At 44.3% G+C, this 72,089-nt stretch overlaps 1 protein-coding gene and 1 long non-coding RNA gene across 7 annotated transcripts; both read left to right on the plus strand.

Annotated features, from left to right (window-relative positions):
- Nucleotides 1-40,083: 40,083 nt before the first annotated feature.
- On the plus strand, nt 40,084-41,795 carry LOC123077957 (uncharacterized). Its single transcript, XR_006436952.1, has 2 exons — nt 40,084-40,232; nt 41,448-41,795. It is a non-coding gene; the product is annotated as an uncharacterized lncRNA (long non-coding RNA).
- A 2,678-nt stretch (nt 41,796-44,473) lies between these two features.
- LOC123077958 (uncharacterized) lies at nt 44,474-59,604 on the plus strand. Of its 6 annotated transcripts, none has more exons than XR_006436956.1 (6): nt 44,474-45,283; nt 46,291-47,461; nt 48,052-48,127; nt 48,248-48,314; nt 58,538-58,912; nt 58,990-59,604. XR_006436956.1 is itself a non-coding variant. In XM_044500339.1 (2 exons), the coding sequence occupies exons 1-2, from the start codon at nt 58,449-58,451 to the stop codon at nt 59,114-59,116; spliced, it is 591 nt and encodes a 196-aa protein (XP_044356274.1). In that variant the 5' UTR covers nt 58,042-58,448; the 3' UTR covers nt 59,117-59,603. The 6 variants fall into 6 exon arrangements, 1 of the variants encoding a protein (XP_044356274.1); XR_006436955.1 differs by having other exon boundaries at nt 46,291-46,454; nt 47,205-47,461; nt 48,052-48,314; nt 58,990-59,602; XR_006436954.1 differs by having other exon boundaries at nt 46,291-46,376; nt 47,205-47,461; nt 48,052-48,314; nt 58,990-59,602.
- Nucleotides 59,605-72,089: the final 12,485 nt, after the last annotated feature.

Consider the following 72,089-nt stretch of genomic DNA (forward strand, 5'->3'; position numbering starts at 1 on the left):
ACATGTTAAGCTTCCGCATGTGTTTGACTTGTATGCTCTGAATGTCGGGTCATAAGACCCATGTTTGTAATATCTGGCTCTTCGGAGCCTAATGAATAAATACTCTGAGTCGTAGAGTCTTGTTGTGATGCCATGTTGTATTTGCACATATCGAGCATATTGTGTGTATGATTGAAATGCTTGGTATGTGTGGGATCCGACAACCTAGTTGTTTATCCTTGGTAGCCTCTCTTATGGGGAAATGTAGTCTTGTGCTTCCATGAGCCATAGTAGTCCGCTACAGCCCGGTTCACCGGAGTCCTGCTAGCCCAACACTACTGCTCCGGAACACTTGACTGGCCGGCATGTGATTCACTTCGTTCCTGTGTCTGTCCCTTCGGGGAAATGTCACGCGGTGACATCCGGAGTCCTGCCTAGCCTGCTACAGCCCGGATTCGCACGCTGCTGACCGACATGCTCGATGTTGATTCATGTATGCCTGTCCCCGTAAGTTAGTGCCACTTTGGGTTCATGACTAGTCATGTCGGCCCGGGTTCTCTGTCATATGGATGCTAGCGACACTATCATATACATGAGCCAAAAGACGCAAACGGTCCCGGGCCATGGTAAGGCGACACCCGTGGGAATACCGTGCGTGAGGCCGCAAAGTGATATGAGGTGTTACCGGCTAGATCGATGTGACTTGGAATCGAGGTCCTGATAGTTATGAACCATAGAGAAGTTGTAATACAGTAGGTTTAACACCAATATAAATAAAGAATGAGTTCTATACAGTACCTTGAAGTTGTGTTTTGTTTTTCTTTCGCTAACGGAGCTCACGAGTTTTCTGTTGAGTTTTGTGTTGTGAAGTTTTCAAGTTTTGGGTAAAGATTCGATGGACTATGGAATAAGGAGTGGCAAGAGCCTAAGCTTGGGGATGCCCAAGGCACCCCAAGGGAATATCCAAGGACAACCAAGAGCCTAAGCTTGGGGATGCCCCGGATGGCATCCCCTCTTTCGTCTTCGTTCATCAGTAACTTTACTTGGAGCTATATTTTTATTCACCACATGATATGTGTTTTGCTTGGAGCGTCATTTTATTTTCTTTTGTTTTGCTTGCTGTTTGAATAAAATACCAAGATCTGAAATTCTTAAATGTTAGAGAGTCTTCACATAGTTGCATAATTATTAAACTACTCATTGATCTTCACTTATATCTTTTTGGAGTAGTTTGTCATTTACTCGTGTGCTTCACTTATATCCTATGAGTAAATGGTTGAATGAATTGAATATCATAAATATGAAATTTTACATGTTTCATATGCTTATCTGGTAGAACCAGGGGTCCTACCGGACCTGCTCCGGAGGTTGTAGGGGAAGGATGGAGTGGGACGGTGCGTTGATCGGGCGCACCGGCGGCTGGGCGCCGTCGCGTCGGAGGGAGATGGCGGCGGCTAGGGTTCCGGCTCCTCTGGGAGCTGAGCAATAGGGATAATAATATTCTTATTGCTTAATTCCAAAAAGAGTCTTACAGCCTATATTTATAACCTAGATAACTTGCATAAGAATTAACCTAAGATAACTTGTGGGCTAAGATTGCCCGGTGGGCCTAGCTAAACCGGCCATAACACTTCTCCCCGCCTGCACAAACAGCTCGTCCTCGAGCTGTAAGGTGGGGAAGCGCTTGCGGAACTCCTCGAGGGGATCAACCAGCGTCAAACACCTTCTCAACAGCTGGGGCGGCCAGGTCGGCGGTGACGGTGTCCTCCGGAATGTAGTCTGCAACCTCCAGGTAGAAGAGTCACGGGCAGGCATGGCCGGGCGTGTAGGGCTCGTCGCAGTTGAAGCACAACCCTTCGCGGCGACGCTCGAGTAGCTCGGCTGAGGTGAGCCGGCGGAACGGGCGCGCCTCGGTCGCGGCGAGGGGTGTCGCGGAAGCCTGCGCAGGCCGACCCTACGCGGAATCCGGCCCGGGTAGCGACCCAGCGGTCCGGGACGGTGATTCCTGCTGGATGGCCACCGCGCGGCGCTCGAACGCGCGGGCGTAGTACATGGCCGACTGGAGATCCTGGGGTCCCCGAAGATCCATGTCCACGCAGATGTGATCCGGAAGTCCACCGACAAAGAGGTCAGCCCGCTGCTGCGCCGTCACACCCGACGCATGGCATGCCAGGGCCTGGAAACAGTCGGCGTAGTCCTGCACCGTGGAGGTGAAGGGAAGGCGACCGAGCTCCGCCAGGCGGCTCCCGTGAACCGGAGGCCCAAAGCGAAGGAGGCAGAGCTCGCGGAAGCGCTCCCAAGGGGGCATGCTGCCCTCGTCCTGCTCGAGGGCGTAGTACCAGGTCTGGGCTGCACCACAGAGGTGGTAGGATGCCAGCCAAGTGCGCTCCGACGCGAGCGTGCGCTGGCCACGGAAAAAACTGCTCACACTGGTTGAGCCAGTTAAGCGGGTCCTCCGTGCCGTCATAAGTGGCGAAATCGATCTTGGAGAACCGTGGCGGCGTCTGGGTCGGCACGCCATGGCCGACTGGCTCAGTGGGGCAGAGCAGTGATGATGACGGCGCCCGGTCAACGGTGGGGAGGCCATCGTAGGCCCCCGTGGAGCCGGACGAGGCCCCAGACTGCAGCGTGGGTACCGGTGGGTCCCCGGCCTATGTGTAAACTGGCGGTGGCGATGTCCCGGTTAGCCAGGCCGGGATCAGGGATGGTGACGGCGGAAACCGGACCTGCTGGATCGGAAGTCCTCTAGGTGTGGACTGGCCCAGTCCGGAGCTGGGCGGCGGCGGTGGGACCAGGACCGGCCCGGTGTTGGGGAACGTAGTAATTTCAAAAAAATTCCTACGCACACGCAAGATCATGGTGATGCATAGCAACGAGAGGGGAGAGTGTTGTCCACGTACCCTCGTAGACCGACAGCGGAAGCGTTATCACAACGCGGTTGATGTAGTCGTACGTCTTCACGATCCGACCGATCAAGTACCGAACGTACGGCACCTCCAAGTTCTACACACGTTCAGCTCGATGACGTCCCTCGAACTCCGATCCAGCCGAGTGTTGAGGGAGAGTTTCGTCAGCACGACGACGTGGTGACGATGATGATGTTCCACCGACGCAGGGCTTCGCCTAAGCTCCGCAACGGTATTATCGAGGTGTAATATAGTGGAGGGGGCACCGCACACGGCTAAGAGATCTCAAGGATCAATTGTTGTGTCTCTGGGGTGCCCCCTGCCCCCGTATATAAAGGAGCAAGGGGGAGGCAGCCGGCCAAGGGGAGAGGCGCGCCATAGGGGGGAGTCCTACTCCCACCGGGAGTAGGACTCCTCCTTTCCTTGTGGGGGTAGGAGAAGGGAAGGGGGAAGGGGGAAGAAGGAAGGGTGCGCCCCCCTTCCCTAGTCCAATTCGGACCAGACCATGGGGAGGGGTGCGGCCACCTTTTGAGGCCTTTCTCTCCTTTCCCGTATGGCCCATTAAGGCCCAATACGAATTCCCGTAACTCTCCGGTACTCCGAAAAATACCCGAATTATTCGAAACCTTTCCGAAGTCCGAATATAGTCGTCCAATATATCGATTTTTATGTCTCGACCATTTCGAGACTCCTCGTCATATCCCCGATCTCATCCGGGACTCCGAACTCCTTCAGTACATCAACATACATAAACTCATAATAAAACTGTCATCGTAACTTTAAGCGTGCGGACCCTTTGGGTTCGAGAACTATGTAGACATGACCGAGACACCTCTCCGGTCAATAACCAATAGCGGGACCTGGATGCCCATATTGGCTCCCACATATTCTACGAAGATCTTTATCGGTCAGACCGCATAACAACATACGTTGTTCCCTTTGTCATCGGTATGTTACTTGCCCGAGATTCGATCGTCGGTATCTCGATACCTAGTTCAATCTCGTTACCGGCAAGTCTCTTTACTCGTTCCGTAATACATCATCCCGCAACTAACTCATTAGTCACAATGCTTGCAAGGCTTATAGTGATGTGCATTATTGAGTGGGCCCAGAGATACCTCTCCGACAATTGGAGTGACAAATCCTAATCTCGAAATACGCCAACCCAACAAGTACCTTTGGAGACACCTGTAGAGCACCTTTATAATCACCCATTTACGTTCTGACGTTTGGTAGCACACAAAGTGTTCCTCCAATAAACGGGAGTTGCATAATCTCATAGTCATAGGAACATGTATAAGTCATGAAGAAAGCAATAGCAACATACTAAACGATCGAGTGCTAAGCTAACGGAATGGGTCAAGTCAATCACGTCATTCTCCTAATGAGGTGATCCCGTTAATCAAATGATAACTCATGTCTATGGCTAGGAAACATAACCATCTTTGATTAACGAGCTAGTCAAGTAGAGGCATACTAGTGACACTCTGTTTGTCTATGTATTCACACATGTATTATGTTTCCGGTTAATACAATTCTAGCATGAATAATAAACATTTATCATGATATAAGGAAATATATAATACTTTATTATTGCCTCTAGGGCATATTTCCTTCAGTCTCCCACTTGCACTAGAGTCAATAATCTAGTTCACGTCGCCATGTGATTTAACATCAATAATTCACATCACCATGTGATTAACACCCATAGTTCACATCTCTATGTGACCAACACCCAAAGGGTTTACTAGAGTCAATAATCTAGTTCACATCGCTATGTGATTAACACCCAAAGAGTACTCAGGTGTGATCATGTTTTGATTGTGAGATAATTTTAGTCAACGGGTCTGTCACATTCAGATCCGTAAGTATTTTGCAAATTTCTATGTCTACAATGCTCTGCACGGAGCTGCTCTAGCTAATTGCTCCCACTTTCAATATGTATCTAGACCGAGACTTAGAGTCATCTAGATTTAGTGTCAAAACTTGCATCGACGTAACCCTTTACGACGAACCTTTTGTCACTTCCATAATCGAGAAACATATCCTTATTCCACTAAGGATAATTTTGACCGCTGTCCAGTGATCTACTCCTAGATCACTATTGTACTCCCTTGCCAAGATCAGTGTAGGGTATACAATAGATCTGGTACACAGCATGGCATACTTTATAGAACCTATGGCCAAGGCATAGGGAATGACTTTCATTCTCTTTCTATCTTCTGCCGTGGTCGGGCTTTGAGTCTTACTCAATTTCACACCTTGTAACACAGGCAAGAACTCTTTCTTTGACTGTTCTATTTTGAACTACTTCAAAATCTTGTTAAGGTATGTACTCATTGAAAAACTTATCAAGCGTCTTCATCTATCTCTATAGATCTTGATGCTCAATATGTAAGCAGCTTCACCGAGGTCTATCTTTGAAAAACTCCTTTCAAACACTCCTTTATGCTTGCAGAATAATTCTACATTATTTCTGATTAACAATATGTCATTCACATATACTTATCAGAAATGTTGTAGTGCTCCCACTCACTTTCTTGTAAATACAGGCTTCACCGCAAGTCTGTATAAAACCAAATGCTTTGATCACACTATCAAAGCGTTTATTCCAACTCCGAGAGGCTTGCACCAGTCCATAAATGGATCGCTGGAGCTTGCACACTTTGTTAGCTCCCTTTGGATCGACAAAACCTTCTGGTTGCATCATATACAACTCTTCTTCCAGAAATCCATTCAGGAATGCAGTTTTGACATCCATTTGCCAAATTTCATAATCATAAAATGCGGCAATTGCTAACATGATTCGGACAGACTTAAGCATCACTACGGGCTAGAAGGTCTCATCGTAGTCAATCCCTTGAACTTGTCGAAAACCTTTCGCAACAAGTCGAGCTTTATAGACAGTAACATTACCATCAGCGTCAGTCTTCTTCTTGAAGATCCATTAATTTTCAATGGCTTGCCGATCATTGGGCAAGTCAACCAAAGTCCATACTTTGTTCTCATACATGGATCCCATCTCAGATTTCATGGCCTCAAGCCATTTTGCGGAATCTGGGCTCACCATCGCTTCTTCATAGTTCGTAGGTTCGTCATGGTCTAGTAACATAACTTCCAGAACAGGATTACCGTACCACTCTGGTGCGGATCTTACTCTGGTTGATCTACGATGTTCAGTAATAACTTGATCTGAAGTTTCATGATCATCATCATTAACTTCCTCACTAATTGGTGTAGGTGTCTCAGAAACTGGTTTCTGTGATGAACTACTTTCCAATAAGGGAGCAGGTATAGTTACCTCATCAAGTTCTACTTTCCTCCCACTCACTTCTTTCGAGAGAAACTCCTTCTCTAGAAAATTTCCGAATTTAGCAACAAAAGTTTTGCCTTCGGATCTGTGATAGAAGGTATACCCAACAATCTCCTTTGGGTATCCTATGAAGACACATTTCTTCGATTTGGGTTCGAGCTTATCAGGTTGAAGTTTCTTCACATAAGCATCGCAGCCCCAAACTTTAAGAAACGGCAACTTTGGTTTCTTGCCAAACCATAGTTCATAAGGCGTCGTCTCAACGGATTTTGATGGTGCCCTATTTAACGTGAATGCAGCCGTCTCTAAAGCATAACCCCAAAACGATAGCGGTAAATCAGTAAGAGACATCATAGATCGCACCATATCTAGTAAAGTGCGATTACGACGTTCGGACACACCATTACGCTGTGGTGTTCCGGGTGGCGTGAGTTGCGAAACTATTCCGCATTGTTTCAAATGTAGACCAAACTCGTAACTCAAATATTCTCCTCCACGATCTGATCGTAGAAACTTTATTTTCTTGTTACGATGATTTTCAACTTCACTCTAAAATTCTTTGAACTTTTCAAATGTTTCAGACTTATGTTTCATTAAGTAGATATACCCATATCTGCTTAAATCATCTGTGAAGGTGAGAAAATAACGATATCCGCCACGAGCCTCAACATTCATCGGACCACATACATCTGTATGTATGATTTCCAACAAATCTGTTGCTCTCTCCATAGTTCCGGAGAACGGTGTTTTAGTCATCTTGCCCATGAGGCACGGTTCGCAAGTACCAAGTGATTCATAATCAAGTGGTTCCAAAAGTCCATCAGTATGGAGTTTCTTCATGCGCTTTACACCGATATGACCTAAACGGCAGTGCCACAAATAAGTTGCACTATCATTATCAACTCCGCATCTTTTGGTTTCAATATTATGAATATGTGTATCACTACTATCAAGATTCAACAAAAATAGACCACTCTTCAAGGGTGCATGACCATAAAAGATATTAGTCATATAAATAGAACAACCATTATTCTCTGATTTAAATGAATAACCGTCTCGCATCAAACAAGATCCAGATATAATGTTCATGCTCAACGCTGGCACCAAATAACAATTATTTAGGTCTAAAACTAATCCCGAAGGTAGATGTAGAGGTAGCGTGCTGACCGCGATCACATCGACTTTGGAACCATTTCCCACGCGCATCGTCACCTCGTCCTTAGCCAATCTTCGCTTAATCCGTAGCCCCTGTTTCGAGTTGCAAATATTAGCAACAGAACCAGTATCAAATACCCAGGTGCTACTGCGAGCATTAGTAAGGTACATATCAATAACATGTATATCACATATACCTTTGTTCACCTTGCCATCCTTCTTATCCGCCAAATACTTTGGGCAGTTCCGCTTCCAGTGACCAGTTTGCTTGCAGTAGAAGCACTCAGTTTCAGGCTTAGGTCCAGACTTGGGTTTCTTCTCCTGAGCAGCAACTTGTTTTCTGTTCTTCTTGAAGTTCCCTTTCTTCTTCCCTTTACCCTTTTTCTTGAAACTGGTGGTCTTATTGACCATCAACACTTGATGCTCCTTTTTGATTTCTACCTCCGCAGCCTTTAGCATTGCGAAGAGCTCGGGAATTGTCTTACTCATCCCTTGCATATTATAGTTCATCACGAAGCTCTTGTAGCTTGGTGGCAGTGATTGAAGAATTCTGTCAATAACGCTATCATCCGGAAGATTAACTCCCAGTTGAATCAAGTGACTGTTATACCCAGACATTTTGAGTATATGCTCACTGACAGAACTATTCTCTTCCATCTTGCAGCTGAAGAACTTATTGGAGACTTCATATCTCTCAATTCGGGCATTTGCTTGAAATATTAACTTCAACTCTTGGAACATCTCATATGCTCCATGACGTTCAAAACGTCGTTGAAGACCCGGTTCTAAGCCGTAAAGCATGGCACACTGCACTATCGAGTAGTCATCAGCTTTGCTCTGCCAGACGTTCATAACATCTGGTGTTGCTCCTGCAACAGGCCTGGCACCCAGCGGTGCTTCCAGGACGTAATTCTTCTGTGCAGCAATGAGGATAATCCTCAAGTTACGGACCCAGTCCGTGTAATTGCTACCATCATCTTTCAACTTTGCTTTCTCAAGAAACGCATTAAAATTCAACGGAACAACAGCACGGGCCATCTATCTACAATTAACATAGACAAGCAATATACTATCAGGTACTAAGTTCATGATAAATTCAAGTTCAATTAATCATATTACTTAAGAACTCCCACTTAGATAGACATCCCTCTAATCCTCTAAGTGATCATGTGATCCATATCAACTAAACCATGTCCGATCATCACGTGAGATGGAGTAGTTTCAATGGTGAACATCACTATGTTGATCATATCTACTATATGATTCACGCTCGACCTTTCGGTCTCCGTGTTCCGAGGCCATATCTGTTATATGCTAGGCTCGTCAAGTTTAACCTGAGTATTCCGCGTGTGCAACTGTTTTGCACCCGTTGTATTTGAACGTAGAGCCTATCACACCCGATCATCACGTGGTGTCTCAGCATGAAGAACTTTCGCAACGGTGCATACTCAGGGAGAACACTTATACTTTTATAATTTAGTGAAGGATCATCTTATAATGCTACCGTCAAACAAAGCAAGATAAGATGCATAAAGGATTAACATCACATGCAATCAATATAAGTGATATGATATGGCCATCATCATCTTGTGCTTGTGATCTCCATCTCCGAAGCACCGTGCTTGTGATCTCCATCTCCGAAGCACCGTCATGATCACCATCGTCACCGGCGCGACACCTTGATCTCCGTCGTAGCATCGTTGTCGTCTCGTCAATGTTATGCTTCTACGACTATCGCTACCGCTTAGTGATAAAGTAAAGCATTACATGGCGATTGCATTGCATACAATAAAACGACAACCATATGGCTCCTGCCAGTTGCCGATAACTCGGTTACAAAACATGATCATCTCATACAACAAATTATATCACATCATGTCTTGACCATATCACATCACAACATGCCCTGCAAAAACAAGTTAGACGTCCTCTACTTTGTTGTTGCAAGTTTTACGTGGCTGCTACGGGCTTAGCAAGAACCGTTCTTACCTACGCATCAAAACCACAATGATAGTTTGTCAAGTTGGTGCTGTTTTAACCTTCGCAAGGACCGGGCGTAGCCACACTCGGTTCAACTAAAGTGAGAGAGACAGACACCCGCCAGTCACCTTTAAGCAACGAGTGCTCACAACGGTGAAACCAGTCTCGCGTAAGCGTACGCGTAATGTCTGTCCGGGCCGCTTCATCTCACAATACCGCTGAACCAAAGTATGACATGCTGGTAAGCAGTATGACTTATATCGCCCACAACTCACTTGTGTTCTACTCGTGCATAGCATCAACGCATAAAACCAGGCTCGGATGCCACTGTTGGGGAACGTAGTAATTTCAAAAAAAATTCTACGCACACGCAAGATCATGGTGATGCATAGCAACGAGAGGGGAGAGTGTTGTCCACGTACCCTCGTAGACCGACAGCGGAAGCGTTATCACAACGCGGTTGATGTAGTCGTACGTCTTCACGATCCGAACGATCAAGTACCAAACGTACGGCACCTCCAAGTTCTACACACGTTCAGCTCGATGACGTCCCTCGAACTCCGATCCAGCCGAGTGTTGAGGGAGAGTTTCGTCAGCACGACGGCGTGGTGACGATGATGATGTTCCACCGACGCAGGGCTTCGCCTAAGCTCCGCAACGGTATTACCGAGGTGTAATATAGTGGAGGGGGGCACCGCACACGGCTAAGAGATCTCAAGGATCAATTGTTGTGTCTCTAGGGTGCCCCCCTGCCCCCGTATATAAAGGAGCAAGGGGGAGGCAGCCGGCCAAAGGGAGAGGCGCGCCATAGGGGGGAGTCCTACTCCCACCGGGAGTAGGACTCCTCCTTTCCTTGTGGGAGTAGGAGAAGGGAAGGGGGAAGGAGAAAGAAGGAAGGGTGCGCCCCCCTTCCCTAGTCCAATTCGGACCAGACCATGGGGAGGGGTGCGGCCACCTTTTGAGGCCTTTCTCTCCTTTCCCGTATGGCCCATTAAGGCCGAATACGAATTCCCGTAACTCTCCGGTACTCCGAAAAATACCCGAATCACTCGGAACCTTTCCGAAGTCTGAATATAGTCGTCCAATATATCGATTTTTACGTCTCGACCATTTCGAGACTCCTCGTCATATCCCCGATCTCATCCGAGACTCCGAACTCCTTCGGTACATCAACATACATAAACTCATAATAAAACTGTCATCGTAACTTTAAGCGTGCGGACCCTTTGGGTTCGAGAACTATGTAGACATGACCGAGACACCTCTCCGGTCAATAACCAATAGCGGGACCTGGATGCCCATATTGGCTCCCACATATTCTACGAAGATCTTTATCGGTCAGACCGCATAACAACATACGTTGTTCCCTTTGTCATCGGTATGTTACTTGCCCGAGATTCGATCGTCGGTATCTCGATACCTAGTTCAATCTCGTTACCGGCAAGTCTCTTTACTCGTTCCGTAATACATCATCCCGCAACTAACTCATTAGTCACAATGCTTGCAAGGCTTATAGTGATGTGCATTACTGAGTGGGCCCAGAGATACCTCTCCGACAATTGGAGTGACAAATCCTAATCTCGAAATACGCCAACCCAACAAGTACCTTTGGAGACACCTGTAGAGCACCTTTATAATCACCCATTTATGTTGTGACGTTTGGTAGCACACAAAGTGTTCCTCCGGTAAACGGGAGTTGCATAATCTCATAGTCATAGGAACATGTATAAGTCATGAAGAAAGCAATAGCAACATACTAAACGATCGAGTGCTAAGCTAACGAAATGGGTCAAGTCAATCACGTCATTCTCCTAATGAGGTGATCCCGTTAATCAAATGATAACTCATGTCTATGGCTAGGAAACATAACCATCTTTGATTAACGAGCTAGTCAAGTAGAGGCATACTAGTGACACTCTGTTTGTCTATGTATTCACACATGTATTATGTTTCCGGTTAATACAATTCTAGCATGAATAATAAACATTTATCATGATATAAGGAAATATATAATACTTTATTATTGCCTCTAGGGCATATTTCCTTCACCCGGTTGGCGCGGCTGGGGCCGGCGCGGGCCAGTGCGGCCACTGCAGCGCCGGGGCGGGCGCGGGAGGCGCGGGTGGCGCCGCGAGAACCGGCGCGGGCCACTGCGGCCAGGACGGCGTTGGGGTGGGCGGCAGCTGGAGCAACGGATGGGCCCCGGCGATCGTCGCGGGTATCGAGTACCAGGGCAGGTGCAGCAGCGGCGGGGGCCCGCCGGTGTTGCCCGCTTGGAACGGCAGCAGGGGCGTCCCGCTCGGGCCCGACGCGTTCTGGATCGACCAGTGCCTCGCCGGGTGGCTGTAGGCGGGGGCGCCGCCGGCGGGGTGGTGTGCGGGCCGGCCAAGTATAGGGAGATGCCCTGGACGGCCGTCACGAGGTCCCGCATGGTGCTGGTCATCTCCTCTGGCGTGAAGACGGAGGTTGTCGGCGGCGCGGAAGTGACGGGGGCGGGCGGCGCGGAGGTGATCGGGGCCGGCGGCGTTGGGGACCCGGCAGTGGTCATCGGGGCAGTGGTGATGATGGGCAGCGGCGGCGTGGGTGTTGATGACGACATGATCGAACCCGATTCTCTGGATACCAAATTGGTAGAACCAGGGGTCTTACCGGACCTGCTCCGGAGGTTGTAGGGGAAGGATGGAGTGGGACGGGGCCTTGATCGGGCGCGCCGGCGGCTGGGCGGCGTCGCGTCGGAGGGAGATGGCGGCGGCTAGGGTTCCGGCTCCTCTGGGAGCCGGGCAATAGGGATAATAATATTCTTATTGCTTAATTCCAAAAGAGTCTTACAGCCTATATTTATAACCTAGATAACTTGCATAAAAATTAACCTAAGATAACTTGCATAAGAATTAACCTAAGATAACTTGTGGGCTAAGATTGCCCGGTGGGCCTAGCTAAACCGTCCATAACATTATCCCATGGGGAGTAATGACTTCACATATAAGAAGTAGAGGTGGTAAATTTATTGAAGGTGAGCAAACATTGTATTGGTCACCTGAACAATTCATGAAAGAATATTGAAGGAAGAAAGATTTCACATATAAATATACTATCTTGGACATCTTTTGTAATTGTGAGCACTCATTAAAATATGACATGCTAAAAGGTTGATGTTGGACAAGGAAGACAACGTAATGGGTTATGTTTTCTTATATCTGAAATAAAGTATATTGTCATGGATCGCCCAACACGTTGTGCTTGCCTTTCCCCCTCATGCTAGCCAAATTCTTTGCACCAAGTAGAGATACTCCTTGTGCTTCCAAACATCCCTTAAACCAGTATTGCCATGAGAGTCCACCATACCTACCTATGGATTGAGTAAGATCCTTCAAGTAAATTGTCATCGGTGCATGCAATAAAAATTGCTCTCTAAATATGTATGATCTTTTAGTGTGGAGAAAATAAGCTTTATACGATCTTGTGATATGGAAGCAATAAAAGCGACGGATTGCATAATAAAGGTCCCTATCACAAGTGGCAATACAAAGTGACGTTCCCTCGCATTAAGATTTTTGGCATCCAACTATAAAAGCGCATGGCAACCTCTGCTTCCCTCTGCGAAGGGCCTATCTTTTATTCTTGTCTTTTACCTTATGCAAGAGTCATGGTGATCTTCACCTTTTCTTTTTACATTTTATCCTTTGGCAAGCACATTGTGTTGGAAAGATTCTAATATATATCCAATTGGATGTAAGGCATCATGAGCTATTATTGTTGACATTACCCTTGAGGTAAAAGGTTGGGAGGCGAATCTCTAAGCCCCTATCTTTCTCTGTGTCTGATTAAAACTTTGAACCCATAAATATCACGTGAGTGTTAGCAATTGTGAAAGACTAAATGATAGTTGAGTATGTGGAGTTTGCTAAATCAAAAGCTCTGACATAGACTCTTCCTGAAAATAAGATGAATTGTAATTGTTTGATGACTAATAACATGGTTTGTTAGTTTTCAAGAAAGTTTATGACCTATGCTTTAACATGTGAATAGTTTGTTACTTGATCATGAAAAGTTTTATGAGTTGAGCTACTGTTATGACATATAATGATGCTAGAAAAGGTGATTGAAATTATCATTGATCAAACTTATGCACCTGCTAGCATTCACACTTCATAAATTATTTCTTTTATCATTTACCTACTCGAGGACGAGCAGGAATTAAGCTTGGGGATGCTGATACGTCTCCACGTATCTATAATTTATGAAGTATTCATGCTATTATATTATCCATCTTAGATGTTTAATGGGCTTTACTATGCACTTTTATATTATTTTTGGGACTAACCTATTAACCCAGAGCCCAGTGCCAGTTTCTGTTTTTTCCCTTGTTTCAGTGTTTCGCAGAAAAGGAATATCAAACGGACTCCAAACGGAATGAAACCTTCGGGAGAGTTGTTTTTGGAACGGAAGCAATCCAGAAGACTTGGAGTGTACGTAAGGGAAGCAACGAGGAAGGCACGACGCAGGGGGCGCGCCCACCCCCCTGGGCGCGCCCTCTACCCTCGTGGGCCCCTCGTGGCTCCCCTTACCGACTTCTTTCGCCTATATATATCCATATACCCTAAAACCTTTGGGGAACAGAATAGATCGGGAGTTCCGCCGCCGCAAGCTTCTGTAGCCACCAAAAACCAATCGGGACCCTGTTCCGGCACCCTGCCGGAGGGGGGACCCCTCACCGGTGACCATCTTCATCATCCCGGCGCTCTCCATGACGAGGAGGGAGTAGTTCACCCTCGGGACTGAGGGTATGTACCAGTAGATATGTGTTTGATCTCTCTCGTGTTCTTGAGGTGGTACGATCTTGATGTATCGCGAGCTTTGCTATTATAGTTGGATCTTATGATGTTTCTCCCCCTCTACTATCTTGTAATGGATTGAGTTTTCCCTCTGAAGTTATCTTTTCGGATTGAGTCTTTAAGGATTTGAGAACACTTGATGTATGTCTTGCCGTGCGTATCTGTGGTGACAATGGGATATCACATGATTCACTTGATGTATGTTTTGGTGATCAACTTGCAGGTTCCACCCATGAACCTATGCATAGGGGTTGGCACACGTTTTCGTCTTGACTCTCCGGTAGAAACTTTGGGGCACTCTTTGAAGTTCTTTGTGTTGGTTGAATAGATGAATCTGAGATTGTGTGATGCATATCGTATAATCATGCCCACTGATACTTGAGGTGAAATTGGAGTATCTAGGTGACATTAGGGTTTTGGTTGATTTGTGTCTTAAGGTGTTATTCTAGTACGAACTCTATGATAGATCGAACGGACAGAATAGCTTCATGTTATTTTACTACGGACTCTTGAATAGATCGATCAGAAAGGATAACTTTGAGGTGGTTTCGTACCCTTCCATAATCTCTTTGTTTGTTCTCCGCTATTAGTGACTTTGGAGTGACTCTTTGTTGCATGTTGAGGGATATTTATATGATCCAATTATGTCATTATTGTTGAGAGAACTTGCACTAGTGAAAGTATGAACCCTACGCCTTGTTTCTTAGCATTGCAATACCGTTTACGCTCACTTTTACCATTAGTTACCTTGCTGTTTTTATATTTTCAGATTACAAAAACCTATATCTATCATCCATATTGCACTTGTATCACCATCTCTTCGCCGTACTAGTGCACCTATACAATTTACCATTGTATTGGGTGTGTTGGGGACACAAGAGACTCTTTGTTATTTGGTTGCAGGGTTGCTTGAGAGAGACCATCTTCATCCTACGCCTCCCACGGATTGATAAACCTTAGGTCATCCACTTTAGGGAAATTTGCTACTGTCCTACAAACCTCTGCACTTGGAGGCCCAACAACGTCTACAAGAAGAAGGTTGCATAGTAGACATCAAACGCTATCGCAAAAAACGAACCATGGGTACACGCTAAGCACGTGACACAATGCTTCTTCATAACCGACCCGCGCAATCCCAGCTGTGTTGTCGTGAGGAGAGGCAAAAGGAACATCATTGGAATGGATGGAGTCACCAACGAGGAAGACTACGATCAGTACGGCAACCCAATGAGGGAAGATGACGATGATGATGAAGTATACGTCAAAAGAAGAATCAATACTACATTACCTAAGAAAAATCGTACTCCATGGAAAAGGCAAAGTCACAGTGAGGGGCTCAATTATTCTTCAACGAACAAGAAGGGAAAGAAGCTGACTCAAAAACGAAAACGTCAACGCTGAGGAACCGTATGTATGTTATCGGTAAAATGATGTAATATATATGTTCCTATTTTGTATACACACTTAGCCATTATTATGCATGGGTCCAATAATGTAATATATATGTTCCTAGTTTGTATACATATTTAACCGTCAAATGATGCAATATATATCGCCTTCCCTTTGTTCACTGCTCTCGGAAAAAAAAAGTGAGAGAAAATAAAGGAAAAGAAAATAGAAGGAAACAAACAGGAAAACTGTTATATAGGTGTTATAGCAGCAGCGCTTTTGTGAGAAAAGAGCTACAACTAGTCAAGATAGCAGTAGCGATTTCTACACGAAACCGCTATAGCTACCTGGAGTAGCTATAGCGCGTTTTTCCTAAACGCACTACTGCTATGCCCAGTTAACCCCCAAAATCGATCCCCACTCCTCTCTTCATCCCGCCTCTTTTCCCCCAAATCCCCCGTCACGCCGCGCGCCGGAGCCCTGCCCTCGCCGGGCCTCTGCGCTCGCCCCCGACCCCGACCCCGGCGCTGGCTCCGCCCCCGACCCCGACCGACCCCGGCGCCGGCTCTGACCCCGAGCCCGACCGGCCCCGGCGCTCGCCCATGGCCCCGACCCTGGCTCCGGCCCGGCGCTCGACCCCGACCCCTCCCAACCTCGGCCGTCGTCGGTCCTGCACCCTCTGTAAGCCCCCCACCGCTCCTCCTCTCTCTGGTAGCTAGGTTTTTTGGTTAATTTACTTAGGTTTTAGTTAGGGCAGATGGTTAATTAGGTAAATTTAGCTAGGTTTTTTCTTCAAGTTCTATATTTTTCTTCCTTTTATATGCAAATTTGAAGTGGACATGTGATATGTGGACATGTGATGTTTTGGACATGTCATATTTGGAATTTGGACATGTCATTTGGACATGATGATTATGTCCAGGGTAAATGATCCGAGTGGCCTATGTTACACCGGAATGTTGATTCATTTCCGTTCCGGTGAATTTCAGGCGCTCGATATGTCCATTTTTTAGCGAAGGTCATGCCGAAATTTTCCGTGAATTTTGGCATGATTTGTGCTAGACAGTAGGCATATCGAGTGCTGCGAGTTGTTGGGAAACGACATTCCGGCAAATATAGATTTCTTTTTTATGTCATTTCTCATTTTTCATAGTTTTAGAATTAAACGAGGAGACTTAATCATAGGAAACATGTCGAACAACGAAGAAACTGGGCCTTCTGACCAAGATGCAGACGAGATGGATTATGAGGGTGAACAAGAGTACCTCGACTATTTGACTGCTAAGAAATTGCAAAGTCAAGGTTTGCAAGTCGGCCTCGATGATGGTACTGACGCCGACATCGACACCGACGGCGCCGGCACCGATGGTGGCTCCGAGACCGATGGCGGCGCCGAGACAGGCGGGGAAGGTATCGGCGGGGAAGATACCGGCGGGGAAGGTACCGGCGCCGATGCCGCTACCGAAAGGAAGAAGGAGAGGATACGAAAACCTAAAAACTAGGGATTGGACGACTGGTGATCACAAAGATGGCACCTGGCAAGTTTGAGCCATTAGAGCCGGAAGAACCTCGCAAGTGCTATGGGAACCAAGTAGGATGCATCCTACGGGAATGCGCAGGCATCAACGATGATGACTTAAGGAGTAAAGAACATTTGACGCAGTTGCTCCTGACGAAGTTGCACAAGAGATTCAAGTTCCCCGACCGGGATGATAACATAGAACAACCGTGGGATGATCCGACGATGAAAAAGATTAACAATCACGCCATGGGCATGTTCAGCAATGATTTGGCCTCCTGGAAAGGGAGGGTGAAACGAGCTATTGAGGCTGAGGAACCCCTGTCCAAGATTCTGGAGGAAAATCCGACACTTACGGAAGAGGAGTTCGAAAAGTTCAAGGACACTTGCGCTACCGAGGCAGCCAAGGCTAAGGCTGCGAAATTCAAGAGCCTTCAGCAAAGGAACACGGGGAAGCATCGCCTCGGAAGCCGTGGCTACCTCGGTAAAAGGCCCATATGGGATAAGGAGGACGCGGAACGTGAAGCCGCGGGTATCCCAGACCCCTTCGCGAAGTTCACCAACCCCTTGGAGCGTGACTTCATCAGGGCCCGCTACAAGTGGGACAAGGAAAAGAAGGTTTTTTACACGGACCAGATCACGAGGAAATTGATTAGACTACTGGTAATTATTCTTTTACCACCTTACATTTAGCTCCAGATCTAGTCGACTACACATTCCTAAACGGTTCACACTCCTTCTGCAGGAGAAGCAACACCAGCTTGCAGCCGGAAGCCCTACTTCACCGATGAGGCCCAAGTGGGACACCCCTCTCAACCGGGCCTTGAACGAACTTAAGGGACTCCCTTTGGGCCAGCGGCCGCAATATGGTCGTGTGCACGGCGCTGGAGACGGCGCCACGTGGAAGGTGTTTTACAACGAGGGCCCGGAGGCCAAGAAGCAGAAAAAGAAGTTTAGTCAGGCGGACATCGACGAGAAGGTGAAGCTTGCGGTCGAGAAAAAAGCAGCTGAGGACGCGAAAAAAACAGCCGAGGAGAAAAATGAGTTGCTACAACAGGCAGTCAATGCAGCTGTAACTGCCTGCAGAAATGATTTCGCTACTAACTTGGTTCCAGCTATCATCAACTGGACGAAGGAAAATCCAGACAAGACGGTACATGATTTCCCGTTGCCCAGTTTCGTCGGGAGCAACTCCATGAACAACAACACCACCGCACCATCACTTGCTCACGCAACCGGGCCTCCTCTCGCACTCGCTCCCGCTCATAGCAACCCGTCCTCAGTCTCTGGCGCGCTAGGTGGGCCTTCATCTTTGGCTGAGCTCGACGCCCTCACGGTAATTACATGTCACACCAACATATATATATATAGAATATTCCATTTTCGTTGCCTTTCAGATGTTTTACGCCACAAACATATGTGTTTGCAGGCCGAAGAAACCCCGTGCACCATACTCTACTTGATCAAAGGCCAGAAGGTGGACGTGGGAAAGGGGGTGATAATGAACCCATTGCAACCCACGTTCCACAACCAGCCGATCCCCGCTGGGCACTTCAGGGTTAACTTGTCCAGTGTGAAATCAGGGCACGAGGATTTGCCTCCTCCAGTATAGCATGTGGGAGAGGACGACGAGACCCCGCCGCGGATTGGAAGCTGCAAGGGTTGGGTGCTGCTATGGCCGAAGAATCTTATTCGTCTGGAGCCGGCCGAGAGCACACCAATAACCACACATCAACAAGCATGTGAGGAGACCACCACCCTGCCTACATAATTACCAGCTCCTATAGTGCCGGGTGAGAGCGGCGGACGACGTGATGAAGGGGGTGCAATAGTACAGGCTGATGTATTCGGTCCCGTAGAACAGAGAATGGATGATGAGACGGTGGTCGACCCAATGGGTTTCCTCAATACAAACGCGTATGACTGTGACATAGATATGATGAGTCAACCATATGATGAATCGGGCTATCAGCATGCTAGTGAGGATATGGATGATCTGCCCGGGCAGGAAGGTCGTAGTAGGGATTGCAAGAAGTCTCTTCATGAAATCCTCATAGGACACGCCTGAAGATGCCGCCTCAACACAGGCTCAACTAGCCGGGGGTCGTACAGTGCTTAGCCCGGGAACACTGGGGCAGGGGTTAAGGAAGGGTCTGGAAGGTGTGCCCAAGAAAAAGGAGAGGAAGAGATCGGGGAAGATAGCTGCCTCCAAACAAGCCAGAGCACATAGCAGCCAGATGATGGATTCTGAAGAGCGTGTACCCGTGAAAGGTGCGGCCATGTTCCATCTCACGGGCGAGCCGATGCTACCGCTGAAACCGCTGGAGGCACTATCAGGGGATCTCAGGAGACTGCACGACCATGTGTTGTCGACTGAGAAAAGCCTACTAGCCTCGAAGGATCCAGGATATCCGACATACGCGGCTCGTGTGCCTGAGGGGAAGTGCTACGTCGACACACGGCCCGCGGAGGTGTTCTTCCTGCGGTTTGACCATATCTTTGAGATGTTTCTGACAAGGCGGCTCGATTTTACAATCGTCCGCCTTTTTGCGCTACATATGAGCTCCGTCATGAAGAGAGAAGAAGTCTCGCAAATCTGTGTGGCGGATCCGTACTACATGCACGAGTCTTTCTTGAGTCTCGGCGACTTTGAGCGTGAAACTGCTAGGGACTACCTCCAAAACTTCATGGTACAGAATAAGGACCAGGAAATTGTCCTCCTGCCTTATCATCCAAAGTAAGTCAGTTCCGGACAACCCTTTCGTACATTTCAATCATTCCTTCTCGCTCATATGGAGAATAATTTGAGGTGTCTTTTCCCCGCAGCAACGGGCGCGCCGTCCTTATCGTTCTTTACCCGCGAGTCTCCCACGCCGTGTATTTCGACCCTTCCAGAGACTACGAGAAAAGGACTACACCCACATAATGAATATTCTAGATGATGCTCTCCAAGGCTTCAGCATTAGAGGTGGCCACATGCAGATCAGGAAACAAAGGAACAAGAAGATGGGTTTCGCGCATAAAACTAACTTCTGCTGCATCCATGTCCCAAAACCAAGCAAGAAGGATGGATTCTACATCCTCCATCTCATGATTGAGTTCAGCACGGATCACCAAAAGCTTCGCATGACAAGCAGAAATGATGATCATATCCACAAGTGGCTAGAATCTCATGGAGAAGCGGATTATAAACTTAGAGATGACTTCTTTCGCATCCAAAGGGACATTGCGATGATCATCATGAAAGAAGTCGTCGATGAGAAGGGGATGTTCCACCACGGCCCTATATCGCGAGCTGACGTCCGAACTCGCATAGGCATGCAACGTCAAGACCTTATGCCGTTTAAGAAGCTAGGGTCCATCCTCGATGATATGGAAGGATGGAACTTCTAGTGATTTACGATGCCGATGATGATGATATGTGTCGGTTGAACTTGTATACTTTCTGTAGCGATGAAACTTTGTGATGTCCACGGTCCCTGCCGAACTTGCGTAACGCTACTTTGTTAGTTTGCGTACGATGACCTGCGTACCTCTAGTTAATTAGTTTGCGTACTGTATGTTGCATCTAGTTGCTAACCCTTTCTTTTTCGTGTTGCTCTAGTATATTTTGTTGCATATGATTGTACATCCTCTTGATGAAGATGCATCTCTAACAGGTACCTAGTTTCTTGATGGCGAGATGGCAGTGCTATGTCGTGTACAAAGGGAAGGTTTCGGGGGTGTACAACGAGTGGCCTGAGTGTCAGGCGCAAGTGAATGGGGTCTCGGGCGCCAGCCATAAAGGCTTCAAAAGCAGACAAGAAGGAGAAGCTAGTTCTTGAGGTTCACGCTAGCGCGAGAGAGGACTCGTAACCGCCGCCTCATGTACTGCATAGTTCCGCTCTCACTCATAGTGATAGCTCTTCTCGCGTATACCATTGTTTAGATGGATGACGTTGTAGTTGCAAGTATTCGAGACTTGCATGTATCGCTATTTTCGAGATGATGACGAGATACCACTTTGTGTTGGATGATGATTATGATGAGACTATTTGTATTTATATGCTATGATTACATTTGTGGTCTCGCAGCCATTTGTATGTGTATCATTATGACATTTGTATCTGCTAAAGATTCTTGTATAAAGCATGTTCAAATACAAAACAAATATGCAGAAAAAAACAAAAACTACTAAAATTAGCAGTAGCGAGTGGAGAAAAGTTAGCAGCAGCGTCACAGCAGCAGTAGCGCGTCCAGGCAAAGCACGCTAGAGCTATTAGCAGTAGCGAGCTTCCACGAAGCACGCTGTTGTTACACTTGTATAGCAGTAGCGCGGGTGTGCACGCGCTGCTGCTACGGGTTAGCTGTAGCGCTTTATTAGTAGCGCCAGTCCCCGCGCTACTGATATACCTAGAACCCGCGCTGCTGCTAGGTTTTCCCTAGTAGTGTGGATATAGCCTTATGAATCTGAGATCATGCCATTTGTAAACCATATTTATGTATAAAGGGTGTTGTGCTTTTGAAAGTATATATATATAAAATGATGTATATAGGATTTTATTCCAATCGAAAATGGATCCTGCCCGAACAAAAATAGAATACAAACTGGATTTGAATTGAGTTGGCACGGTAAACGTGCACTCTTGCTCTACAAAAATTTGAACAAAGCGGGGAAAGTCGCAGTAACCACCCGAAACCAAAATATGCGAGATGGAAATTACTGCCTATCCCTGCCACACAAGGCCTATCGGCTCGATTTCTATAGGTTTCGATAGGGGTAGGTTTGTAATTTCACTCAAACGTGACATAACCACCTCTAACCCGGATTCATACACGGTGGGCGCCAAAACACAGTGTCTCCTCGACCGAAATCGACTACCTCCCCGATTCATACACGGTGGGCGCCAAAAACAACCTCTCGTTGGCAAATATTCGGTGTATGCGAGATTACAGTCCTCTCCCCAACCGACTAATATTGATGTGATGTAGGAAATTTTAAACGGGGGCTAAGTTTGTAAATTTCCTCGCATTTGAGACAAGCGCGCCCTGAAGACATGGTTCCCCCTTCCTCTCTCCCTCCATTTCCCCATTCATACTCCGTGGGCGCCAAAACACCCTCTCCACCCCAGCCTCCTCCGTCCGCCACCCCATCCATCGCCGTCCTCCTCCACCATGCCGGAGCTGATACCCCGACAAGAGATCGACCTCTCTCATCCACGGCTTCGGACCGGGATCCTTGCATCCCGTCCTCTCGCTTCATCCCCGCCGTCGTCCACCTTGCCGGCGACGCTCCCACGACCGTCTCGCCCACTGCGCCCTGCCTCCACCGTCTACCCTCCTACATTTGCTTCCACGCCGCCGACAGCCATCGCTACCGCAGCACCGTCAAATTCTCAGCAGATGCATACATGGTGCCGCACCAGAGGCGGTACTCTTTCGTATCTGCTCAACTTATTTATCGTAGCAAGAAAATAGATCGCCACTGCTTTACTCTGATTTCTTGTCCATCACTTACTTGTTAGTTGAAAGCAAACATTGGTTGCGAAGTTGCCTTTGTCCGGTTTGCACCTTCAGATCCGCCATGGCACGCTCAACACTATACTCGCAATGCTTATGGTTTTCCCCTTTTATATTCCACGCTAGTTAAATGACAGTAGACTAAATTTCAAAATTGGGTCAGTCGATTTTTGAGAGCTCGCCGGAGTTCGCCGGTGCGAAGGAAGGGGCTCGGGTGGGGACGGTGGTTTTGGGGGCGGTGGTGGGGCCTCGACGAACGAAGAAAACTCGACGCAGGTGGGGGCGAGGTGGGGGTGGGGTGGCGGAGGAACACAGGCGGTGGGGGCTGGTGGTTCGGCCGGCGACCCGTGCGGTGTTCTGTGTGGGAAGCACAGTATGTTCCTTGTCAGGAAGGGAAGCAGGGAAATCTGCAGTCGACACCTCTATTGGGACGGTTCTGCTAAATGATTTCGCACTTCGAGTTGGTCTGCCATAATACCCCGGAAATGGTGGGAGCCGCGCGGTCTTTGATAGACTAAACTAATAGTAACATCTGTGCGCCTTCAAATGAATAGAGATGGCCTATAGGTGATCTATAGGCTATAGGTGGTTATGGTGTACCCCTATTATCTACACTACGATCTGTCTACTGGCTCTGCGCTCTCGTTATCATGGTTTGGCAATAAAATTTCTATACGGTATATTATGAACCTATCATCTGCCAACTATCCTTACATCTGGGGCCCCCAACAAGGAGCGTATTTTTGTGTGTAGTTGTGCCAGATTATATTAATCTACTCACCATATTACAACACACATGGGCTCTCTCATCAGAATCCAGTGATAGCACACAAGGGTTTACAGGGAGCCTCTATTATATTACAATATCCTCTGCATTACAAAGATAATCTCACTACTATTTGTGTTTTCATGCTTTATAGATATTGTATGTAATCACAATGAATATAAGAATGCGCACATCAGAAGAATATTGCGAAACAGTTCAATGGGTAACAAACTTGGCATCGAGGATTGAGGTCCATTGTGTATGCAATGAAACCCACATGCTCCCGACCTATAGATTCGTATTCAGAATATGATCCTAATGACTATTCTGAGCTCAAGGAGTCAAAGGCAGATGGCCTATCGTGTTCACCCAATAAGGTCCCTGTTCTAATTTGGCAAGGTTTTATTGGTTGCACATATCTTGCATAAGGTGTCTTGCATTTCTTTTGCTTCGTTGCACCGCCATCTGCTTAGCTTACTCATGATATATGTGAAGATGCCATGCCCATCCATTATCAACACCTATTTCATTTGTCGTCATACCATGTTTTTCCATTCAAATGCTGTTCTTGTGTTTCAGACATCCAAAAGGAAGAGGGTGATTGCAGAACCTGAAGGAGTACAAGCAAAGATCCTGATATATATATCTAATTGGATGCAAGTTAGCATGAGCTATTATTGTTGACATTACCCTAGAGGTAAAAGGTTGGGAGGCGAAACTATAAGCCCCTATCTTTCTCTGTGTCCGATTAAAACTCCGTAACCACAAGTATTGCGTGAGTGTTAGCCATTGTGAAAGACTAAATGATAGTTGAGTATGTGGACTTGCTAAAAATCTCTGACACAGACTCTTTCTGATGTTATGATAAATTGCAATTGCTTCAATGACTGAGATTATAGTTTGTTAGTTCTCAATAAAGTTCCTGATTCATACTTTACACTGTGAATAGATTATTACTTGAGCATAAGAGATCATATGACATTATCCATATATGTTGCTGTTATGAGAATAATCATGATGCCCTCATGTCCGTATTTTATTTTATCGACACCTCTACCTCTAAACATGTGGACATATTTATCGTTATCGGCTTCCGCCTGAGAACAAGCGAGGTCTAAGCTTGGGGGAGTTGATACGTCCATTTTGCATCATGCTTTTATATCGATATTTATTGCATTATGGGATGTTATTACACATTATGTCACAATACTTATGCCTATTCTCTCTTATTTTACAAGGTTTACATAAGGAGGGAGAATGCCGACAGCTGGAATTCTGGGCTGGAAAAGAAGCAAATATTAGAGACCTATTCTGCACAACTCCAAAAGTCCTGAAACTCCACGGAAGTTATTTTTGGAAATAATGAAAAATACTGAGCAGAAGAAATACCAGAGGGGGCCCACACCCTGGCCACGAGGGTGGGGGCGCGCCCTACCCCTGGGTGCGCCCCCTGCCTCGTGGGCCCCCTGTTGGCCCTCCGGTGCCCATCTTCTGTTATATGAAGTCTTTCGTCCAAAGAAAAATCATAAGCAAGCTTTCGGGACGAGACTCCACCGCCACGAGGCAGAACCTTGGCGGAACCAATCTAGGGCTCCGGCGGAGCTGTTCTGCTAGGGACACTTCCCTCCGGGAGGGGGAAATCATCGCCATCGTCATCACCAACGCTCCTCTCATCGGGAGGGGGGCAATCTCCATCAACATCTTCACCAGCACCATCTCCTCTCAAACTCTAGTTCATCTCTTGTATCCAATTCTTGTCTCTAAGTCTGGGATTGGTACCTGTAGGTTGCTAGTAGTGTTGATTACTCCTTGTAGTTGATGCTAGTTGGTTTATTTGGTGGAAGATCATATGTTCAGATCCTATATGCATATTAATACCCCTCTGATTATGAACATGAATATGCTTTGTGAGTAGTTACGTTTGTTCCTGAGGACATGGGAGAAGTCTTGCTATTAGTAGTCATGTGAATTTGGTATTCGTTCGATATTTTGATGAGATGTATGTTGTCTCTCCTCTAGTGGTGTTATGTGAACGTCGACTACATGACACTTCACCATTATTTGGGCCTAGAGGAAGGCATTGGGAAGTAATAAGTAGATGATGGGTTGCTAGAGTGACAGAAGCTTAAACCCTAGTTTATGCGTTGCTTCGTAAGGGGCTGATTTGGATCCATATGTTTCATGCTATGGTTAGGTTTACCTTAATACTTCTTTTGTAGTTGCGGATGCTTGCAATAGGGGTTAATCATAAGTGGGATGCTTGTCCAAGTAAGGACAGCACCCAAGCACCGGTCCACCCACATATCAAATTATCAAAGTACCGAACGCGAATCATATGAACGTGATGAAAACTAGCTTGACGATAATTCCCATGTGTCCTCGGGAGCGCTTTTCTCTATATAAGAGTTTGTCCAGGCTTGTCCTTTGCTACAAAAAGGATTGGGCCACCTTGCTGCACTTTATTTACTTTTGTTACTTGTTGCTCGTTACAAATTATCTTATCACAAAACTATCTGTTACCTATAATTTCAGTGCTTGCAGAGAATACCTTGCTGAAAACCGCTTATCATTTCCTTCTGCTCCTCGTTGGGTTCGACACTCTTACTTATCGAAAGGACTACGATAGATCCCCTATACTTGTGGGTCATCAAGACTCTTTTCTGGCGCCGTTGCCGGGGAGTGAAGCGCCTTTGGTAGGTGGAATTTGGTAAGGAAAAATTTATATAGTGTGCTGAAATTTACTGTCACTTGTTACTATGGAAAGTAATCCTCTGAGGGGCTTGTTCGGGGTATCTTCACCCCGACCAGTAGAGCAAAGAGTTGCTCCTCAACCTACTGAACCTACTGAAAATGAAAATGTCTACTTTGAAATTCCTTCGGGTATGATAGAAAAACTGCTAGCTAATCCTTTTGCAGGAGATGGAACATTACATCCTGATGAGCACCTAATATATGTGGATGAAGTTTGTGGATTATTTAAGCTTGCAGGTATGCCCGATGATGTTATCAAGAAGAAGGTCTTCCCTTTATCTTTGAAGGGAGATGCATTGACATGGTATAGGCTATGTGATGATATGGGATCATGGAACTACAAACGATTGAAATTGGAATTTCATCAGAAGTTTTATCCTATGCATCTTGTTCATCGTGATCGTAATTATATATATAATTTTTGGCCTCGCGAAGGAGAAAGCATCGCTCAAGCTTGGGGGAGGCTTAAATCAATGTTATATTCATGCCCCAATCATGAGCTCTCAAGAGAAATGATTATTCAAAAATTTTATGCTCGGCTTTCTGACAACAATCGCACCATGCTCGATACTTCTTGTGCTGGCTCTTTTATGATGAAGACTATTGAATTCAAATGGGATTTATTGGAAAGAATTAAACGCAACTCTGAAGATTGGGATCTCGACGAAGGTAAGGAGTCAGGTATGACACCTAAGTTTGATTGTGTTAAATCTTTTATGGATACCGATGTTTTCCGTAAATTTAGCACTAAATATGGACTTGACTCTGAGATAGTAGCTTCTTTCTGTGAATCTTTTGCTACTCATGTTGATCTCCCTAAGGAGAAGTGGTTTAAATATCATCCTCCCATAGAAGTAAAAGTAGCTGCACCTATTAAAGTTGAAGAAAAGACTATCACTTATAATGATCCTATTGTTCCTACTGCTTATGTTGAGAAACCACCTTTTCCTGTTAGGATAAAAGATCATGCTAAAGCTTCAACTGTGGTTCGTAAAAGCAATATTAGAACCTATACACCTCCTGAGCAAGTTAAAGTTGAACCTAATATTGCTATTGTTAAGGATCTCTTGGCTGATAATATTGATGGGCATGTTATTTATTTCTGTGATGAAACTGCTAGAATTGCTAAACCTTGTGCTAAAGATAAACATAGACCTGTGGTAGGCATGCCTGTTATTTCTGTTAAAATAGGAGATCATTGTTATCATGGCTTGTGTGATATGGGTGCTAGTGCTAGTGCAATACCTATTGACTTATACAAAGAAATTATGCATGATATTGCACCTACTGAGTTAGAAGATATTGATGTCACAATTAAACTTGCCAATAGAGATACTATTTCACCAATTGGGATTGTTAGAGATGTTGAAGTCTTGTGTGGGAAAACTAAATATCCTGCTGATTTTCTTGTTCTTGGTTCCCCACAAGATAGCTTTTGTCCCATTATATTTGGTAGACCCTTCTTAAACACTGTTAATGCTAGGATAGACTGCGAAAAGGATGTTGTTACTATTGGTTTAGGTGATATGTCTCATGAGTTCAACTTTTCTAAATTTCGTAGACAACACCGTGAAGAGGAATTGCCTAGTAAAGATGAAATTATTGGTCTTGCTTCTATTGCCGTACCTCCTAGTGATCCTTTAGAACAATATTTGCTAGACCATGAAAATGATATGTTTATGAATGAAAGAAGGGAAATAGATGAAGTGTTCTTTAAACAGGGACCTATTCTGAAACACAACTTGCCTGTTGAAATCCTAGGGGATCCTCCTCCACCCAAGGGTGATCTTGTGTTTGAGCTTAAACCATTGCCTGATACTCTTAAATATGCTTATCTTGATGAAAAGAAGATATATCCTGTTATTATTAGTGCTAACCTTTCAGAGAAGGAGGAAGAAAAATTATTGAAAACTCTGAAGAAGCACCGTGCTGCTATTGGATATACTCTTGATGATCTTAAGGGCATTAGTCCCACTCTATGTCAACACAAAATAAATTTGGAGAAAGATGCCAAACCAGTTATTGATCACCAACGACGGCTGAATCCTAAGATGAAAGAAGTGGTAAGAAAAGAAATACTAAAGCTCCTTGAGGCAGGTATAATTTATCCCGTTGCTGATAGTCAGTGGGTAAGTCCTGTCCATTGTGTTCCTAAGAAGGGAGGTATTACTGTCGTTCCTAATGATAAAGATGAATTGATTCCGCAAAGAATTATTACAGGTTATAGGATGGTAATTGATTTCCGCAAATTAAATAAGGCTACTAAAAAGATCATTACCCCTTACCTTTTATTGATCACATGCTAGAAAGATTATCCAAACATACACATTTTTGCTTTCTAGATGGTTATTCTGGTTTCTCTCAAATACCTGTGTCAGCTGATGATCAAGCTAAGACCACTTTTACTTGCCCTTTCGGTACTTTTGCTTATAGACGTATGCCTTTTGGTTTATGTAATGCACCTGCTACCTTTCAAAGATGCATGATGGCTATATTCTCTGACTTTTGTGAAAAGATTTGTGAGGTTTTCATGGACGATTTCTCCGTTTATGGATCCTCTTTTGATGATTGCTTAAGCAACCTTGATCGAGTTTTGCAGAGATGTGAAGAAACTAACCTTGTCTTGAATTGGGAGAAGTGCCACTTTATGGTTAATGAAGGTATTGTCTTGGGGCATAAAATTTCTGAAAGGGGCATTGAAGTTGATAAAGCTAAAGTTGATGCTATTGAAAAGATGTCGTGTCCCAAGGACATCAAGGGTATAAGAAGTTTCCTTGGTCATGCCGGCTTTTATAGGAGGTTCATTAAGGACTTCTCAAAAATTCCTCGGCCTCTGACTAATTTATTACAAAAAGATATACCATTTGTCTTTGATGATGATTGTGTAGATGCATTTGAAATACTTAAGAAAGCATTGATCTCTGCACCTATTGTTCAGCCACCTGATTGGAATTTACCTTTTGAAATTATGTGTGATGCTAGTGATTATGCTGTAGGTGTTGTTCTAGGGCAAAGAGTTGATAAGAAATTAAATGTTATTCAATATGCTAGTAAAACTCTAGACAATGCCCAGAGAAATTATGCTACTACTGAAAAAGAATTCTTAGCAGTTGTATTTGCTTGTGATAAGTTCAGACCTTATATTGTTGATTCTAAAGTAACTATTCACACGGATCATGCTGCTATTAAATATCTTATGGAAAAGAAAGATGCTAAACCTAGACTTATTAGATGGGTTCTCTTGCTACAAGAATTTGATTTGCATATTATTGATAGAAAGGGAGCTGAGAACCCCGTTGCAGATAACTTGTCTAGGTTAGAAAATGTTCTTGATGACCCACTACCTATTGATGATAGCTTTCCTGATGAACAATTAAATGTCATAAATGCTTCTCATACTGCTCCATGGTATGCTGATTATGCTAATTACATTGTTGCTAAATTTATACCACCTAGTTTCACATACTAGCAAAAGAAAAAGTTTTTTCTATGATTTAAGACATTACTTTCGGGATGATCCACATCTTTATAAACAAGGAGTAGATGGTGTTATTAGACGTTGTGTACCTGAGCATGACCAGGAACAGATCCTACGCAAGTGTCACTCTAAAGCTTATGGAGGACACCACGCTGGAGATAGAACTGCACATAAGGTATTGCAATCCGGTTTTTATTGGCCTACTCTCTTCAAGGATGCCCGTAAGTTTGTATTATCTTGTGATGAATGTCAAAGAATTGGTAATATTAGTAGACGTCAAGAAATGCCTATGAATTATTCACTTGTTATTGAACCATTTGATGTTTGGGGCTTTGATTATATGGGACCTTTTCCTGCCTCTAATGGGTATACACATATTTTAGTTGTTGTTGATTACGTTACTAAGTGGGTAGAAGCTATTCCAACTAGTAGTGCTGATCATAACACCTCTATTAAGATGCTTAAAGAAGTTATTTTTCCGAGGTTTGGAGTCCCTAGATATTTAATGACTGATGGTGGTTCACATTTTATTCATGGTGCTTTCCGTAAAATGCTTGCTAAGTATGATGTTAATCATAGAATTGCATCTCCTTATCACCCACAGTCTAGTGGTCAAGTAGAATTGAGTAATAGAGAACTCAAATTAATTTTGCAAAAGACTGTTAATAGATCTAGAAAGAATTGGTCCAAGAAACTTGATGATGCATTATGGGCCTATAGAACTGCATATAAAAATCCTATGGGTATGTCTCCGTATAAAATGGTTTATGGAAAAGCATGTCACTTACCTCTCGAACTAGAACATAAGGCTTATTGGGCTATTAAAGAGCTCAATTATGATTTCAAACTTGCCGGTGAGAAGAGGTTATTTGACATTAGCTCACTTGATGAATGGAGAACCCAAGCCTATGAGAATGCCAAATTGTTTAAAGAAAAAGTTAAAAGATGGCATGACAAAAGGATACAAAAGCGTGAGTTTAATGTAGGTGATTATGTATTGCTATACAACTCTCGTTTAAGATTTTTTGAAGGAAAACTTCTCTGTAAATGGGAAGGTCCTTACGTTATCGAGGAGGTCTATCGTTCCGGTGCCATAAAAATCAACAACTTCGAAGGCACAAATCCGAAGGTGGTGAACGGTCAAAGAATCAAACATTATATCTCAGGTAATCCTATAAATGTTGAAACCAATGTTATTGAAACTATAACACCGGAGGAATACATAAGGGACACTTTCCGGAACGTTTCAGACTCCAAAAAGGAATAGGTATGTGGTACGGTAAGTAAACCGACTCCAAAACAGTTCGAATGGCAATTTTTCTCCGTTTTGGAATATTTAGAAAAATAGAAAAATAAGAAGCAGTCCGGGAAGGACACGAGGCTCCACGAGGGTGGAGGGCGCGCCCTACCCCCTGGGCGCGCCCCCTGCCTCGTGGGCACCTCGTGCGCTCTCCGGACTCCGTTTTCTTGCACGATACGTATTTTGGTCGGTAAAAATTCATTATATAATCTCCCGAAGGTTTTGACTCCTGTATCACGCAATTGTCCTCTGTTCTTGTTTCGAGCTGTTTTTCTGATAGATCTAGATCATCATGACATCTCCAAGTGCCCCCAAGGACAAGTTCTTCGAGAAGGTCATCAACCCCTACCTCGCGGAGGTGCTGCAACACCCTCAAACCATTGAGATGCATGAGGGGTGCCGCATATCCACGACGTTGAGGGACCAAGGAGGACCGGGAGCGTGGAGACAAGGCTCGAGGCAATGGAGCAACAAGTTTTTAAGTGCCAGGAGATGGTGGAGCGTGGACTTGACTCCAATCACATGATGATCGCGGAGTTCACCAACAACCACAAGCTGGATGCCAAGGACATTGGGGAGGCCATCTTCAAGCTCCATGAGAAAATCGAGCACCTCCAAGCCCAAATCTATGACCTGCAAAACGAAAACTGTGAGTATGAATATAGATTCAAGAGAATGAGTTTGGCTGCAGATTTGAGGATCCCGGAGACTCGATCATCCTTCTATGATGGTGAGACCATGCCTTGGAAGATGGACGACAAGCCTACTTCATCAACAACCCCATCACCACCACTTCAGAGAAAGGAGATATAATCATATGGGTATGGACACTCCCCCTGGCAACTGCCAAGCTTGGGGGAGGTGCCCCGGTATCATATCACCATTACACTCCTATCTTTACCGTTTTTCTTAGTTTGATCCTTTAGTAGTTTTAATCTAGTAGAATAACGTTTTTAGTATGATCTAGTTTTGAGTTTTGCTTTATGATCCCTTTATGTAATCGAGTCCATGAGCTATATAATAAAGATTAGTGTTGAGTCAAGGGCTTGATTATTTTGCCACGATCTTGAGTGAATAAAAGAAAAGAGAAAAGAATAAAAAGAAACAAAGAGATCATATTGATCTTATGGAGAGTAATGACTTCACATAGAAAGAGTATGATGATTAAAAGTTGTTGAGAGTTGACAAACATAGTTTTGGTCATCGTTGCAATTAATAGGAAGTAATAAAGAAAGAGAGTTTTCACATATAAATATACTATCTTGGACATCTTTTATGATTGTGAGCACTCATTAAAATATGACATGCTAAAGAGTTGATGTTGGACAAGGAAGACAACGTAATGGGTTATGTTTTCTTATATCTGAGATAAAGTATATTGTCATGGATCATCCAACATGTTGAGCTTGCTTTCCCCCTCATGCTAGCCAAATTCTTTGCACCAAGTAGAGATACTACTTGTGCTTCCAAATACCCTTAAACCCAGTTTTGCCATGAGAGTCCACCATATCTACCTATGGATTGAGTAAGATCCTTCAAGTAAGTTGTCATCGGTGCAAGCAATAAAAATTGCTCCTTAAAAATGTATGATTGATTGGTGTGGAGGAAATAAGCTTTATACGATCTTGTGATGTGGAAGAAATAAAAGCGACGGACTGCATAATAAAGGTCTATATCACAAGTGGCAATATAAAGTGACGTTCTTTCGCATTAAGATTTTGTGCATCCAACCCTGAAAGCGCATGACAACCTCTGCTTCCCTCTGCGAAGGGCCTATCTTTTACTTTTATCTCCTACCTTATGCAAGAGTCATGGTGATCTTCACCTTTCCTTTTTACATTTTATCCTTTGGCAAGCTCAGTGTGTTGGAAAGATCCTGATATATATATATATCTAATTGGATGTAAGTTAGCATGAGCTATTATTGTTGACATTACCCTAGAGGTAAAAGGTTGGGAGGCGAAACTATAAGCCCCTATCTTTCTCTGTGTCCGATTAAAACTCCGTAACCACAAGTATTGCGTGAGTGTTAGCCATTGTGAAAGACTAAATGATAGTTGAGTATGTGGACTTGCTGAAAAGCTCTGACATAGACTCTTTCTGATGTTATGATAAATTGCAATTGCTTCAATGACTGAGATTATAGTTTGTTAGTTCTCAATAAAGTTTCTGATTCATACTTTGCATTGTGAATAGATTATTACTTGAGCATAAGAGATCATATGACATTATCCATATATGTTGCTGTTATGAGAATAATCATGATGCCCTCATGTCCGTATTTTATTTTATCGACACCTCTACCTCTAAACATGTGGACATATTTATCGTTATCGGCTTCCGCTTGAGGACAAGCGAGGTCTAAGCTTGGGGGAGTTGATGCGTCCATTTTGCATCATGATTTTATATTGATATCTATTGCATTATGGGCTGTTATTACACATTATGTCACAATACTTATGCCTATTCTCTCTTATTTTACAAGGTTTACATAAGGAGGGAGAATGCCGGCAGCTGGAATTCTGGGCTGGAAAAGAAGCAAATATTAGAGACCTATTCTGCACAACTCCAAAAGTCCTAAAACTCCACGGAAGTTATTTTTGGAAATAATGAAAAATACTGAGCGAAAGAAATACCAGAGGGGGCCCACACCCTGGCCACGAGGGTGGGGGCGCGCCCTACCCCCTGGGCACGCCCCCCTGCCTCGTGGGCCCCCTGTTGGCCCTCCGGTGCCCATCTTCTGCTATATGAAGTCTTTCGTCCGAAGAAAAATCATAAGCAAGCTTTCGGGACGAGACTCCGCCGCCACGAGGCGGAACCTTGGCGGAACCAATCTAGGGCTCCGGCGGAGCTGTTCTGCCGGGGACACTTCCCTCCGGGAGGGGGAAATCATCGCCATCGTCATCACCAACGCTCCTCTCATCGGGAGGGGCCAATCTCCATCAACATCTTCACCAGCACCATCTCCTCTCAAACCCTAGTTCATCTCTTGTATCCAATTCTTGTCTCTAAGTCTGGGATTGGTACCTGTAGGTTGCTAGTAGTGTTGATTACTCCTTGTAGTTGATGCTAGTTGGTTTATTTGGTGGAAGATCATATGTTCAGATCCTATATGCATATTAATACCCCTCTGATTATGAACATGAATATGCTTTGTGAGTAGTTACGTTTGTTCCTGAGGACATGGGAGAAGTCTTGCTATTAGTAGTCATGTGAATTTGGTATTCGTTCGATATTTTGATGAGATGTATGTTGTCTCTCCTCTAGTGGTGTTATGTGAACGTCGACTACATGACACTTCACCATTATTTGGGCCTAGAGGAAGGCATTGGGAAGTAATAAGTAGATGATGGGTTGCTAGAGTGACAGAAGCTTAAACCCTAGTTTATGCGTTGCTTCGTAAGGGGCTGATTTGGATCCATATGTTTCATGCTATGGTTAGGTTTACCTTAATACTTCTTTTGTAGTTGCGGATGCTTGCAATAGGGGTTAATCATAAGTGGGATGCTTGTCCAAGTAAGGACAGCACCCAAGCACCGGTCCACCCACATATCAAATTATCAAAGTACCGAACGCGAATCATATGAACGTGATGAAAACTAGCTTGACGATAAATCCCATGTGTCCTCGGGGGCGTTTTCCTTCATATAAGAAATTGTCCAGGCTTGTCCTTTGCTACAAAAAGGATTGGGCCACCTTGTTGCACGTTATTTACTTTTGTTCCTTGTTGCTCGTTACAAATTATCTTATCACAAAACTATCTGTTACCTATAATTTCAGTGCTTGCAGAGAATACCTTGCTGAAAACCGCTTATCATTTCCTTCTGCTCCTCGTTGGGTTCAACACTCTTACTTATCGAAAGGACTACGATAGATCCCCTATACTTGTGGGTCATCATGTCTCTTTATTTACCAATCTGAAATGGTATAAATTGACAGTACACTCACCATTCATGATTATACGTTGTTTAGAACTACATATATGCTTGTGTTCTTGATCTGTAATCCAGTGATCTGGTGAAGCTGGCCGCTCCTGCACAATGCCATTTGCTGCCGTCTTAACTATGAACAACGCCTATTATGTTAATGCTATTTTAAACCATGCCTCTTTATTTCTAACAAAGAAATGAGATGAATTGACAGTGCTGATGCTTATACGTGCAAAACATGTTATCTACCTACTTGTTTCTCTTTCAGGGTGACAACACTACTGCTAGGAAGAACTGCCACAATGATAGTGAGACGAACCCATTGTTTGTCCCTCTAACACATATTCCAGAGGAGAAGGCAAAACATATTGAGGGTACGGACACAACCACGAAGTCACATCTTGATGTAGTGTCAAACTTACTCAGTGACGCAAGCTCGATGGAGTCACCGCCTGAATCTATTCAACTTCTTCAGTCTGAAATTCAAGCAGAAATACATGCTTCGCCTCAAATACGACTGGAACTCCAATCTCAATGCAAGATTAACCGTAAGTACAGGACGTTTATTTATGCTATGCAGGTTAAGTTGGTGGATATGAGCGCCAAAGAAGCGCAGTCTCATCAGGTTGCTAAGCTGCTTGCGCTGCAGCTGCTGGGCCAGGCTAACCTTTCTTGAACTGTGTTGAAGTGCTGTCGGTTCTGTCTATTATTTTGTCTGCATGTTAACTTCCACTGGTGGCGACCTGCCCAGTTTATGTAATCTGCTGTCTGGTTGCCCTTTATTATCACTAGCGGTGAACTTTGATGCCGAGGGGATGTAATATGCTGTAATTTCTTTGTTGTATAGTCTAGGTTTATTCTTGGTCGGTATGCTGTAATTTAGGCCGAAAGGTTCAGTGGATCTCAGTCTTGTCAGTCTTCAGGGCGGCCCGTTACTCATATGGGCCAAAACGTGGGCCTATAATAATCTTGGGCCATTAGCAGGTCTAAACCTTATGGTTGTTTCCCGCCTTTAACATGCCGAGTAAAGTTTTGGCCAGCTGGGCCAGAGAATACAATGGGCTTTTAACAGGCTAAAACCTAGATTGGGCTAGCCTTGAGCCGAAAAATTCACGGGCCAATACAGGCCGAAACTGCCTAAGGCCCATGTTTGGCCCAAATAGGACGAGCAGTTAACAGGCCAAAATATATCTCAGGCCCGTTTGGCCCAATAAAATTATGGGCTTTAAGCAGGCCGGTATCTACGCGGGCCATAGGACTAAAAGTGTCACGGGCCATTATCAGATGGGCTGTAAGCAGGCCGTATTCAACACAGGCTGTAATTAGGCCCAACTGTTACACGGGCCATTAACAGGCCGGTAGGCCAGTTGGGCTGAAATTTATCCACGAAGACTACGGGCCGTTAAGAGGCCTAAAGTTACTTTGGACAAGAAATAGCCCAGTGTCTGCATGGGTCGTTAAATGGCCTAAAGTTAAACCAGGCTGACAACGTCCCAGATGCACCACAGGCTGCTAACAGGCCAAAATTATTATCGGGCCGAAGTGGAAAACGGGCATTTGACAGGCTGAAATACAAACCTATCTTAGAATGGGCCCAAAAGAACAGTGGCCTGTTAACGGGCCTGATCTGATATGGGCTGTAATTTGGCCCAAAACACGGCAGGCTGTGAACGGGCCTGATCTGGTATGGGCCTCAATTTGGCCTAAAACATGGTAGGCTGTTAATGGGCCAGCCCACTAGTGCCTGAAAAAACATGGTGGGCTTTTAGCTGGGCCGGCCTTTTCACCGGAATGGGCCTCTGTTGGTCCGTGCCACGTGTCGACGTATCATAGGCGCCTCTTGTCCAATGAGTGGATGACATCTGTCCCAACGGTGAGCAAACACGTGTTTCCTCTGGCCAATGAGTATTTTACATGTGGAAAATCCCCATTGATCCGGGCTGTTAACGGGTTATCGGATCCAAAACCGGACCCGATAGCTTAACGTCATTCCATTACGGTGGATGCCACGTGTCGGTCACCCTTGATGAAAGCACTTATATGAAGCGCGATTTATCATCATGGAAGTGGACACTTCCGTGATGATAATTTTGGTAATGCCATGGAACACTTTTACGACAGCACAGGTATGACTATCTTGATTCTGTCATAAAATTGTCATGGATGTACATGCATGACAGAAAACGTGACCTACTGTGACAAACACGTATCATCACGGAAGTGTCTTTTTTTGTAGTGTGGTGAAGTGTCATGTAGTCGACGTTCACATAACACCACTAGAGGAAAGACAACATACATCTCATCAAAATATCGAACGAATACCAAATTTACATGATTACTTATAACAAGACTTCTCCCATGTCCTCAGGAACAAACGTAACTACTCACAAAGCATATTCATGTTCATAATCAGAGGAGTATTAATTATCATTAAGGATCTGAACATATGATCTTCCACCGACTAAGCCAACTAGCATCAACTACAAGGAGTAATCAACACTACTAGCAACCGACAGGTACCAATCTGAGGTTTTGAGACAGAGATCGGATACAATAGATGAACTAGGGTTTGAGAGGAGATGGTGCTGGTGAAGATGTTGATGGAGATTGACCCCCTCTCAATGGGAGGATCGTTGGTGATGACGATGGCTTTGATTTCCCCCTCCCGGAGGTAAGTTTCCCCGGCAGAACCGCTCCGCCGGAGCCCTAGATAGGTTCTGCCCAGGTTCCGCCTCGAGATGGCAGTGCTTCATCCTGAAAGCTTCCTTCTGATTTTTTTCCATGTCGAAACACACCATATAGCAAAAGATGGGCATCGGGGGCCTGCCAGGTGGCCCACAAGGCAGGGGGCGCGCCCAGGGGGTAGGGCGCGCCCTCCACCCTTGTGGATGGCAGGTGGCCCCCCTCTGGTGCTTTATTCGTCCAATATTTTTTATATATTCCAAAACAATTCTTCGTGAAGTTTCAGGACTTTTAGAGTTGTGCAGAATAGGTCTCTAATATTTACTCCTTTTACAGTCCAGAATTCCAGCTGCCGGCATTCTCCCTCTTCATGTAAACCTTAAAAAATAAGAGAGAAAAGGCATAAGTATGGTGATATAATGTGTAATAACATCCCATAATGCAATAAATATTAATATAAAAGCATGATGCAAAATGGACGTATCAACTCCCCAAAGCTTACTCCTCGCTTGTCCTCAAGCGAAAGCCGAAATCAAAAAATATATCCACATGTTTAGAGATAGAGGTGTCGACAAAATAAAATACAGACATGAGGGCATCATGATCATCCTCTTAGAACAGCAACATATATTGCCATATAATTTCTTATGCTAAAGTAGCAATTCATTCACAAGGTAAAGTATGAATCAGAAACTTCATTGAAAACTAACAAACTATGATCTCAGTCATTGAAGCAACTGCATTTTATCATTACACCGGAAGTAGTCAATATTAGAGCTTCTCAGCAAGTCCACATACTCAACTATCATTTAATCTTTCACGATTGCTAACACTCACGCGATACTTATGGGTACAAAGTTTCAATCGGACACAGAGAAATATATATAGGGGCTTATAGTTTCGCCTCCCAACCTTTTACCACAAGGGTAATGTCAACAGTAATACTTTATGATAAACTACATTTGAGTGGATATATATATAGTGCTTGCCAAAAGAAAAAGTGTAAAAAGGAAAGGTGATAATCACCATGACTCTTGTATAAGGGTAGAAGATAAAAGTAAAAGATAGGCCCTTCGCAGAGGGAAGCAGAGGTTGTCATGCGCTTTTATGGTTGGATGTACAAAATATTAATGCAAACGAACATCACTTAATATTGCCGCTTGTGATAAAGAACTTTATTATGCAGTTCGTTGCTTTTATTTCTTCCATATCACAAGTTCGTATAAAGCTTCGTTTCTTCACACTAATAGATCATACATATTTAGAGAGCAATTTTTATTGCTTGCACCGATGACAACTTACTTGAAGGATCTTACTTAATCCATAGGTAGGTATGGTGGACTCTCATGGCAAAACTGGTTTAAGGGATGTTTGGAAGCACAAGTAGTATCTCTACTTGGTGCAAAAAATTTGGTTAGCATGAGAGGGAAAGGCAAGCTCAACATGTTGGAGGATCCATGACAATATAACTTCTATTCGAAGATAAGAAAACATAACCCATTATGTTGTCTTCCTTGTCCAACATCAACTTTTTAGCATGTCATATTTTAATGAGCGATCACAATTACAAAAGGTGCCCAAGATAGTATATTTATACGTGAATCCTCTCTTTCTTTATTACTTCCCATTAATTGCAACAATGACCAAAACTATGTTTGTCAACTCTCAACAAATTTTATTCATCATACTCTTTATATGTGAAGTCATTAATCTTCATAAGATCAATATATGATCTTTTTATTTCCTTTTATTCTATATTTTACTCCGAGTGGATAATATATATATATATATATATATATATATATATATATATATGTATGTATATATATAGGACAGGGCTATTTTGTTATTAATATTCTGTTACCCTTGGCCCTATAAGGAGCGACGCGCGACACCATCTCTCCCCTTCCCTCTCCCCGACCAAGCCCACCAGCTCGAACCGGCCCGATCGAAAAGAAAAAAGAATAGCTAGTCCATCCTTCCCGATCCCCATCTCCTCCTACAGTGCGCCACCACCACCTGCCCGCCGCCACCCCTCGCACCGCCGCCGCGCGCCGCCACCCCCGCCCTGCCGCCGTGCGCCGCCGTCCCCCGCCCCGTCGCCGTGCACCGTCGCCCCCGCCCCGTGCCCCGAGCCCCTTTCCTAACCTCCCACCTCCCGCTACCCACGCGCCCGTGCCACCCCCCCCCCCCCCCCCCAGCCCGGGCGCCAGCCAGCCCTGACGACCTCGACCCAGGCGCCCCCAAGCCCAGCACCCCAACTCCGGCAGCCCCAAAACCCGGCGACCCGAAGCCCTGCGCCCCCAATCCCGGAGAAGCGCCCGCGCTGGCGACTTGTTCTGCACCCCGACCCCATTTCCGGCGTCGCCCTCCACAGCCTCATCAACGCGCAGGCCGTTCACCTCCGCCATCGATGTCCATTCACCGCTGCCCCTAGGCCGTTCACCTCCGCCACCCCAGGCCGTTCTCCTCCGCCACGTATGTACGTTCACCGCCGCCCCAAGAATCCCCGTCGAGCCTCGTCCGCAACCCCGACCCTCTTTGCGGCCACCCAGGTCCACATTGTGGGGCCATCGTGTTCTCTTCACCGCCACTCAGGTCGCGTGCTAGCCTCGGTGCTGGCCCTACACGATGGCACGGCACCGTTCACTGCTGCCACCATGGGCCGTTCAATGACACAGCATCGAGTCGTTCGACACCGCAGCTCAGGAGTTTGCCTCCTTTCCCAACCTCCACTATGCTCCAGCTAAGGTCTCTCATGTTCTCCTCTCTCTCCCGTAACCTCTGTCTCTTCTTTCGCTTGAATTCCTGCTAATGTTAGCTGTAGCTTGAATTGCTGAAATATTAATGTATTTTTACTCTGCTTGAAAATGCTTGAAATGCTGCTGGTGCTTCCCTATGCGTGACGATTCTGATTGTTTAGCACAAAAGGGGGACGGGTACTTGTTGTAATGCTTGACATCAATCTACTATCGGCAGTTAGAGAAAGAATAGTAGCAAGTCCAAGCTCTCTTTGAGTGGAGGTACATAACCAATTCAAATGCTTGTTTTGATTATGTTTAAGGAAACTCATAATTTTTATCTTTGTCCACTGTTAGCTATGTAAAACAACTCAATAAAAGTTCACTTTTCAATGCTTTAAATAGTTCAATTGGTAAAAACAGTAGGTGTTCATTCTACAAAAAAGCACTGACTTTTATATGTGTAAAGAAAGAAATGGAAATCTGTAAGTTCATACAGGGACATATATATGCTGAACTTGCGTCCAGCACACGAGCATTTGCGTCCACCACTAAGGGGCATTTGCATCCCGCACATCAGCTACATGCTCAACAGTTGCACACTGCCGCCATGGACATGCACAAATGATATTAAGTAGAAGTTTGTTAGTTCAGTTTTTTTATTGATTTACCTTGTTTAAGTAGTAGTGCAGCAATAAAAGGTGTAGTTGTACTGAGTTTTAGTTGCTATATGGGGAACCCAGTGGCCATTTATTTTGGTTTACAGTTCAGCTTGTCTATTCTTTTCAGTCCGTATGCTTTATTGTGCATAATCTTGAGGAAATCCCCAAAAATCATGTGTGCACTCAAGGTAATTAAGTGGCTTTGTAAATTCTGACAGTCCATCCCAGACTGAGCAAAACAGTACATGTTAGTCTTGGTTTGTGGTTGGACATGCAATCTGGTTTCATAGATTCTTCTGCTCAAACTGGAAATACCTAGTTTTAGGTAATCCTACTAGTTCAGTGCTAGTACTTCTATTTTATGTTTATCTTACAAGTGGAAAATGTTGAGGCTGGTCATGTTGCCAATTTTTCATAGGATTTCTAAGTAGCCTGAGACCCATCCTGTCCTCTATACAGATTCAGAGTTTAACACGTCAATGGAAGTTTGTTCTCAAAACTGAAATTGTTCTGCATGTACTGATAGATTAGTTGTTAATTATTGGAGTGTTTCGTTCTTGCAGAATAAAAATATGATGTATGCATTGCTTCTTGGCCCAGCCGAGAGAACACTCGTGTTAAAAAGTATAAAGCAGTTTTGAAGCAATTCTCAGTGTCTTTAGAAGCATTCATGGTTAAAAAGCAACGACAACCTCCGTTCGAGTTGAGAAATGGTCATCGTCCAAGTTGAGCAGTAGGTGTCGTCCAAGTTCAAAGAGGGTTGTATGCAAGTACAAAAGTTTGTTTCAGTGAGAAAAAATGCGGGGTTTTGACAATATTCTGTATGATTCATTTGTTCATCCTTAGAACTTGGCAAATTTCAGTCTATTTTTCTATGATGGAGGCACACATGAAGTCCTGTGCAATGGTTATCCCCCTTGTGCTTCTAAGATTCGTATTTTGTTTCTTCAAATGTGTTGTGCGCCTGTTTGATGAGGTAAAACAAAGTAAAAATGTGAAAATGTCATTAAATACACTTACAAATGTAAAAAATAAATAAGTTCTGATTCTCGTCAGGTAGGAAGTTTTGGAGAAGAAAACATAAGTTTTTAAAAGAAGGAATGGTAAAATTGTAAGTCCGTTCAACTATATAAACCATAAAGATACGATGGTGATGACATTGACAGTAAGGATAAGGATGATAAAGAAAATTGAAAACTAAAACTAAAAGAACATCGAGTGATTATTTTTTTGAAAAGTACAAACTCTCTAGTACCATCAGTACCATAAATAAAAAATTAAGAATCGGAAAATTCAAATGGGAAAAGTTCAAGACGCAAAACGCGAGAAGTCAAAAAAATCGTTAAAAAAAACTTAATTCTCCTGTCTATGGATTGTTCAAGCTCTTAATTCTCCTGTCTATGGATTGTTCAAGCTCTTCCATCATTACTAAAAATGTGTCACTAGCATATAAGTTCAAAACACAAACTTTTCTCGGGAAGAACTTCAGTCAGTGAAACTATATAAACTATGCAAGTTTAGTGATGATGACACCGTCAACTCGGATGAGAAAGCACATTTAAAATTAAAATATTTTTTATTTTACTTCTATAAGTTCATGATCAACCCCGAGGTAGTTCAAATAATCTAGTCATATAAGTCGAAATAATCTATTCACTTGTATTATTTTGTGCTCACACTATTTACTGTGTTGTGTGACAGGTTGATGAAGATGTTGAAGCATTGGGCAATGGACACACTATCTTCATACATGGAGCAGTGACCGCTCAACACTTTTTTTTGTGATAAATGTTATTATGATCTATTCTATGTATTATATTGTATGATCGGGAGAACTCAGAAGTTCATGTGTTGTCGGTGAAAATTTTCAAAACATTTTGTTTAGTAAGAACTTTTTTTATCAAATGATAAACCTATGTTAATGGAAAACAGTAGTTGAGACGAGAGAAGTCCAAAACATCGTTGCAAAAAGAAACACATGATTTTTTTCTCTTTTCTTTATGAGAAAATATCATTCATAGTATATACAATGCAAGTTCGAGGACTATGATACCGTAAACCAAGGAAAACCATATCAAAAGATAAAAAGTAAAATCTAGTCTAAGAAAACACGCTCAGTACAAATCTATATGGGCATCAGTTCAAGTACTATTTTTTTGAAACCATTCAAAACTACTCTATGAAAAAATATATCAGTACAAACACACACATAAATCAGTACAAACATAGTCCAACACATCGTTGCAAAAAAAGTTGAGTTCAAAAAAATAAACACGTGAAAAATTTCTTTTCAAAAGAATATGATTCAGTTCAACATATAAACCATGATATCGTGTACCATTGAAACGTTACGAGGAAAATCATATATCGAAAAAACAGGGTAAAAGTCTAGTCTATGAAAACATGCTCAGTACAAATCCATACGGACATCCGTTCAGGGACTCTCTTTTTGGAACCTTTCAAAAATACTATGTGAAAAATAAATCAGTACACACATATATAGTTCAGTACAAGTACTCTGCTTTTTTTGACAAAAAACATTATGACCTGTCTCACCGTATTCAAAACTACTCATCAACGATTGCGAATTTGAGAAAACATTCAACATGACTAAGTTTCGCATTTTCGATAGCTATCCAATGGTATATTATTTGCCCCATTTGGACAAACTTTTTAAAAAAATCACGTTCAAAATCAAATTTGACCGTATTCGAATTCGTTTTTAAACCGCAAGGAATTAGAAAAACATTTCTATACAAAAATTTGCGCATTTTCCATAGCTTTCCAACGCCGTATCATTTGCATCAATCTGACAAACCGTTTGCAAACAAATGCGAAAATACGTTTCATCCATAATTTCACCATTTTTCAAATTACTTTTAAATTGTATATAATTTGAAAAAACAGTAGATATATGGAAGATGCAGATTTTTTTCCAGCTTTCCAACGCCATCTTATTTGCTAAATTCCGACAAACTGTTTGAAAATTGAGTCCAAAATACGATTCACGTTTTTCGTTTTGAAAAAAAATGGGTTTTTTCAAAACTGCTCTTAAACCGTGATGATTTTGCAAAAAAAACATATATATTTGTAATGTAGATGTCAAGATCTTTCCAACGATATATTACACGCCCCATTCCGACGAAAAGACGATCAGTTCAACGTGATGAAAAACATCAGTACAACCGCGTGAAACTATCAGTTCAACTAATATTCTGTTACGCGAAACAGAATAGCCCAGATGTATATATATATATATATATATATATATATATATATATATATATATATATATATATATCCCTAATAATAATAAAGCACGGATTGACTCCTTGGGTTTACCATCCCAATACGCTTTCTTCTCATGTCATAATACGCTTTTACAATTTGTATAGACAAAATCGTAATATAAACGAGTTGTGACTGGGGTTGGTCGTCCGTCATGGCGCTTCTGCGAAAAAGTCCTTCCGTTTTGAGGAAATCAACCCGCAATGCAATAATAAGTGATTTGCAGGAGAATAACGATTCGATCGTTTGGGCAAACAGGACTGTCTTCGGCCTCAAGGATAGACGCACGGTATGGAAAAAAACAAACAAGGAGAGATCGGGCATGACTCCTCCTGAGAGCCACGATGGATCTTGCCTCCACAAGCTACATATTATGAGCAAACAAAATCATCGTCACAAATCCGATTCCTTCCTCCTCCGCACGCATGAAGCCGCCGCCGCTGCTTCTCACCTCGCCGCTAGATCGGAATCGAAGTCGTTGCTCAAATCAAGAGAGAGAGAGAGAGAGAGAGAGAGAGAGAGAGATCGGATCGAGATTGAATGCCACGAGGAGCGCTGTCGGAGATGCCAGGCCGTTGCCTTAGGCGGACGAGCCGCCGGCAAGGAATCCACGTCGGGTGGCTATCCGTGGCCTCTCAAGCCCTCTCTTACTCCCCCCTCCCCCACCTCCCACCGCCCGAGCGCCGTCACCTCACCTTCCACAGGCCCCCTCGACCCTCGGCTAGACGCCACGGCCGGGTCGCCACCCCCTCCCACCGCGAGGAAGACGACGGCAGAGCAAGGCGGCGGCGCTGGGCTGTACGTCGAGCCTCCCTCAGTGGCCTCCGTCCTCCATACCGATGCTCCGTCCCCCGTTTCAATCGGCTCTGCTGCAACTTCGCCTGACGACCGGTGCTCTGCCTTCACCTGCTCTGCTTCGGTCTAGATCGATACGGCCCTGAGCTCCACTCCATGGCCCTCTTCTGCCAAACCCCGTACAATCTCCTCAAGCCAACTTGCTTGTCAATGAGCCTAGCACCGCTAGCAATTCGCATGGTCTCTCTCTTCTGAAGATATGAGTTAACTTTCTGAAGCTATGCATACGACATCAAGTATTACTTGGAGTTATGAGGTAACTTCCTGCCGCTTCCTGCACCTATGCATACAACACTATGTATTACTTTTCTTTGCATGAGTTAACTTTCTGAACCAATGCTTCGTGTACCTCATTGGCGAGATTTAGGATAGATCCTTAGGGCTATGCAACCCTTTGCTTGGCTGTGTTTGTGTGTCTCGCTCACCCGGTTGTCGTGTTAGTGCTTGCGAGCTCACGTCTGTAATTGCTATAATCTATTCCTTCTATCAATACAATGATATTCAAGTCTTTTGCGTATTCGCCAAAAAGAAACTTTCCGAACCAATGCTTACGGCATCCGGGATTCGTCAGGCTGATGTCCTTCTTCGGAGTGTATGCAGCAACAATAACAAATGGTTTTTCTGATCAAAATCAATCAAGATTAAACTTTGTTTGGTCGGATTCGCTGTGAATTGGTATGGGTTGACAGATGAATTGCGAATTTAGGAACTAATAATGATATTGATTTCCCGCCGCTGCTGATTTCCCCGGAAAGTGCAGCACCGGGCCAGGCCACGCCCGAGGCGAGCGAAATACGCTCGCAATCGGCACGTACACGTACGCCCTCCGCCCTTCCCCGTCGCTACCTGGCGGCAAGTCTGTCTCGGGACGCAGGCTGAATCGGATGAGACTTGCGAAGCTAGATCGGGGCCATCGACCCAATCTTCAGCGATAGATGGAGCTATACGTGCGAGGGAAACCCATTCGGCCATCCGTCCAATGACTTCGCATGTTCCGCCGAAACGAGATTGCAGTGAGCAAGCTTGCCTGTGTTATTTGCTCTGCCAGTGTGCAGTTGGTGGCGACTGCCGTGCGATTGCCGTTTTCCCTTTTTCTTTATTCGATCTACTGCTTCCTAATTGTTTCTGCACCCTTGGTCATCCAATTGAAAATTAGCACCCTTGGTCATCCAGTAGTACATTTGGTTTTGTTTGCTGCACCGTTGTTTCTGCATTTCTAATTGGAGAAATGTTTGACTCAATTCTTCCTGCTTATTGGTGTAGGAGCCCAGAAAACGATTGGCAATGCAGGAGGGTTATTCAGTGACTGTTGGTCTCTAATTTGCTTATATAATAAGGTGGCATAATGGGTATTGTTATTCCACAACTTCCTCCACAGAACTTATGCTATTTCTGAATCCTGCCAGACTTGATACTGCAGACTGCAGGTGTGATTAGTCATTAGTGTGTTTTCAGCTCTGCATATTATATGGGCCCAGTCTAATATATTGTAAATGATTGGCGAGTGAATTCCTTAAGCTGGCTGGGCGTACTGAATTTGAACAGGCCTACTATGCACTAAGAGTCTCAATACAAAAATTATATGAACAAAGTTAATATATCGTAATATTGGCATGTGGATAAAAAATATTGGATTTATAAACTCCATCTGTTTAAACAATTTTAACTACTGCCAATATTGGTATTGATCGCAGGGAAATGAATCTTCTATTGTATATTCGATGAGTCTTAACATGCAGTAGTCGTGTAACTGATTTGCATCTTCGTAAGTTTTTAGGTTTATGAGTTTTTCCGACAATTTTATTTTTAGCCACATTTTGGACTTTGACAACTTGCCACAAAATACATAATTTTTCCATCAGATTAAGATAGCAAAGCATGTATTCAAACTTTTCCTGTTTAAATTACATTATGCTTATTTTTTTAGTGTTTGGGTAGATAACAACACACCCCACAAAAAAAGATAACAATACTGATGTTTACTTATTTTTCTTTGTAAGATAAACATGATTCTTAATACTGAGTTGATTCTTCTATTTTCAGAGCAAATAATAATTTGCAACCGATCAATTGTTTATTAATTTAATAAGCTTTACAACTTCTGCATGTTATGAGAAGATTGTGGATAATATGCTTTTAGTCTTCATTTTAGCTCAGCCACCTCCGTTCTGATGCAGACCAATCTTGCCACGCCCCAACCTCTCCCCTCCCAACCTCGTCGTGCCCCCCACACATAACGGACTTTGACTCGAAGAAGAGTCCCTGTGATGTGCGTCTTTGAGTCGTGTCCGATTAGCAGATCTTTAGGGGCACGGGTCCAGACATTGCCGCGCCATAGAAAGGAACCACTCGACCGGAGGCAAATACATTGCATCACAAGTTGCTCCCGACATCGCCGTGCCGCAAGTTCCCAACATCAGCCACCGCAGCACAGGTTCGTTCCTCCCTAAATTTTCTTTCACATCCGACCAAATTGATAATCTAGGAGAGGGAGAGATGGAGCCGCCAGCGAGTGGATACAAGGGTGGCGCTACTGCGTGGCTGAAGACGGGGAGGCACGCGAAGGGATGAGATCCTGCTTTAGGGAAGAGAGCACATGGCAAGCTTGGCGCTGCTGCTTGAGGGAGAGAGATAGGCAAGGAAGAGAGCAGAGAGATGAGGGATAGAGAGAGCGGAGAGAGAGAGAGAGGGGCGCTGATTGCTGCAAATTTAGATAGATGTATGGTGCTTCTTGTATAATGTATGTTGCTACTGATTGATGCACATTTAGATAGAGAACAGAGATGTAGCTTGCTACACTCCCATCGATCAATCTATATGTAATAATAAATAGTACCCAATTCACATCCAGAAAATTTGCATCTGTCATCAAGGAAAAAGACATCCCTAAGCCCTTTGGGTTCTAATTGCAAAGTTAAATAATTATTCTAACTCTCTGAGATAATCTGCGGTTATTTGGCTCATCATTGTCCACAAGTTTCCGACATACCTCTATACAATCTCACCGCTCTACCAACTCCGCAGGCCACCTGTACTCCATACGCCGTCGTACAATCTCGGCGTTCTACCAACATCGCTGGACCACCGTGCTCCAGCAGAGGTACGCCTATCTCATGCCAATCTAAAGATGGTTATGTCATTTCGGGAAAGATATTTTAATTGTTTTCTACTCCATTGTTATGTACAAACATGTTGTGCCACATGCTTTACGACGTGTCAGAGGGCTTCCATGAGCTGTAGGGATTCGGTGGTGTTGATGGTCAGCGGGTGATGTTTCAGCACAAGTGGTAAACACATTAAACATGTATTATTATTTTTCTCCCGTTGCAACGCACGGGCACTTTTGCTAGTGTGTGTATTATTATTATGCAGTCTGTTGCTTTTATTTTTTCCATATCACAAGTTCGTATAAAGTTTATTTTCTTCACACTAATAGATCATACATATTTAGAGAGCAATTTTTATTGCTTGCACCGATGACACCTTACTTGAAGGATCTTACTCAATCCATAGGTAGGTATGGTGGACTCTCATGGCAAAACTGGTTTAAGGGATGTTTGGAAGCACAAGTAGTATCTCTACTTGGTGTAAATAATTTGGCTAGCATGAGAGGGAAAGGCAAGCTCAACATGTTGGATGATCCATGACAATATAACTTCTATTCGGATATAAGAAAACATAACACATTATGTTGTCTTCCTTATCCAACATCAACTTTTTAGCATGTCATATATTTTAATGAGTTCTCACAATTACAAAAGATGTCCAAGATAGTATATTTATATGTGAAGCCTCTCTTTCTTTATTACTTCCTATTAATTGCAACAATGACCAAAACTATGTTTGTCAACCCTTAACAACTTTTATTCATCATACTCTTTAGATGTGAAGTCATTACTCTCCATAAGATCAATATATGATCTTTTTATTCTTTACTTTTATTCCCTCAAGATCATTGCAAGAAAGCAAGCCCTCAACTCAAAACTACTCTTTATTATATATAACTCACAGACTCCATTACATAGATAGAGATCAAAACAAAACTCAAAGCTAGATCATACTAAAAGCTTTAATCTACTAGATCAAGATATAACCAAAAGGATCGAACTAAGAAAAACGATAAAGGTAAAGGTGTGATGGTGATACGATACCGGGGCACCTAACCCAAGATTGGCAGTAGCCAAGGGGAGTGTCCATACCCATGTATTTATGTCTCTTTCTTCGGAGGTGGTGATGATGGAGTTGTTGATGAACCCGTTAGCTTCATTAAAGCACCTTTCAGAACTTGCAGTTCTTGGAGCACACGTTGGAGCATATTCGCATTCTTCTGAATTTCCTCCATGAGATGCTTATTTTCAGGCCCCCAAGAGCTCTTCCCTGCATTGTTTTCACTTGGACAGGATATGTCCCAATTGGAGGGTATATGTGTACGAGGGGTGTTCTCCACTCCGTAATTATGAACCAAATTATGAAAGTTCTTCCGATGTAACCTGTGTAAGGGCCTCCTAGGGGGAAGCCCTTCTCGAACATCTTTGGTCTTCATGGTTGTTTGTGGTTGCTATTTCTTGATGGGGACTTGCAATAGTGGAGTTGCCCGCCAGAGTACCCCTCTCCGATGCCGGAGGTTGTTCCTCAAGCGAATCTCCTTCACCCTCCTCCATCGTGGCTCCTTTGGCATCCTCCCTTCTAAGTTCCATCTGCATCAACCAAGCATCGCCGTCCGCGTTGTTGGAGGAGGAGGACGACATAATACCTGGCCTTGGAAACTCTGGCAGAAAACAACTCAAAACAAAAATAGGAGATATTGCCGTGGTACGGTGGTCAAAACCTTCGGGAGATTATATAATGAATTTTTACCGACCAAAAGAAGTATTGTGCAAGAAAACGGAGTCCGGAGGGCACACGAGGTGGCCACAAGGCAGGGGGCGCGCCCAGGGGGGTAGGGCGCCCCCTCCACCCTTGTGGTCTCCTCGTGTCTCTTTCAGACTACTTTTAATTTTCTTAATTTTTTAAATATTCCAAAATGGAGAAAATTGCCATTGGAAACGTTTTGGAGTCGGTTTACGTACCATACCACATACCTATTCCTTTTCGGAGTCTGAAACGTTCTGGAAAGTATCCCTTGTGTACTCCTCCGGTGTTACAGTATTAATAATATTGGTCTCAACATTATGGGAGTACTTGAGATATAATGTTTGATTCTTTGACCGTTTACCACCTTCAGATTTGTGTCTTCTGCGTTGTTGATTTTGATGGCACCGGAACAATAGACCTCCTTGATAATGTAAGGACCTTCCCATTTAGAGAGAAGTTTTCCTGCAAAAAATCTTAAATGAGAGTTGTATAGCAAAACATGATCGCCTACATTAAACTCACGCTTTTGTATCCTCTTGTCATGCCATCTTTTAACTTTTTCTTTAAACAACTTGGCATTCTCATGGGCTTGGGTTCTCCATTCATCAAGTGAGCTAATGTCAAATAACCTCTTTCTCACCGGCAAGTTTGAAATCATAGTTGAGCTCTTTAATAGCCCAATATGCTTTATGTTCTAATTCAAGGGGTAATTAGTGACATGCTTTCCCATAAATCATTTTATACGGAGACATACCAATAGGATTTTTGTAAGCAGTTCTATAAGCCCCTAATGCATAATCAAATTTCTTAGACCAATTCTTTCTAGATCTATTAGCAGTCTTTTGGAAAATCAATTTAATCTCTCTATTGCTCAATTCTACTTGACCACTAGACTGAGGATGATATGGTGATTCAATTCTATGGTTAACATCATATTTAGCAAGCATTTTACGGAAAGCACCATGAATAAAATGTGAACCACCATCAGTTATTAAATATCTAGGGACTCCAAACCTCGAAAAAATAACTTCTTAAAGCATCTTAATAGAAGTGTTATGATCAGCACTACTAGTTGGAATAGCTTCTACCCACTTAGTAACGTAATCAACAGCAAGTAAAATATGTGTATACCCATTAGAGGAAGGAAAAAGTCCCATATAATCAAAGCCCCAAACATCAAATGGTTCAATAACAAGTGAATAATTCATAGGCATTTTCTGACGTCTGCTAATATTGCCAATTCTCTGGCATTCATCACCAGACAAGACAAACTTATGAGCAACCTTGAAGAAAGTAGGCCAATAAAAACCAGATTGCAATACCTTCTGTGCAGTTCTATCTCCAGCGTGGTGTCCTCCGTAAGACTCGGAGTGGCACTTGCGGAGGATATGTTCCTGTTCATGCTCAGGTACACAACATCTAATAACACCATCTAATCCTTCTTTATAAAGGTGTGGGTCATCCCAAAAGTCATGTCTCAAATCATAGAAAAACTTTTTCTTTTGTTGGTATGTGAAACTACGTGGTATAAATTTAGCAACAATGTAATTAGCATAATCAACATACCATGGAGTATTACGAGAAGCATTTACGACAGCTAATTGTTCATCAAGAAAGCTATCATCAATAGGCAGTGGGTAATCAAGAACATTTTCTAACCTACACAAGTTGTCTGCAACGGGGTTCTCAGCTCCCTTTCTATCAATAATATGCAAATCAAATTCTTGTAGCAAGAGAACCCATCTAATAAGCCTAGGCTTAGCATCTTTATTTTCCATAAAATATTTAATAGCAGCATTATCAGTGTGAACAGTTACTTTGGAATCAACAATATAAGATCTGAACTTATCACAAGCAAAAACAACTGCTAAAAATTCCTTTTCAGTAGTAGCATAATTTCTCTAGGCACTGTCTAGAGTTTTACTAGCATAATGAATAACATTCAATTTCTTATCAACTCTTTGTCCTAGAACTGCACCAACACATAATCACTAGCATCACACATAATTTCAAAGGGTAAATTCCAATAAGGTGGCTGAAGAATAGGAGCAGAAATCAAGGCTTTTAGAAGTATTTCAAATGCTTCTACACAATCATCATCAAAAACAAAAGGAACATCTTTTTGCAAGAGATTAGTGAGAGGCCTAGAAATATTAGAGAAGTCTTTAATAAACCTCCTATAGAAACTAGCATGACCAAGGAAATTTCTTATACCTTTGATATCTTTAGGACACGACATCTTTTCAATAGAATCTACTTTAGCTTTATCAACTTCAATACCTCTTTCAGAAATTTTATGCCCCAAGACAATACCTTCATTAACCATAAAGTGGCACTTCTCCCAATTCAAGACAAGATTAGTTTCTTCACATCTCTGCAAAACTCGATCAAGGTTGCTTAAGCAATCATAAACGGAGAAATCATCCATGAAAACCTCAACAATCTTTTCACAAAAGTCGGAGAATATAGCAGTCATACATCTTTGAAAGGTAGCAGGTGCATTGCATAAACCGAAAGGCATGCGTCTATAAGCAAAAGTACCGGAAGGGCAAGTAAAAGTGGTCTTTTCCTGATCATCTTTTGACACAGGTATTTGAGAGAAACCAGAATAACCATCTAGAAAGGAAAAATGTGTATGTTTGGATAATCTTTCTAGCATTTGATCAATAAAAGGAAGAGGGTAATGATCTTTTCTAGTAGCTTTGTTTAATTTACGAAAATCAATTACCATTCTATAACCTATAACAATTCTTTGTGGAAGCAATTCATTCTTATCATTAGGAACAACAGTAATACCTCCCTTCTTAGGGACACAATGAACGGGACGTACCCATCTACTATCAGGAATAGGATAAAATATACCTGCCTCCAGAAGCTTTAATATTTCATTTCTTACCACTTCTTTCATCTTACGATTTAACCGTCGTTGATGATCAACAACTGGTTTAGCATCATGCTCCAAATTATTTTTTTGCTGATATAGAGTGGGACTAATGCCCTTAAGATCATCAAGAGTATATCCAATAGCGGCACTGTGCTTCTTCAAAGTTTTCAATAATTTCTTTTCTTCATGCTCTGAAAGGTTAGCACTGATAATAATAGGATATATCTTCTTTTCATCAAGATAAGCATACTTCAAAGTATCAGGTAATTGTCTAAGCTCAAACACGGGAGCACCCTTGGGTGGAGGAGATCCCCAAGGATTTCAATAGGCAAATTGTGTTTCAAAACAGGTCCTTGATTAAAGAATATTTCATCTATTTCCCTTCTTTCATTCATAAACATATCATTTTCATGGTCTTGCAAATATTGTTCTAAAGGATCAATAGGAGGCACGACAATAGAAGCAAGACCAATAATTTCATCCTCACTATGCAATTCTTTATCATGGGGTTGTCTATGAAATTTAGAGAAATTAAAATCATGAGACATATCCCCTAAACCAACATTAACAATATCTTTCTCGCAGTCTATCTTAGCATTAACAGTATTCAAGAAAGGTCTACCAAATATAATGGGACAAAAATCATCTTGTGGGGAAGCAAGAACAAGAAAATCAGTAGGGTATTTCATTTTCCCACACAAGACTTCAACATCTCTAACAGTCCCAATTGGCGAAATAGTATCTCTATTGGCAAGCCTAATAGAAACATCAATATCTTCTATTTCAGCAGGTGCAATATCATTCATAATTTCTTGGTACAATGTATAAGGAATTGCACTCACTCTAGCACCCACATCACATAAGCCATGATAACAATGATCTCCTATTTTAACAGAAACAACAGGCATGCCACCAACGGGTATATGTTTATCTTTAATATCGGGTTTAGCAATCCTAGCAGCTTTATCACCGAAATAAATAACATGCCCATCAATATTATCAACCAAGAGATCTTTAACCATAGCAATACTAGGTTCAACTTTAATTTGTTCAGGGGGTATAGGTGTTCTAGTATAAGTCTTACGAACCACAGTTGAAGCTTTAGTATGATCCTTTATTCTAAAAAGAAAAGGTGGTTTCTCAATATAAGAAGTAGGAACAATAGGATCAACATTATTACTAATAGTTTCTTCGTCAACTTTAATAGGTTCTACTACTTTCACTTTAATGGGAGATTGATATTTAAACCACTTCTCCTTAGGGAGATCAACATGAGTAGCAAAAGATTCATGATGACCCACAAGTATAGGGGATCAATTGTAGTTCTTTTCGATAAGTAAGAGTGTCGAACCCAACGAGGAGCAGAAGGAAATGACAAGTACTTTTCAGTAAGGTAATGTATGCAAGTGCTGAAATTGTGAGCAGCGGAGTAGTTTGATAGCAAGATAATTTGTAACGAGCAAATAACGATAATTGTAACAAGTATGCAGCAAGGTAGCCCAATCCTTTTGAGGCAAAGGAAAGGCCAAAACGGTCTCTTATGATAAGCAAAGTGTTCTTGAGGGTACACGGGAATTTCATCTAGTCACTTTCATCATGTTGGTTTGATTCGTGTTCGCTACTTTGATAATTTGATATGTGGGTGGACCAGTGCTTAGGTGCTGTTCTTACTTGAACAACCCCCTACTTATGATTAACCCTCTTGCAAGCATCCGCAACTATGAGAAAAATATTATGAATAAATTCTAACCATAGCATTAAACTTTTGGGTCCAATCGGTCCCTTACGGAATAGCGCATAAACTGGGGTTTAAGCTTCTGTCACTCTCGCAACCCACCATCTATTTACTACTCCACAATGCATTCCCTTAGGCCCAAATATGGTGAAGTGTCATGTAGTCGACGTTCACATGACACCACTAAGGGAATCACAACATACATACTATCAAAATATCGAACACATATCAAATTCACATGATTACTTGCAACATGATTTGTCCCGTGACCTCAAGAACGAAAGTAACTACTCACAAATAATAAACATGCTCATGATCACAGGAGTATTAACACTACAAAAAAAAGACACATCCGTGACATTTTGGGCCGAACGAATTTTTTTCTATCATGCTTATGACACTTCTATGACGATAATTGTGACAAAACCCGGTATCATCATAGATGTGGTGGGCTCCTACTTCTATGACAAAAAATCATGACAGAAATGGGCTTTTCGTCCTGGGCGGGCCAAGACGCAGCTGCATGACATTCTTTGGGCTGTCCATGACAGAAAAAACCGTGGTAGAAGCGGGGCGAGGAAAATATCGAGGGAGTTCCCGGTTACGGTGGGTGGTCGGGGGCCAAGCTATGCGCGTTTATCTCGTTCGTACGTGTGTGTGTGCGAGGCGTTGCACTCTAACTGAACCCGAGCGAGGCGTTGGGCTCTAACTGAATCCGAGCGATTGCACTGCAGGCTACGCGTTACTGAACCCGAGCGATCGATCGATCCCTTGCTGTTAACTGAACCCGAGTGATTCCTTTGCTACTGCTACTAACTGAAGCCGATCGATGCTGCCTCCGGATGAACAGTGAGTGTTGTTGGGGGGGGGGGTTGGATAAATAGTTCCAGGTGGGGTTGGATGAACAGGAACCCGAGATAGTAGAGGCCGTTGCCGCTGGATGAACAGGACCCCGATCGATCGAGCCGGTGGATGAACAGGACCCCGTGGAGGGCTGGATGAACAGGACCCCATGGAGGGCTGGATGAACAGGACCCCGTGGAGGGCTGGTTGAACAGTAGCCGGTGGAGGGCTGGATGAACAGTAGCCTGTGCAGGGGTGGTTGAACAGGACCCCGTGGAGAGGGCTGGTTGAACAGTAGCCGGTGGAGGAGCGCACGGTGGAGGCTGGATGAACAGGAGCCCGTGGATGAACAGTCGTAGGTGGAGGCTGGAGGAGGTCGATGGTGGAGACGAATAGTATCTCGTGGAGTCCCGTTTTGCGGTACGCCATGCCCCTCCCGATGAACAGGACCCCCGTTTCGACCGTAGCGCTCCAACACAAGTCTGTTTCCTCCGTTTTGCGGTACGCCACACCCCTCCCGATCAACAGGATCCCGTTTCGACTGTAGGAGGTCCGTTTCCTCTGTTTTGCGGTACGCCAGACCCCTCCCGATGAACATGATTCCATTCGACCGTGGCCGGTCGAACACAAGGGCGTTTCCTCCATTCTGCGGTATGCCAGGCCTCGTTTCCATCGGTTGTTTCGTCCAAGCCGGTTGGCTCCCGATGAACAGCACGTGTTCCGTTGCCTCCCGATGAACACGACGCATTCCGTTGCCTCCCCATGAACATGATGACGATGCAGTTTCTCCGTTTCGACCCAGCCATGTACACGAGCCCTGGCCGTACGTATATGCGTGTAGGCATTCGAGACCCCGCCCGTATGTACGAACGTGGTCGTATTTACTTTCTTGCACCCTGGCCGCTGTACGTACGTGTACATGCTACGTGTGCGCCTCTACTACGACACGTGCGCGCCTGTACTACGACATGTGCCCTTCCTTACACGGCCACGATTCATCGCTGCTGTCTGCAGACAGACCGATCGTATGTACGTACATGTTCGCGACCAGAATGACAACGCTACGTACGCTTCGACCAGGTGGGTCCCGACTGTCAGGCACTTCCTTACGTGCGAAGATGTAGCTGGTGGGTCCCAACAGTCAGCGGGGCAAATCATTTTTTTGCCCGTAATATGGACGCACTTCCTTGCGTGCGAAGATGTAGCTGGTGGGTCCTAGCAGTCAGGGGGGAAACGCTTTTTTTGCGAAATACGGTGGCCCGTCCGGTGGGTCCCTGCTATCAGGTCGAGGAATAATTATTTTGCGCGTAATAAGGAGGCACTTCCTTGCTGCGGCCGTGGACCCAGCTTTCAGCCTCTCCACGTACAGTACTCTTCCGATGGAAGTCGTTCGTTGACCACATTGACCACGTCGCACCAAGAGCACCAAGGCGGTGGACGACGGCGAGTTACTAGGAAGGGGACGATGCGGAGCCATGGAAGACGTGGCAGTGGATGCCCACGCGGAGAGGAGTACGAGAGTTCACTGGTTCGGCTGCGGTGTGAGGCTGCCGTCGCCGTAGGGCCTGGCCAGCGGTGGGAGTAGTAGGGGGCGGTGAGGCCTCCGTGGCAGCACAGCCGACCACGGGAGGCAGGAGCAGGCGGCACGATCGGCGCTGCTTTGGGCGGCTGGAGCAAGAAGACCAGAGGTTGAAGAAGCACTACGGCCGTTGGATGGACATCATACGGTCACTGGAGCTAGAATCGTTCCTATTGACTAAGTTGACAAAGCCCTCTGTCCCCATCAACTTAGTAGGCCCACATGTCAGCCTCCCACTATGCTGGGTCCCAGCTAGCAGGGGGAGTATTCATTTTTGTGTGCGTAATAAGGAGGCACTTCCTTGCGTGCGAAGATATAGCTGGTGGGTCCGACCTGTCAGTGGGGGGAACTTTTTTTCACGAAATACAGAGGCCCTTCCGGTGGGTCCCAGATGTCAGGTGGAGGAATCATTATTTTGCGCATAATAAGGAGGCATTTCCTTGTGTGGGGCTGTGGACCCAGCTGTCAGCCTCTCCATGTACAGTCCATGTCCGATGGATGTCGTTCATCGACCACGTTGACCACAGCGCGTCGAGAGCACCAGGGTGGTGGACGAGGCGACGCCTAGGAAGGGAACGACACGGAGCCGGGGAAGACTCGGCAGTGGTTGCCCATGCGGTGGGGAGTACGAGGGTTTACTGCTCCGGCTATCGTCGCCGGAAAATAACAGGAGGTGTGGGTGAGTAGAGGAATGGCCTGGCCATCAATGGAGTAGGGTGGGGCGGTGCGGCCTGTGCGGCAGCATAGCCGGCCACGGGAGGTGGGAGCAGGCAGTCCCACCGGCGCTGGTTTGGGCGGCTGGAGCAAGAAGATCAGATATTGAAGAAGCAGCACGGGCGTTGGATTAACATCCAATGGTCACTGCTGCTAGAATCGTTTGTGGACTAAGTTGAGAAAGCCTTTCGTACACGTCAACCTAGTAGACCCACAAATCAGCCTCCAAATCTGTCCCAAACAGCATACAGCCCGAAATTTCTAGCCAGATTCAAATTAATTTAAAAACTAAATATACCTTAATTTAAATCCAATGAAATTTTACCCACACAAAAACAATGAAATTTAAAATATCAAAATCCGAAAGAAAAAAGTATTTTGGAACTAATTGCCTGTTTACTGTATTTTTTCATTTTTACAGCCCATTTAATATTACTTATAGCCCATTTCTTACTCCCTCCGTTCCTTTATCTAAGGTGCATTTTTTTTACAAAAATTTCACAATGTAAGGTGTATTTGTTTTAATCTCACTTAATCCCTCTTTTACCCCTCCACCGCCACATACACGGTAGCTATCCTCCTGATGCTAAAATCAAGCCAAGCACTTAATGCGTTTGTTGGAAAAAAAGGGCCCCATCATTAATTAGGAAAATGTATATCCTCCCGTCCCATGCAATCCCATTATTTTAGTGTTTCCTTTTGAGAGCGTATAGAACAATTTTCTCTACCTGATCCAAGCCTTCTCCTTTCTCCTGAGAACATAAAACATCACACGAACAAAACTTCTGAACGGACGCCCTTTCTCTTCCACCATGGATCCGTTCACGCTAGAGGAAGATAGGTTCAACTCGTTGTTGCATGTTTTTAGCCAAGAGGATGATCCCGCTATGGAACTGTTCAGTCAGGTGGAAGAAACGGACGAGTCCTTGGGCCTGTTTAGTGAGGTGCAAGACCACGGCCGGTGTCTCACCGAGGACTCGTCGCCTCTGTTGTCCGACGTGAAGCTCGACGACCAGATTTTGCATGATGCGGCCACGGCCGACAACGGCGGTGTCCAACAAGCCGGGTTATTGCGCACACATGGTGCTCGACATCCGGTCTGTAACTTCTTCCAAGGCAGGAATCGCCACCGTCAACGAGGTCGTGAACTGCGCAGTGTCCGAACCATACGCCGCATCGGCCTCTTCAAGCATGCCATGTCAAGCAATGCTCGGCGCACTGACCTTTGCCGTATGTACGGAATATCCGTCATGTCAAATAACATCACCGATTTTTGGTTAGTCCCACTTATACGTTTGCTCTTATCCATCATATCTGTACATGTAGTATGACATGCCTTGTTCTAACTTTTAGCGCGACAACTGGAGGCGTCGATCAAGGGGAGCACCAATATGGCGAGGAGAACGATAAGAGCAACGCGGTAAATGACAAGGCCATCAAGAATGATGAGGTGGATAGCGATGCTGAGACCATCGATTAAGAGTTTGAAGCATTGCAAGCTGCCAGAGCAAGTGAAGTACGTGTGGAACGATTTTATGCCCCAGATTCAATGCCGGACTCGGTACCCCCAGGAATGGAATCATATAGGGATTTCATACTGAAGTCCTTGATGACATCGTATGATCCAAAGATGATGAAGAAATGACCACATAATCAGTGACGCAACTACTCTCTGCTTAGCACTAAATATTTGGTGTGATTTCATAAATTTCAATGTGCCCAAAGTCTTTTTTGTATTGCATGAGTTTGTTAAGTGACATCATACTTTGGCATGAATGAAGCTCATTTTGTTGGTTACGGTTACTTGCAACGTTCTACTCTCAAAGCAATAGATAAGTCGAAGTCATGGAGTAATAAAAATCACCAAAAAAAATAACAACACGTTCTTTTAAGATTACTTGATGGCATGGAGTAATAAGCATCATAAAACAAAGAACAATTTCGCTGAGATTATGAATAAGGCTACAAGTACAATACGAGTATGTTTAAATTCATGATTGTATAAATAACGAAGTCGCTAAGATTATTAGTGATAACAAGCCACAGGAAGTACATCAAGCATCTGGAAGGGCTTCAATAGCAGCAATTACAACATCAGCATCGCAGGGTACTACGTCCGGAAGCATTTCGAGTGCCGCCAGAAATGACTTCCTCATGTGCGGAACCTTGTACCGGTTACCTCCTTTCTGCTTCAGTACCTCGCACATGCATGACTGAAGGGTAAGAAAAATACGGTTGCTTCCCTCAGTCGGGTACGTGTCATATGCTTTTTTCACCTTTGCAACAATATCAACAATTTTACCAGGGGACATCTTCTCAAAAAGAGCCTGAAGTGCCGCAAAGAACCCTAAGTCAAGAATGTTCAAATCAGGTGAGTCCGGCGGCTGACATGTAAGCCTAATATCCCATCCATCCGCCTGTGTCGCTGCACAAAACACACTGTCATTCACATCAATATGGGTCTTTGCATTATCTTGCTGAATGTATATTATGCGTCCGCGTTCCGAAGCCGGCCACAAAGCCTTGATGGCAGGTAGAAGCTTGTTCACCATATAATCTCTACTAACATCCTTCGTCACCGACGGCAAAACCTTGGTTACCTCTTCCCCCTCTCTCGGTAAGGGCTACGCCTCTTTGCAAAGTCCTGATATGTGAATGGCCAAATTCCAATCTTGCCATCAAATGTCATGACACCATGATCATCATAACGAGGCCTTGCTACTGCTGCCAAGAACATCACTTTCTCGATAAATCCCTTGCTCTGTGTGCTGCGATAGCGTTCTTCTTAATCAGGTGCCAAGTAGTAGTTCTGAGTACCTTTAGTGCGGTAGAACCACTTCTCATCAATATGAATGACATTGTACATGCCTTTAAATCTGGGTTCTTCAGGAACACTTAGCTCATCCAACATGGATAAACAAAACCGAATCCGACCTACCTTGTTGTCATCAGTCAATGTGGATTTAATTGAATTTGTATGGCGCTTCAGTCTGCCCTCCTTCAACCTTCTCCATAAAGTTGTCTTCGCCATTTGAAGCTCATTAGCAAGATCTTTGAGCGTAGTTCTTTTGCTCAATTCAGTCTTTTTAAGGCATCTGAATCAAACGGTATCTTCTTGCGGCCACAAGTTTTCACCCTTTTGTTTGCTACTCCATGAATACCACCGGCTTTCTTGCCTCTCGACCATATGTTTTGAACAGTCCGGTAATTAACTTGACAAAGCTCTGCCACCTCGTCAACCACCCCTTGGTTTAGTACGCCTTGATTTGTCCGCTCTAATAGCATGGCATAAATTTCTTGCTTTTGATGGTCTGGGTACCATCTTCGCTTCTTTTTTTATTAGCATTTGAGCCTACAGAATATTCAGAACAAGAACTGAATTACTTTCAGCTAAAATTAACTAACATTCTCTAGAAATTAACATGAATTTAGTGCCACAGATTACTCACAATGACATCAGACAAGGACTAACTTAAATAACTCATGCAGAAGACTAACCATTGTTGCTGCCGGTGTCAGCTACTTCACCTTGTACTCCAGGGTCACTCTCTGGAACAACACCTTTGTTCAACTCCACACGGATGCATGGGTTAACGTTGCCGGCGGGGCTGGTTGCATCATTGCCGCTGCCATTTACTGAAGATGGAACACTTTCTGTATAGTCACCTTGGTTAACGTCGACAGGGTTGGTTGCATCATTGTTGCTGCCATTTAGCGAAGATGGAACAACTTCGGTACGGCCGCCTTGCCACTTCGTCAGAGCCGGGCGCATTCTGCTGCGACCAGCCAAGCCCAAGCGTCGACGACCACGTCGAGCGTCACTGGCGTCCCCGACGGCATTGTCGTCACCTCCACGGCCATGCCCGACGACAGGACCAGCAAGTAGCGGCGCACGCACACGTTTAAGCACGACATCATGTGCACCACGAGCACGTCCGAGGCCCGCGTGCATACTGGCAGCTTCTTCCACTTCCGAGCCATCGCATCCCCTAGTAGCATCTTCTCCATGGCCTGAGTCGTGTGTGGACATAGAACCTACCGCATCAACTCCTTGGTCATCAGTGGCGATGTTCGCAAGATGGCAGGGGAACATGACAACCGTTCCCTGGATGAATACTTCACCGGTACGGCGCGCACGAGAATCTATAAGAACATGTTCACCGTCGAAGAGATAGGCCCTGGTGGTACCAAGCCGGATCACCCCCGGATAGAAGGTCTTCCTACTTCTGAGCGAAACCATCGTGCAAAAGGACACCGGCCACCACTTCTCCGCTGGATTCACCGGCGGCTTGCACTGTATTCCATCCTCTGCGTGGCCTCGTCCACCAGCGCCTCGGTGATCGACCTGAGCAGAGATGGTGACACAACGGGTCAAGTACTACCCCGGAGTACATGATCTGGTTCAAGGAGTATGGAATACATACAGTACATACCTGTGAAGCCTGCGTTGCATCCACTGCGTGGCCGGGTCCGTCTGCATGTTGGCCTCGCGCGCGTCCCCGCCCGCCGGCGCGTTGGTTGTGGCCGTCCCCGCGTCCGCGCCCGCCGGCGCGTTGGCCGTGCCCGCGTCCGCACCCGCCTGCGCCTTGGCCGTGCCCACGTCCGCGCCCGCCGGCGCGTTGGCCGCGCCCCGCGTCTTCCGCCGGCGTGCGTACGTCAAGTCGCCCGTGCTCCACAGAAGCAGCTCGCGTGTGTTCAAGGAGGTCCGCCTCATCGTCGGCTTCTTTGCTGGCATGAAGTCGATCATGCTCGCCTCCATTGCCGTCATGGAGGGAATGCTCAACTTCTACATGGAGCCCGCAATGAAAAAATTATCTCGCTATTACTGCAAAAAGGTGAGATTGCACAAGAACATACCGTCGTCGGAGTCATCAGAAGCTAGCCAGTCATAGTCGTATCCAAGATCACAGGCCCTGTCTTCGTTCTCCTCAATTGAATCCCAATTAGGTGCTGGATGCAAGTCTAGATCAACCATGTTTTCTGTTGGCCACGTACTGGAAGAAGGGGGAAATGAAGAAAAACAGGGGGAGTTGACTCATTTTGTACACGAGAACATATTTTGAAATCTTCATTCTGTTGGCGCCAAGTGACTTCCCTCCCTTTTTCTGTTTGCCGCGCGAGCTCATTTTCCTATAGGAGGCAACACAGTTATGTGCATCGCTGATTTCTTGGGATATGGGGATTGCATGTGCCATGCAAGGCCGGCACGTATCTGCATGCAGCGGCCAAATCAGTGGAGGCTCACCTAATTGATTTCCAACGCTAAATTAATACCAGGGGTAGTATTGTCCCAGATGCTCCAAAAATTGCTGCCTTGGTCACCGAGCTGAAAAAATGCACCTTAGATAAAGGAACGGAGGGAGTATTACTTATAGCCCATTTTCTGCGCAAAATGCATCCCTCCTCGTCTTGAAAGATTTCCGGCCCAGCAGGGCGTAGAAAAGCCAGTAGGCCTACATTGGTTATTCTGCAAAAAACAAAATAGCGGGACTAGCCATTTTCAGAAAGGAAAAAAACAAACTGGGCTGGTCATGTGCTAGACGGGCCATAGTGTCCCGAACAACCCAGTTGATACCCTTCTCCATCCCGAAAAAACAAAATTACTGCACGCGCTGCTGGGTCCCTACTGTCATCCTCACCATGTACAATCATCTCCTTATTCCTCTCGGTTGTTGACCATGTTGATAACACCGGAGGGTGGCATCGCGGCGAGCAAACCAAGGCGGAGGACGATGGTGAGGCCTCAGACGGGAACGAACAGGAGCTGGGGAAGATGCGCAGAGTTTTAGGGTGCGATGTGGCCACGATGCGTGTGAGGCAGCACAGCGAGCCGTGGGAGGCGGGAGCAGGCAGTCCCGCCGGCGCTGGTTTGGGTTTGGCGGCTGGAGGAAGAAGAGACTGAAGAAACACGATAGACGTTGAATGTCAATCCAACGGTCAAGGTTGGCACAATCGTTTGTTGACTAAGCTAACACCAAGTAGCATACTTTTTTATATATAGGAAGAAAAGAAAAACTGGGCTCGTTCGACTGATAACATTCCCGAAACTGCGATCGTTCGATCTTGCGCCGCAACTAAAACTACGAGGAAAATGCGTTCGTCTGCCATCCTCCTCCCAGGGAACGTTTGCCGCATAAGTGACTAGCACCCTTGGTTTTCAACCGAGAGGTCGTGGGTTCGAGTCCCAGGAACTCTCAATTTTGTCCTCCTTCCTTCCTCGCAAAAAAAAGAAAGAAAATCAAAGACTTGAGAAGGCGTATAGAACAAGCTAGTGTACTAGTAAAGAGACGTTGCTGAGTTTAGAAAAAAAAAGAGACGTGCTCCTGTAGCTGGTTTGAATCCAAACCTAGACTATGACTATATATGGTGCTATGCTACTCTGCAAGTAATGGAACTGACATATCCAACGTTCGCTTCTCCTCTTCTCTACTTACTCTGCCTAGCATCAGAAGCTCTGGCCGCAGCAACCATGTCCGCTGGCTTCTCGTCCACCTGCTCTTCAGCGGGCAAAAACCAGATATGCGCCAAGTCGCCACCCGTACCATCGCCTGTGGGTCTCATCACACCCCCGCTGGCACACGCACCACAGCCGGTTGCTCATCGCAACCCACTGCCGTTGGTGTGGTGCCACTGCTGCAAATCACGCGGAGTCATCCGTCGCGTCTCAACCACAATCCTCAACCCTGGCCGAGTCTTCTACAAATGCCCGAATCATGGGGTAATAATATGTTTAAGTGTTGTTCTGCTGCTTTCAGTTGCTGATTTTTTTAATAGTTCAGTTGATGATCTTCCAATTTGATTCATGCAGAAAAGGGAAGATTTGTGTGATTTGTATTTCTAGGAAGTTGCTGATGTGGGGGAACGCAACTACGCTGATTATTTGGTTAGCCGAGGAATCCCGATACCAGCAGGTTGGGGTGTTGGACAAGTAATTGAAGGAACAACAGAAGAGGAAGATGCAGAGCAGAAGGTTAAAGATGCAGTTCCTCTAATCATGGCCAAGCAACAGCTGCTGAATGGCCTTGACAGCAATGAGGATATGAAAGAGCTTGTGAAGATAATGGGCAAAATTGATGTGCTCTGTAGGATGATTGTCTCTTTATTTGTAGTGTATGTAGCACTCGTGATGTATTCAGTGGCTATGACATGAGCACTTTGCTGAAACTAGTAATGAATGAAACCTGTGTAGCAGGCTGGGCATAGTGTTGTGAACATCTAATGATTTCTATTAAAAGAAATCAGGGGGTATCCCCTTTTGCTCATAAATAAATAGCATAGGCCCTTTTGGTAATAAATAAATAAATTAGCAGAGGCCCTGTCGGGTCAGCTTTGTTCCCATTCGAAGACGTCGAGCAAATTGCAGTCCAACAGCAAACTATGTCATCAAATTCAAGTTTCATAGCCAAATATGAGTACAACTAAACAACAATGTCATCATGTTTTAGTTGTCATACAATCACCAAACACAAATGAACATACATAACAAGTGATGTTCTCACAGCAAAATACTAAACAACACGCTCATCAGGTTTCAGTTGTTATAGCAAACACAATTTCACATAGTAGATAAAAAACGTCTTCTAACTGGAAAATACGACAAAAGCAATCTAATCATCATCCGCAGCAGCAGTGTCAACATCTTTGCCATGTGTATCAGTTTGAATCGTAATTCCCCAGAGTGTCATCTTCTTCTTCATCCTCAATGTCCTCGAACATTGGCTTCTTCTTGATCAACTCTTGTATGTCCACAACATGACATGCAATCTTTTCGCCAGCGTCATTGACGTGATGGTTCTCAAAGATATTAGGAACATCTGTGGAATCTTGTACATCAGGAGCAGTGTAAGCATCATCTTGTTGTGCAACTTCATTAAATGAATTCCTGTGCTCAAACCTTTGCAATACTCTCTAGTCATCGCTACGTGCAAATGTGTCTTCCAAGAATAATATATGTGTTGCTTGATTTGCCAAAATAAAAGGCTCGTTGGTCTGGTACACCGCCTTGACATTGATGGATTTGAAATAATCATCACTCTGGGTTTTGCGATCCTGGAAAACTGGTTATACCAACGACAGCACAACAGAACCCCACACCGATGATCCTCTAATCTGGAGATATACTGCAACTGAACAATGTCTGTTATGTTAGCATACATTTCAGTTGTCTCTCTGTCGTACGTATCCGTGCTCATGATGGCACTGTTTTGTGTCTTCCTGCCTTCGTCGCATGCAAGGGTGTTGTAGCACACATCTCCAACAATGCAAGATTCATAATGTCTTACTCGAGTATCAGGACCCATTGCTAGTGCGCAAAGGGCATCATCAACTGCCTGCCCATCCTCCCGCATCTTCTTAACCTATGGTTAGAAAATAGACAAGCTAACCATCTTATGTACTCAATATATTAAAAACTGATAGTGCAATTCAAAAGCTTACATGGCTCTTGAACCATTTCGCAAATCCTGCCATAACCAGTTTGTCAATGTTTCTTGGATTTTGCGGCAGTAACTCCTTTTTGTAGATGCTGCACAACATAGTGATCGCGTCAAACATCTAAATATATAAGAATGTGCTGCAAGTTTAGTAGGTTACGATTTATAAGCTGCAGTACCTAGCACTTACTTGATATAAGGTAGTATCTCAGGACAGTTATTCAACACATACGAAACCATTTTGTCCAAATATTTAGGTTTGTCCTCTTGTCGACTCTTCCCTGTAACTCAAACAGAATAATCGAAAACATTGAGCCCGGGATTGTCTTCACCCACCTCTTTGCTAAGCTGATCAGCTGTTTCAATGTATTTTGAGCAGAATGTCAACGCTTCTGTAGCAATGTAGGCCTCTGCAATGGAACCCTCGGGTCTAGCTCTGTTCCTAACATAGCCCTTGAAAGTGCCTAGCCGCCTTTCAATAGGGTACATCCAGCCATACTGTACTGGACCTCTAAGTAGTGCCTCATCAGGTAGATGAACAGCCAAATGCACCATCACATCAAAGAAGGCTGGAGGATATATCTTCTCAAGGCCGCATAGGATAGTTGGTATCTTGTCTCTAAGACGCTCCAAAGCATCGACCCTGATATTTCTACTGCAGAGTTCCCTGAAGAATTGTCCCAACTCTGCAACTGCTCTGTATAAGTCAGGGCGGCCCAATCCTCTAAGGATAACAGGTAAAACCCTTTGAAGTAGGACATGGCAGTCATGAGTTTTCAACCCTTGTACCTTGTTTCCATCTGCACTGACTCTCCTTTCAGGGTTGGAAGCAAATCCATGTGGGAATCTCACACGTGATAGGACCTCGCAGAATTCTTTTCTTTTTACCTTGTCCAAGACGTACACAACCGGTGCCATATCCCGTGGTTTACCTTCATCTTCCACCTGCAAATCCTTTCTGATACCCAGGTGTGTCAAATCAATCCTAGATTTTAAGGTATCTTTCGTCTTTCCTTCAATATTAAGACGTGTGCTGATAATGCTGTCACATATATTTTTCTCGATGTGCATCACATCAAGATTATGCCGTAGATCCAAATCTTTCCAATACTCCAAGTCCCACAAAGTGGACCTGCGGGTAAAAAATAATCTCTCTTCTGCCCTGCCACGCTTCCTTTTCCCGCTACCATTACCAGGATGGTTTCCTGGTGTAATATGCATGACCTTCTCTAATTCCACTTGCAACTCATCGGCGGTGAGCCTCTTTGGCGCATCGCGTTTTTCATGCTTTGCATTGAACACAAGTCTTCGGTATTTTGTAGGACGCGACTTGTCCTTGGCAAGGAAACGGCGGTGTCTAATGTAACAGATCTTGCTAAGTATTGCGTATGACAGCGGATTCCTGTCACAACGAACACATGCATTGTAACCATGTGTCGTTCGCCCTGACATAGTGCCCAAAGCCGAATAATCATGGATGCACCAAATTATAACAGCACACAGAAAGAAATCAGCTGGTGGGCTGCTATATAGTTCTCGAGTGAGAACACCCCTCCATAGCCGTTGAAGTTCCTCCACAAGAGGGTCCATGAATAAATCAAAATCCTTTCCAGGACTTTTTGGACCTGGGATGAGCAAGGCCATCATGTAGTTTGATTCTTTGGTGCAAACATTTGGAGGCATGTAGTAAGGGATAACAAGCATTGGCCACATGCTATATGTGGCGCTCTGGTGGCCAAATGGGTTAAATCCATCTAAAGCTAAGCCAAGTCTAATGTTTCTCGGGTCAGCAGCAAAATTTTTGTGTTTCTGATTGAAGCTTTTCCACTCACTACCATGTGATGGATGGCTCATTACATTCTGATCTCTGTACTCCTGGTTCCTAGAAGGCCACAGTACATCCTCTCTTGTTTCAGCATCATGAAACAACCTCTGCAATCTTGGTGTAATTGGAAAATGTCTCAGAACATTATGAGGAATCCTCTTCCCAGCATCGCCATCTTTCCATCTTGATGATTTGCATTTCGGGCATTCACTTAAGTTGGCATAATCCTTCCGGAACAAAACACAATTATTCTTACAAACATGGATCATATCATATCCAATTCCAAGTGCACAAAGGAAATTATTCATTTTACTGTAGGTGTGTGCAGCTCAGACGCATCTGGGAAAGCTTTGCGGAAAGCAGCCAACATCGCATCAAATGATTTGTTGGTCATCTGCTCAGATGTGTTCACCTGAAGAAAGGTGACCATAGCTGAGAATACTGACAGCTTATGTCCTAGGGTGACAGCCATGTTGCATTGTTCCAACATGTGGGCCCACTTTTTTTGTTCTGCAGGTGAAAGTTCACGAAATGCACGAGCATTTCGTAGCATTGTTTCAATGTTGGTCAAACTCACTAGCTCCGCCACCACCACCTCCTCCTCCTCTTCCACCTGAGCATCAGGAAGATCAAGATGGTGATCTGCTGCTTCCACGTAGTTAGTAACATTGACGTTCACAGCTTCACCATGATGAACCCACCTAGTATATGTGACCGACATCCCATAAAAGTGTAGATGATTTTGCACAGTTGACTGGAGTCTTGTAACTAAATTCATACAACTACTGCACGGGCAGAGCACATCTGATTTCGGACCACCGTACTCAGCTCTGATAAAGTTCATAAAGTTTTCAACCCCCTCGACATATGCAGCGGAGAATCTTCGAGCAGAAGTTATCCAAGTCCTGTCCATCTGTTAGACATACAAATTAGTTCTTCTACTAGATATTACAGGAAAAACATATATGCTTTTTTATGAAGTCTAGAAAAAAATACCTAGGTCGATGTCTAAATCTATGGCAAGATATTTGGACGAGCAGATCTAAGTACCGAAATATATTTAAAGCTAATTCAGCAAACAGATTTGAGTGCTAAATTATGGCAGGCTGTTTCAGTAGTCAATGAGGCCGAGCACACAGCCATCGAACTATTGAAGGCCATCGCAGCAACAAAGATCGAGTATAAAACGGTGTAGAGCTATTTCACCTAGCACTACAAAAAAATACACTTCTGTGATGATACGTGTTTGTCATAGTAGGTCACGTTTTCTGTCATGCATGTACATCCATGACAATTTTATGACAGAATCAAGATAGTCATACCTGTGTTGTCGTAGAAGTGTTCCATGACATTACCAAAATTATCATCACGGAAGTGTCCACTTGCATGACGATAAATCGCGCGTCACAGAAGTGCTTTCGTCAAGGGTGACCGACACGTGGCATCCACCGTAACGGAACGCCGTTAAGCTATCGGGCCCGGTTTTGGATCCGATAACCTGTTAACAGCCCCAACCAATGGGGATTTTCCACGTGTAAAATCATCATTGGCTGGAGGAAACACGTGTCGGCTCACCGTTGGGACAGATGTCATCCACTCATTGGACCCAAAGCGCCTATGATATGTCGACACATGGCACGGCCCAACAGAGGCCCATTCCTGTGAAAAGGCCGGCCCGTTTGACTTGGTCAAAAGTTGGCGGGCCGGCCCATGGCAAGCCTGTTAACGGCATGTTCACATATAGCCCATTTACAGCCCGCTATCCCAGGGCCCGTTTACGGCCTATCCGAATTAGGCCCAGTAGCGTCGTCTGGGCCGTCCAATATAATTCCAGCCCATTTTAACTTCCGGCCCATGTATGGCCCATGACGTCTTTCAGCCCATATGAGACCCTTAGTAACCCTCGGCCCCTTAACGGCCCGTGGTAAAACTGGCCCGTAATGAACCGTGTATCACTTTATACCCATTATCGGCCCATTATTCCGTTGGGCCGTTTCCAGCCCATGTTATCTTTCGGCCTTCTCAGGGCCCATTTATTCTTTGGGCTCATTTCCAGCATTCGGTTACTTATGGCCGTTACTGTCATTTTCTGCTTGTGGCCCAAATTCAGCCCGTGGTTACAGTCGGCCCATTTGTGGCCCGTTAATACGTTGGGCCGTTTTCATGCCGAAAAAAACACGTTGGGCTGTTTTCATAGAGTTATCAAATACGGCCTATTAACGGCCCGTTATTGTCCACGAATAGTACGACCCATGATTGGCGAAATGATGATACGCCCCGTAGAAGGCCCATGGATCCTACGACCCATAAAAGGCCCATGGATCGTACGGCCCGTAGAAGGCCCATGGATCCTACGGCCCGTATAGAAGGCCAATGGATCCTACGGCCCATAAAAGGCCCATGGATCATACGGCCCGCAGGAGGCCCATGGTTACAACAATCCGTGTGTTGCCATGATTATTTTGGCCTAGTTTCCAAAAATAGGTTATTGTGGCCACTAGAAAAACACAGAAAAAGAACTGCAGTGACTACAAGCAAACAACTAAACAAGACAATAAGGAAATAAATAAGCAAGCAATTAACGCTAGCCTATTACTGCTATTACACATATTACATCCACTGGGCATCAAAGTTCGCCACCAGTGCAAATATAGGGAACAAAGCAGCATATTACATACACTGGCCGTCAAAATTGGCCGCCAGTGCAAATAAACGCGGCAGCAAAACAAGAGCATAACTGAAACAACTTCAGAAGAGCTCAAGAAACGTGTTATCCACCATGCTGGCAGTAAGCTTAGCAAGCTTATTAGGTTTGTCCTGTTTGGCGCTAAAATCCTCCATTGCTTGCTGTTGCACCAGAAAGTATGCATCTGAATGCTCCAGGGACTTCCGCAGTCCTTCTGCTTCTTGTCGCAGCACTTCTGATCGATGTCTTTCAGCTTGTAGTTGAGACTCAAGAAACCGAACTGATTCAGACAGTGAGTTTGAATAGCTTGTGCAAGCGGTAGTGGCCAGTAACTTGAACACTAAACCAAGACAAGACTTTGGGGTTCTCTCACTGTCTTCGAGATAGTCTTCCTTAGCTGTTTTATCAAATTTGTTGGAGACCAACAAGGATGTGTCACTATCCTGAACCTTATCTGCATTACTTCCTTTACCATTGCTTAATAAGGCACTCTTCCCCAATATTCTGTCAGCATTCTAAAAGAAGAAACAAGCAGACACATAACAGGTTTAGCATGTACTAGTATATGAAACTCATTTCGGTGAACCAGTTCATTAGTAAGGTGGACAGGATTAAACTACCAAGTCTTATTGCCAAGTACTAGTACATAATAAAAGCATCAAACAAACATATATCTATGTCCTATGGTCACTGCATTGTCTTGCCAAATCAAAATAGAGACACGGTTCAAATCATATCAGTTCAAGACAAAGCAGCAGTGAAAGAATACAAAGCGTGGGAAACTACACGGCACAACAAGATTTCAGATGGGTACCACGGGTCTACATGTACAACAACACTATTGGCCTGCTATGATGCTAGTAATGTGCATGTGTGACATCCTGGATTTTGCCTTCTCTCTCTTTTTCCGGACTTGGTTTTCATCATGGTTTTTGCCCTGATTTGATTTGGATTTTTGGATCAATTCATTGGACTTGTCACTTGGGCATATCCTTGGCTTTAACCCAAGTGACCTATCTACCTTATTCCTCCCACAAATTCCCAAAATAATAAAATGAATATTTTTCCTAAAAGGAAAATATTCATTTTTCTCTCTTAAGCTCATTTCAGAACTTTGTGCTCCAAAGCAACCTCAATTTTTCTTGCTCAGAAAAATCTGAGATAATTCCTAAATATTCTTAGGACCATGGCACATCTTCCCATGCAAAAATATTGCATCACTTTTTGTAATATTTTTTCTGTAGAAAATCTTTTCACTTCTGGACCAGAAATGCACTTTGTACAGCAAGTGCATTTTTCCTTGAGCTTTTGGCCTTGAGATTTCTTGAGCTTAAAGACCTTCCTAAGAAACCCTAAACCCCAGGAGCTTAGCCCTAATGGCCTTCTAGAAGGTGGCCAAACTTGGCGACCAAGTTTCTGACCACAAACTTGCCAGCTTGGTAGAGTCGCGTCTGGTCGGCCTGGGTATGATCCATCACCTCTCCTAGACGTAGCACTGCACGATCGAGCT

Source organism: Triticum aestivum, chromosome 3D (genome assembly GCF_018294505.1).
Source record: "Triticum aestivum cultivar Chinese Spring chromosome 3D, IWGSC CS RefSeq v2.1, whole genome shotgun sequence".
Taxonomy (NCBI): domain Eukaryota; kingdom Viridiplantae; phylum Streptophyta; class Magnoliopsida; order Poales; family Poaceae; genus Triticum; species Triticum aestivum.

What these genes read in the sequence shown, in the direction of transcription:
- LOC123077958 (XM_044500339.1), top strand. Translation starts at nt 58,449, where the DNA reads ATGGATCCGTTCACGCTAGAGGAAGATAGGTTCAACTCGTTGTTGCAT. An exon ending in AATAACATCACCGATTTTTG is followed by an intron (nt 58,913 to 58,989) that starts GTTAGTCCCACT and finishes TCTAACTTTTAG; the next exon opens with CGCGACAACTGGAGGCGTCG.